This window comes from Symphalangus syndactylus, chromosome 13 (assembly GCF_028878055.3).
Source record: "Symphalangus syndactylus isolate Jambi chromosome 13, NHGRI_mSymSyn1-v2.1_pri, whole genome shotgun sequence".
NCBI lineage: Eukaryota > Metazoa > Chordata > Mammalia > Primates > Hylobatidae > Symphalangus > Symphalangus syndactylus.
This window is the reverse complement of record NC_072435.2, coordinates 39,950,650-40,008,528: the sequence shown is the minus strand read 5'-3', so window position 1 is coordinate 40,008,528 and position 57,879 is coordinate 39,950,650. Positions and strand designations below refer to the sequence as shown.

The 57,879-nt window shown below is 51.1% G+C and overlaps 3 protein-coding genes and 1 long non-coding RNA gene across 9 annotated transcripts; 1 reads left to right on the top strand and 3 right to left on the bottom strand.

Moving 5' to 3' along the window:
• Window positions 1–13,864: 13,864 nt before the first annotated feature.
• On the bottom strand, window positions 13,865–19,437 carry C13H19orf53 (chromosome 13 C19orf53 homolog). Of its 2 annotated transcripts, none has more exons than XM_063616484.1 (3): window positions 17,748–19,437; window positions 17,519–17,670; window positions 13,865–14,276 (listed from the first exon to the last, which is right to left on the bottom strand). In XM_063616484.1, exons 1-3 carry the CDS (start codon window positions 18,018–18,020, stop codon window positions 14,270–14,272), a joined length of 432 nt encoding a protein of 143 aa, XP_063472554.1. In that variant the 5' UTR covers window positions 18,021–19,437; the 3' UTR covers window positions 13,865–14,269. The 2 variants fall into 2 exon arrangements, with proteins under 2 accessions (XP_063472554.1, XP_055094157.1); XM_055238182.2 differs by having other exon boundaries at window positions 17,615–17,670; window positions 17,748–17,947.
• MRI1 (methylthioribose-1-phosphate isomerase 1) lies at window positions 18,035–26,329 on the bottom strand. 3 transcript variants are annotated; one of them, XM_055238171.2, is made up of 6 exons: window positions 26,102–26,329; window positions 25,777–26,015; window positions 24,812–24,987; window positions 23,451–23,627; window positions 23,126–23,350; window positions 18,035–20,189 (listed from the first exon to the last, which is right to left on the bottom strand). In XM_055238171.2, the coding sequence occupies exons 1-6, from the start codon at window positions 26,231–26,233 to the stop codon at window positions 20,038–20,040; spliced, it is 1,101 nt and encodes a 366-aa protein (XP_055094146.1). In that variant the 5' UTR covers window positions 26,234–26,329; the 3' UTR covers window positions 18,035–20,037. The 3 variants fall into 3 exon arrangements, with proteins under 3 accessions (XP_055094146.1, XP_055094149.1, XP_055094148.1); XM_055238174.2 differs by lacking the exon at window positions 24,812–24,987 and adding an exon at window positions 23,740–23,826 and having other exon boundaries at window positions 23,451–23,575; window positions 26,102–26,319; XM_055238173.2 differs by lacking the exon at window positions 24,812–24,987 and adding an exon at window positions 23,738–23,826 and having other exon boundaries at window positions 26,102–26,317.
• A 1,045-nt stretch (window positions 26,330–27,374) lies between these two features.
• YJU2B (YJU2 splicing factor homolog B) lies at window positions 27,375–42,895 on the bottom strand. 2 transcript variants are annotated; one of them, XM_055238169.2, is made up of 10 exons: window positions 42,797–42,895; window positions 38,611–38,807; window positions 36,491–36,544; window positions 34,564–34,646; window positions 33,081–33,136; window positions 32,708–32,768; window positions 31,554–31,696; window positions 31,292–31,464; window positions 28,232–28,370; window positions 27,375–28,079 (listed from the first exon to the last, which is right to left on the bottom strand). In XM_055238169.2, exons 2-10 carry the CDS (start codon window positions 38,611–38,613, stop codon window positions 27,601–27,603), a joined length of 1,191 nt encoding a protein of 396 aa, XP_055094144.1. In that variant the 5' UTR covers window positions 38,614–38,807; window positions 42,797–42,895; the 3' UTR covers window positions 27,375–27,600. The 2 variants fall into 2 exon arrangements, with proteins under 2 accessions (XP_055094144.1, XP_055094145.1); XM_055238170.2 differs by lacking the exon at window positions 42,797–42,895 and adding an exon at window positions 38,917–39,277.
• A 182-nt stretch (window positions 42,896–43,077) lies between these two features.
• LOC134732309 (uncharacterized) lies at window positions 43,078–45,934 on the top strand. Of its 2 annotated transcripts, none has more exons than XR_010115340.1 (3): window positions 43,078–43,121; window positions 45,263–45,383; window positions 45,513–45,934. It is a non-coding gene; the product is annotated as an uncharacterized lncRNA (long non-coding RNA). The 2 variants fall into 2 exon arrangements; XR_010115341.1 differs by having other exon boundaries at window positions 43,107–43,177; window positions 45,513–45,620.
• Window positions 45,935–57,879: the final 11,945 nt, after the last annotated feature.

Below are 57,879 nucleotides of genomic sequence, written 5' to 3'. Positions count from 1 at the left end.
GCCTGGGCAACATGGCGAAAACCCATCTCTATTAAAAAATAAGAAAATTAGCTGGGTGTGGTGGCACAAGCCAGTAGTCCCAGCTACTCTGGAGGCTGAGACAGGAGGATCTCTCGAGCCCAGGAGGTCCAGGCTACAGTGAGATATGACTGTATCACTGTGCTCCAGCCCGAGTGAGAGTGTGACCGTCTCAGGAAAAAACAAACAAAACAAAACAAAACAAAAAACAGAAAATGAGGCCGGGCAAGGTGTCTCACGCCTGTAATCCCAGCACTTTTGAAGGCTGAGGCAGGCGGATCACCTGAGGTCTGGAGTTCAAGACCAGCCTGGCCAACATAGTGAAACCCCATCTCTACTAAAAATACAAAAATTAGGGCCCGGCATGGTGGCTCACACCTGTAATCCCAGCACTTTGGGAGGCCAAGGCCGGCGGATCATGAGGTCAGGAGATCCAGACCATCCTGGTTAACACGGTGAAACCCCGTCTTTATTAAAAATACAAAAAAATTAGCTGGGCATGGGGGCAGGCACCTGTAGTCCCAGCTACTCGGGAGGCTGAGGCAGGAGAATGGCGTGAACCCGGGAGGCGGAGCTTGCAGTGAGCTGAGATCACGCCACTGCACTCCAGCCTGGGCAACAGAGCAAGACTCCGTCTCAAAAACAAAACAAAAAAACAAAAATTAGCTGGGCGTGGTGGCGGGTGCCTGTAATCCCAGCTGCTTGGGAGGCTGAGGCAGGAGAATCATTTGAACCCAGGGGGCGGGGTTTGCAGTGAGCCAAGATTGCACCACGGCACTCCAGCCCGGGCAACAAAGTGAGACTCTGTCTCAAAAAAAAAAAAAAAAAAAAGACAGAACAAAAGAAAACAAATGTTTGGTGTTGTTAACATGTTGAAATTATATTTTAGATAAATTTGGTTTAATAAAATACATTATTAAAATTGATTTCATATATTTTCTTTTACATGGTTTCAGGACATTTAAATTACGTATGTAGGCTGGGTACAGTGGCTCAGGGCTGTAATCCCAGCACTTTGGAAGGCCGAGGCGGGCAGATCATCTGAGGTCAGGAGTTTAAGACCAGCTTGGCCAACATGGTGAAACCTGTCTCTACTAAAAATACAAAAAATTAGCCAGGCATGGTGGTGCATGCCTGTAATCCCAGCTACGTGGGAGGCTGAGGGAGGAGAATCACTTGAACCTGGGAGGCAGAGGTTGCGGTGAGCCAAGATCGTGCCACTGTACTCCAGCCTGGGTGAAAGAGTGAGACACCATCTCAAAAAAAAAAAAAAAAAAAATATATATATATATATATATATATATAATAAAATAAAGTAAAATAAAATAAAATAACATATGTGGCAGGGCACAGTGGTTGGTGCCTGTAACCCCAGCACTTTGAGAGGCTGAGCGGAGAGCAGTACTTGAGCCCAGGAGTTTGTGACCGGGCTAGGCAACACAGTGAGATGCTATCTCAAAAATAAATAAGTAAATAAATAAATAAATAAATAAAAGTATATATGTGTCTCGAGTTGTATTTCTTTTCTTCCTTTTTTTTTTTTTTTGAGACAGTCTTGTTCTGTCACCAGGCTAGAGTGTAGTGGCATGATCCCGGCTCACTGCAACCTCACTTGAACCTTGGGTTCAAGCAAGTCTCCTGCCTCAGCCTCCCAAGTAGCTGGGACTACAGGTGTGCGCCACCACACTGGGCTAATTTTTGCATTTTTAATAGAGATGGGGTTTTACCATGTTGGCCAGGCTGGTCTTGAACTCCTGACCTCAAGTGATCCACCTGCCTTGGCCTCCCAAAGTCCTGGCATTACAGGCGTGAGCCACCATCCCTGGTTAATTTTTTTTTTTTTTTTTTTTTTGAGACGGAGTTTCGGTTTTGTTGCCCAAGCTGGAGTGCAATGGTGCAATCTCGGCTCACCGCAGCCCCCACTCCTGGGTTCAAGCGATTCTCCTGCCTCGCCTCCCAAGTAGCTGGGATTGCAGGCACCCGCCACCATGCCCTTCTAATTTTTGTATTTTTAGTAGAGATGGGGTTTCTCCATGTTGGTCAGGCTGGTCTCACACTCCCAACCTCAGGTGATTTGCCTCCTTCTGCCTCTCAAAGTGTGAGGATTACAGGTGTGAGCCAGCATGCCTGGCCAATTTTTTTGAAATTTAATAGAGAGGAAGTCTCGTTATGTTGCCCATGGTCTTGAATTCCTGAGCTCAAGCAATCCTTCCGCCTCAGCCTCCCAAATTGCTGGGATTACAGGCGTGAGCCACCACATCCGGCTTGAGTTATATTTCTGTTAGACAGTGCCCGTCGTGAGAAGCCACAGCCTGCCACAGTGATAGCAACAGAAATAGCAATAATAATAATGTGCTGAGTGCTCATGCAATGCCCGTAGCTATGGAGATAAACGCTGAAGTGTAAGCCGTCAAACAGTGTTGCAAAGTGGGGATTGTCACTTCCGTTTCTTAGAGGAGGAAACTGAGGCTTGGAGAGGCTGAGCCACTTGCTTGAGGTCACCCAGCAGTAGGAGCTGGACTAGTGGAAGTCAACTGGGGGCTGCTTTGGAACCCTAGACTTACTGGGGTATCTCCTTGCAAGGATTTAGACCTATGGGGAAGGAGAAACTGGGGTCAGAGGAGACACAGGGAGGAGTTCAAGCAAAGGATGGCCGGGTGCAGTGGCTCACACCTGTAATCCCAGCACTTGGGGAAGCTGAAGCGGGAAGATTGCTGGAGTCCAGGAATTCAAGACCGGGCTGGGCAATATAGCAAGACCCCCCCCCATTTCTAAAAATTTATTTGATGTTTATTTATTTATTTATTTTTTAATTTTTGGGATGGAGTCTTGCTGTGTAGCCCAGGCTGGAGTACAGTGGTGCAATCTCGGCTCACTGCAACCTCCGCCTCCCGGGTTTAAGCGATTCTTCTGCCTCAGCCTCCCGAGTAGCTGGGGTTACAGGCGTGTGCCACTACACCGGGCTAATTCTTTTGTATTTTTAGTAGAGACGGGGTTTCACCGTGTTAGCCAGGCTGGTCTCGAACTCCTGACGTTGTGATCCACCCACCTCGGCCTCCCAAAGTGCTGGGATTACAGGCATGAGCCACTGCACCAGACCTATTTATTTATTTATTTATTTATTTTGAAATGGAGTCTTGCTCTGTTGCCCAGGCTGGAGTGCAGTGGTGAGATCTCAGGTCACTGCAAGCTCCACATCCCGGGGTCAAGCAATTCTCCTGTCTCAGCCTCCTGAGTAACTGGGACTATAGGCGCCCGCCACCATGCCTGGCTAATTTTTGTATTTTTACTAGAGACGGGGTTTCACCATGTTGGCCAGGCTGGTCTCAAACTCCTGACCTCAGGTGATCTGCCTGCCTCGGCCTCCCAAAGTGCTGGGATTACGGGTGTGAGCCACTGTGCCTGGCCTAAATTTTTTTTTTTTTTTTTTAATTAACCGGGTGTGCTGGTGCGCATCTGTAGTCCTAGCTACTCAGGAAGCTGTGGTGGGAGGATTGCTTGAGCCTAGAAGGTTGAGGCTGCAGTAAGCCATGATTGCACCACTGCACTCCAGTCTGGGTGACATAGCCAGACCCTGTCTCAAGAAAAAACAAAGCAAAACAGAACAAAAATGAAAAGCATGTCTTTCTGGTGCTCCCCTTGCAAACAGAACCTCGGGGCTGGCTTTTCCCAGCAGCCTTCTTCAGCATCTGATTCGTGGCTATGTCAGCTAAGTCTAGCTTTGAAAGGGCTCCAATGTACGTCCTGTAATGCTAAATCAGAGAAGTCACTCTAGGCCAGTGGGTAGACTTTAGTAGGAACAGAGAATGGGGTATCAGAGGGTGAGAATGTCTTATTTAATTCTCTAACAATAGATACTAACATATATATATATAGAGAGAGAGACAGAGACAGAGTCTCGCTCTGTTGCTCAGGCTGGAGTGCAGTGGAGCGATCTCAGCTCACTACAGCCTCCGCCTTCCGGGTTCAAGCTATTCTCCTGCCTCAGCCTCCTGAGTAGCTGGGATCACAGGCCACACCCGGCTAATTTTTGTATTTTTAGTAGAGATGGGGTTTCACCATGTTGGCCAGGCTGGTCTCGAACTCCTCACATCAGGTCATCCACCCACCCCCCCCAGCCCCCACCTCCCAAAGTTCTGGGATTACAGGTGTGAGCCACGGCACCCGGCCTGTAATATTTAACATCAAGCCCATCTCTCAGGTGAGAAGACTAAGGCATGGAACAGTCATGTGGCTTGTTCAAGGTCCACAGCTGGAAAGGGTAGGGTCTGCACAGAATTTGGAAAACAAGAATATTCTGCTCACCTCCTCTGATTTAACAAGCGAGGGAAATGAGGTCCAGAGGGGTTGGAAAGCTGCCTAAGGCCACCCAGTGGTCCTGCCTGGGACAATGTGGGAGGTTGGGGCTGTCCTCAGGATGAAATCTCCAGGCTTATTGCCTGCCTCCGCTTCCTAGCAATTTTTAGGAAGGGAAAGCTGGGCAAGGTGGTGCGTGCCTGTAGCTCCATCTACGTGGGTGTCTTTTTTTTTCTTTTTTCTTTTTTTTTGAGACGGAGTCTCGCTCTGTCGCCCAGGCTGGAGTGCAGTGACGCGATCTTGGCTCACTGCAAGCTCCGCCTCCCGGGTTCACGCCATTCTGCCTCAGCCTCCCAAGTCGCTGGAACTACAGGCGCCCGCCATGACGTCCGGCTAATTTTTTGTATTTTTAGTAGAGGCGGGGTTTCACCGTGTTAGCCAGGATGATCTGGATCTCCCACCTCGTGATCCGCCCATCTCTGCCTCCCAAAGTGCTGGGATTACAGGTGTGAGCCACCGCGCCCGGCCTTCATTTTGGTTTTGTTTTGTTTTGAGACAGGGTCTCGCTCTGTTGCGTGGGTTGAAGTGCAATGGCGTGATCACGACTCGCTGCAGCTTCAACCTCCCGGGCTCGAGCAGTCCACCCGCCTCAGCCTCGTGAGTAGCTGAGACTACAGGCGTGTAGGACTATGCCTGGCTAATTTTTTAAAACAATTTTTTTAGAAGAGATGGGGTCTCACTATGTTGGCCAGGCTGATCTTGAGCTCCTGGGCTCAAGCGATCGATCCTTCCACCTTGGCTTCCCAAAGTGCTGAGATTACAGGTGTGAAGGGCTGTGCCCAGCCAATCCCATCTACTTGAAAGGCAGAGGAGGTAGGATCGCTTATGCCTCGGAGTTCAAGACCAGCCTGGACAATACAGCAGGACTCTTGTCTCAAAAAAAAAAAAAAAGGAAAAAAAGGAGTTTGATGGGGGTAGTTCCAACCACCTGCGTCCTTCCTTCTCAGTAAAGCCAGCAAGCTTGGGCTTTAGGGAAATGGAAGCCACATTGATCCTGCCTGCGCCCAGCATGAGCTCACTGTCTAGGCATGTACAGCTCCTGACCCCAAACCACGTGTGCTCTCAACCCGTGGAAGATGGGGCTACCCTGGGGGCTCAGATGAAGGCGGAGACAAGGACCCCCAGCTCTGTGGATGTCTCCACCCCAGCTTTCTGAGGGTCCCTCCCTTCTGCCAGCCCCCTGCAGCACCCCCAGCCACCGCTGACTCAGGCAGGAAACCAGCTGGGTAGGCTTCGCTTGCTTCCTGGTCGCGACGATGCAGCCCCTCCGGCATGCCCAGCTGGCAAGATTTCCTTCTTGCATTTCTTTTCTTTCTTTTTGAAACAGAAGTTCATGGGCAAAGTGTCAGGGTCCTGCCAGGAGAAGTGGGCGTGCCAGGTCGAGGTGGGGGAAGGTGGAAGCAGGAGAGAAAGGCTTAGGCAAGAATAACTGTGTTCTTTTTTTTTTGGGGGGGGTGCGGTGGAGTTTCGCTCTTGTTGCCCAGGCCAGGCTGGAGTGCAATGGCACGATGTTGGCTCACCAAAACCTCCACCTCCTGGGTTCAAGTGATTCTCCTGCCTCAGCTTCCTGGGATTGGGATTACAGGCATGCGCCAACACGCCAGGCTTATTTTGTATTTTTAGTAGAGGCAGGGTTTCTCCATGTTGGTCAAGCAGGTCTCAAACTCCTGACCTCAGGTGTTCCGCCCGCCCCAGCCTCCCAAAGTGTGTTTTTTTTTTTTTTTTTGAGATGGAGTCTCGCTTGCTCTGTTGCCCAGGCTGGAGTGCAGTGGCGCAATCTCGACTCACTGCAACCTCTGCCTCCCGGGTTCAAGTGATTCTCCTGCCTCAACCTCCTGAGTAGCTGGGACTACATGCGCCCGCCGCCACGCCCAGCTAATTTTTGTATTTTTAGTAGAGATGGGGTTTCACCATATTGGCCAGGCTGGTCTTGAACTCCTGACCTCAGGTGATCCACCTGCCTCGGCCTCCCAAAGTGCTGGGATTACAGGCGTGAGCCACAGCGTCCGGCCAATAACTGTCTTGAAAAGCCACATTTAATGACCCCTCTGTCCCTGGGAGAGGGGAGCTAGGGAGGGACAGAGAGGACGGCGGATGGCAGGACTTGGGCTCCCACTGCTCTGCCCCCAGCACACAAGCGCAGCTCCTAGTCACATTGGTATGTCCCGCTGGGCGTGGTGGCTCACGCCTGTAATCCCAGCACTTTGGGAAGCCGAGGCAGGCGGATCACGAGGTCAGGAGTTGAGACCATCCTGGCTAACACGGTGAAACCCCATCTCTACTACAAAATACAAAAAATTAGCCAGGCATGGTGGCGGACGCCTGTGGTCTCAGCTACGCAGGAGGCTGGGGCAGGAGAATGGCTTGAACCCAGGAGGCGGAGCTTGCAGTGAGTCGAGATCGCACCACTGCCCTCCAGGCTGGGAGACAGAGCAAGACTCTGTCTCAAAAAAAAAAAAACATTGGTATGTCCCTTATCCTTAGGCTCCTGAATTCACACTGAGGGGGAGTGGGGATCCCAATTTAACAGACAGAGAAACTGAGGCTCAGAAAGGTTTTAATTTTTTTTTTTTTTTTTTTTTGAGACAGTCTCACTCAGTTGCCCAGGCTGGGGTGGGGTGCAGTGACGTGATCTTGGCTCACTACAACCTTCGCCTCCCAGGTTCAAGCGATTCTCCTGCCTTAGCCTCCCGAGTAGCTGGGACTACAGGCGCGTACCACCACACCCGGCTAATTTTTGTACTTTTGGTAAAGACGAGGTTTCTTCATGTTGTCCAGGCTGGTGTTGAACTCCTGACCTCAAGTGATCTGCCGGCCTCAGCCTCCCAAAGTGCTGAGATTACAAGCATGAGCCACGGCCCCAGGCTGAGACTCAGAAAGGTGAAGGGACTTGAAGGTCACACAGTCAAAAAGTGGCAGAACCTGGCAAAGAACTCAAGGTGTGGGTTCTTCTGGAGTCTGGGGCTCCTGGCTCCAGCAATAATGAGGGCTTGGGGGAGTGCAGGAGGGGAAAGTCACCCAGGAAAGTGAAGGGGAAAATGAGGCTGTTTGGGGAGGCCTGAGGGGAGAGGTGAAGGGGGAATGGGTGAGTGGACATTCCAGACCCCATACCTGCAGTGCCTGAAAGCCCTTCCTTGCCCCTGGGGTCCTCCTGGAAGGGGCTGGCGTCAGAGGCACAAAGGGAGCCAGATTGCAGGATTCCTGGGCTGGTCGAGACGCCACCAGCCTGCGGGTGAATTTAGCCCCGGTTAGAGGCGCCTCCTGGTGTCCAACTCCAGTGCCAGATGACACCCAGAGCCCACCCCGTCCTGGCCCTTGCCATTCTGATTCCAGATAGAAAGACTGGAAGCTAATTTTTTGAAGATGGCGAACTCACCACTCCCTTAACATATAAAGATGAATGGGTGCTAAAATGTTTCTTTCTTCCTGTTCACCAGGTCAGAAATTTTTTTTGTTTCTTCTTTTTTGTGTTTTTTTGTTTCTTCTTTTTTTCTTTTTTTTTGAGACAGAGCTTGCTCTGTTGCCCAGGCTGGAGTGCAATGGCGCAATCTCGGCTCACTGCAACTTTCGTTTCCCGGGTTCAAGCGATTCTTCTGCCTCAGCCTCGTGAGTAGCTGGGACTATAGGTACCTACCACCACGCCCAGCTAATTTATTTATTTTTAGTAGAGACGGAGTTTCACCATGTTGGCCAGGTTGGTCTCGAACTCCTGACCTCAGGTGATCTGCCTGCCTTGGCCTCCCAAAGTGCTGGGATTACATGTGTGAGCCACCACAGCTAGTCTTGTTTTTCTCTTAATTTCAATGATGTGGGAAACAGGCAGATGTTATGTTCAAGAGAGTCTGAAAAAGACACTTTTGTTTTTGAGATGGGGCCTTGCTGCATCGCCCAAGCTGGAGTGCAGTGGTGCGATCTCGGCTCACTGTAGCCCCAACCTCCCGTGTTCAAGTGACCCTCCCAGTTCAGTCTCCGGAGTAGCTGGGACTCCAGGCATGCCCCACCACACCCAGCTAATTTTTAAAAATGTTTTGCAGAGATAGGGTCTTGCTATGTTGCCCAGGCTGGTCTTGAACTCCTGGCCTCAAGCAATCCGCCCACCTCGGCCTCCCAAAGTGCTGGGATTAGGCCGGGCGCAGTGGCTCACGCCTGTAATCCCACACTTTGGGAAGCCAAGGTAGGCGGATCACTTGAGGTCAGGAGTTCGAGACCAGCCTGGGCAACATGGTGAATGCCCATCTCTACTAAAAATACAAAAATTAGGTGGGTGTGGTGGCACGCGCCTGTAGTCCTAGCTACTTGGGAGGTTGGGGCAGGAAAATCTCTTGAACACGGGAGGTGGAGGTTGCGCTGAGCTGCGATCATGCCATTGCACTCCAGCCTGGGTGACAGAGCGAGACTATCTAAAAAACAACAGCATCATCAACAAAAAGCACACACAAACACACACAAAGTGCTGGGATTGCAGGTGTGAGCCAGGGTGCCTGACCTTGAAAAAGACACTTTAGAAATCAAGCTATTGAAGCAAAGGTGTGAGTGTAGGCAAATTGGGTTTTCCACAGGGGAATAAGGGTTGTCAACTGAACCTCTAGGCTGGACAGGATATGACATTTGCACGTCTGTAGATAAGAACTATATTGTATTGCTATCAGTTCTCACAACTTACAGAGTTGTAAAATAGTTCAAAGACAATGATATGAATCAGGTACTCGGGAAGGGCATATTGTTTATAGCTAACAGGCTGAATGAACCATTGAATAATCATAACTCATTCACTGAAACAAAATGTTTTAGAAGGAACCGTTCCTTCATTCAATAAACACCTGCTCATCGAGTACCTATTGTGAGCTGTTTTAGGTGCTTGAGACACAGCCCCGAAGAGAGTTGGGATCCTTGAGAAGCAAAGTAGAAACAGAGGAAAGTCACAGAAAGTGACCCTGGCTAAGAAGACAATCAAACAGGTCACTTCTGGGGGCAGGGGACAAAGAAAGCTTCTCTGAGGTGATGTCTCAGGGGAAGGAACTGTGGGCGCAAAGGCAGGGAGGACTGTGGCCTGGATGGGAAGGGGATACAAACTTGGTGTTGTCCCTTTTTTCTGTTGTCACTGGAATGTCAGGTTTGTTTTGTTTTGTTTTTTGAGACAGAGTCTCGCTCCGCCATCCAGGTGGAGTGCAGTAGCATGATCTCAGCTCACTGCAACCTCTGCCTCCTGGGTTCAAGCGATTCTCCTGCCTCAGCCTCTTGAGTAGCTGGGATTATAGGCGTGTGCCACGATGCCGGCCAATTTTTGTATTTTTAGTAGAGACAGGGTTTCACCATGTTGGCCAGGCTGGTCTTGAAGTCCTGACCTCAAGTGATCCACCTGCCTCAGCCTCCCAAAGTGCTGGGATTACAGGCATGAACCATCATGGCCAACCTGAATGCTAGTTCTTAGTTCTGCCTAGAAGAGAGGTTGGCATGAAGTAGTCACAATAGCTGGGTGTGGTGGCTCATGTCTATAATCCCAGCAGTTTGGGAGGCTGAAGTGGGAGGATGGCTTGAGGCCAAAATCGGTCTGGGCAACATAGGGAGACTCTGTCTCTACGGAAAATAAAAAAATTAGCTGGGCGTGGTGGTGCATGCCTGTGGTTCCAACTACTAGGGAGGCTGAGGTGGGAGGATCACTTGAGTCTAGGAGTTTGAGTTTGCAGTGACTTATGATCGGACCACTGCAGTCACGACACAGCAAGACGCTGTCTCTAAAAAAATATAAAAGTAACCACAATAAGTACTGAACGAGGAGAACTTGGTTTCTCAAGTTACCCGTCTGGCCCTCTTCTAAGTTATACTTTCTTTCTTTCCTTTCCTTATTGTTTTAAAGCTTTTTAAACTTTCATTCCTGCTCTGAAAAAAAAATCCTGAATGAGCCAAGTGGCCCTACCTGAAAGGCCTTAAGTCAGCTGGGTGGCTCATGCCTGTAATCCCAGCACTTTGGGAGGCCAAGGCAGGAAGATCGCTTGAGGTAGAAGTGTTTGAGACCAGCCTGGACAACATAGTGGGACCCCATCTCCCAAAACAAAAAACAAAAAACAAACAAAAAAAAACAGTCCAGGCGCAGTGGCTCACATCTGTAATCCCAGCACTTTGGGAGGCCGAGGTGGGCGGATCACCAGAGGTCAGGAGTTGGAGACCAGCCTGGCCAACATGGTGAAACCCCATCTCTACTAAAAAAAAATTAGCCGGGTGTGGTGGTGGGTGCCTATAGCCCCAGCTACTCGGGATGCTGAGGCAGGAGAATCACTTGAACCTGGGAGGCAGAGGTTGTAGTGAGCCGAGATCGCGCCACTGCACTCCAGCCTGGGTGACAGAGGGAGACTCCATCTCCAAAAAAAAAAAAAATAAAATAAAATAAAACAAAACCAAGGAAAGAAGTCAATTACTGCCTGAGGTGGGCAGACAGCCAGAGAAACCAGGTTCCCTAGGTGGGGCCCAAGGATGTGTGCCCTGGGAGCTGGAACAGCCAATCCCCGGCCCTGAACAGAGGCTGGGGATTGGCTGTGAAAGGGAAGCCCAGAAAGGAAAGAGCTACCCTTATCCCTCAGTCTGGGATCTGGGCCTCATTCATACTCCATTCCCTCCCTCCCCGTTCAGAAACAACAAGGGCGGGGCCTTCCTGGCAGCTTGGGAAACGCCAGACTACTCAATCTTTCCATCTCATGCGGCTTCCACTGCCCCAATTCCTGATTTTTCAAGATGCTAAGTTAGGACTTTTTAATGAAATTTCTCTCTGCATGTTTGTGCGGGGCGGGGTGGTGGTGGTAAAATTCACCATTTTATTTTAATTATTTTTTGAGACCATGTCTCACTCTGTCACCCAGGCTGACATGCAGTGGCACCATCTTGGCTCACTGCAACCTCCACCTCCCAGGTTCAAGTGATTCTCCTGCCTTAGCCTCCCAAGTGGCTGGGATTACAGGCACTCACCACACTCACCACCACGCCCGGCTAATTTTTGTATTTTTAGTAGAATTGGGGTTTTGCCATATTGGCCATGCTAGTCTCGAACTCCTGGCCTCAAGTGATCCACCAGCCTTGGCCCCCCAAAGTGCTGGGATTACAGGTGTGAGCCACCACGCCCGGCCTAATGCACCATTTTAACGTGTACAGTTCAGTATAACCACAATGTTGTACAATCACTTCTGACTCCAGGACATTTTCATCCCCCTTGAAAAGAAACCCCATTCCCGCTCCCTCAGCCCCTGGCAACCACTCATCTGCTTTCTGCCCCCATGGATTTGTCTGTTTGGGACATTTCACATAAGTGGGATGATTCAAGATGTAGCCTTTTGTGGCTGGGCACGGTGGCTCACGCTTGTAATCCCAGCACTTTGGGAGGCCGAGGCGGGCGGATCACGAGGTCAGGAGATTGAGACTACTCAACCTCAGGTGATCTGCCTGCCTTGGCCTCCCAGAGTGCTGGAATTACAGGCGTGAGCCACCATGCCCAGCCAATTTTTCTATTTTTTTTTTTTGTATTTTTTTTTTTGTATTTTTTTTTTTTTTATTATACTTTAGGGTTTTAGGGTACATGTGCACAATGTGCAGGTTTGTTACATATGTATCCATGTGCCATGTTGATTTCCTGCACCCATTAACTCGTCATTTAGCATTAGGTGTATCTCCTAATGCTGTCCCTCCCCCCTCCCCCCGAATTTTTCTATTTTTAATAGAGATGGGGTTTCACCCTGTTGGTCAGGCAGGTCTTGAACTCCTGACCTCATGATGATCTGCCTGCCTCAGCCTCTCAAAGTGCTGGGATTACAGGCGTGAGCCACTGCACCTGGCCTGTGTCCCTTTTAGCTATTGTGAGCAGTGCTGCTATTTACATGCAAATCTGTGAGTGAACATCTGTCTTCCATTCTTCTGGGAATATACCTAGGAGCAGAATTGCTGGGTCATAGGCTAACTCCACAATGAACTTACTGAAGAACCACTGAACTGTTTTTCCCCTCTATACAGCCTGTAATCCCAGCATTTTGGGAGGCTGAGGTGGGTGGATCATTTGAGGTCAGGAGTTCGAGACCAGCCTGGTCAACATGGTGAAACCCCATGTCTACTAAAAATACAAAAATTAGCTGGGCGTGGTGGCACATGCCTATAATCCCAGCTACTTGGGAGGCTGAGGTGTGAGGATCGCTGGAGCCTGGGAGGCAGAGGTAGCAGTGAGCCAAGATCATGTCACTGCACTCCAGCCTGGACTACAGAGCAAGACTCTGTCTTAAAAAAAAAAAAAAAAAAAAAAATTGGCAAAGTCTTGACTGTCACCATGTGGAACCCAGAAAACACACTTGAGATGGGGTTTGGGGGTAGCTGCTGGTGACCCAGCACCTCTGTCTCCTTGGTAGGTGAGGTGACCAGGAGAGGATAAGCCACTAGGGAACCAGTCACCCCACCCTGTCTCAGGGTAGAAGCTGACTGTATGCACAGGTACCACTCCCCAAAGACAGCAGTTCAGTATCACCCTGACTACAGCCCGTCTTTTCCCTGTGCTGTGACCTTGACCTGGATCCAGTGAAGGGAGAAAAGGAAGATTATCAGGCCAGAGATCCCAGAATATTCCATAGGCACTGTGTGGTACAACAGACTCAAACAATTTGGAGATGGAGGAACTCCAGGATGGGCAGAAGTGAATTCTGGTCTGGTGACAGTGACAGGTAGCGGAGGGTCAGCTGACAGCATGGATCGGGACTCTGCCAACTACAGGGTCAATTCCACTCTGGAATGTTATGCAGGACCTCAACAGGGCATCCTGCTAGATGACATTTATAACGCATTAGAACTGGTGGGGCGTGGTGGATCACACCTGTAATCTCAGCACTCTGGGAGGCCAAGGCAAGAGGATTGCTGGAGGCCATGAAGTTGAGACCAGCCTGGACAACTTAGCAAGACCCCATCTCTACAAAAAGCAATAAATCAGCTGGGTGTGGTAGTGCATGCCTGTAGTTCTAACTACTTGGGAGGCTGAGGTGGGAGGATCGCTTGAGCCTGGGACATGGAGACTGCAGTGAGCTATGATTGCACCACTGCACTCCAGCCTGGGCAACAGTGTGGCCTGGCTCATAGGTAGCACTACCGCTGGCTGTCCTGACTCCCTTACAGTTGGCACTCTTTAACCAGGTAGTACCACGTGGTTTCTGAATGTATTCTGGTTTAATCAGCACCTTGGTCCTGTGGGGTGGCATCTGACCTACTGATGTCCAATTCCAACTTGACTCTGGTTGTGTCCCCAGGGCTGAGGACTGGCCAGGAGGAGGGAGTGAGTCACCCGGGGTTAAATGGAGAAAAGACTCTTTCCCGGCTCTCAGGCTCAGGGCCAGAGGTGTAGAAGCCCAGCTGTCCCCGGGCACGTGGCTGCTAAAGGCGGTGGGGTGGGGTGGGGCATGCCCGGCCACGTCACTCGTGGAGACTTGTGGGCTCATCTGGCCTGCTCACTCGAACACAGGACTGCAAGAGGGATGACAAAGCCAGGTTTATTGTTCTGGGTTAAACCTGTGGAGGCAGGACCTGGGAAGGGGCACGGGGACAGATGAAGTTGGTGACTGTATCTTCCTGGTCATTGCTGGGTTCTCAGCACCCTTGGCCCCCACTGAAGTTCTAGGTGAAGCCCAGTGCTGGGGGACAGGGTCCTCTCTTCCTGACAGTGCAGCCTGTGGGATGACTTGCAAGGTCCCATATGGAGGTAGGGGGTGGGGTGTTGGCCTGCGCTGGGGCCAGCGTCCTCAGGAAGGTGTCTTGGAGGAGGTGGCAGCAGCTGCCCCTTTCTTCTTGGCCGGGGCCTTCAGCAGTGCCAGGTTTTTGGGCAAGCTGCTGCTGGCTTTCATCACCACATCATGTTCGATCTTCTTCCGGATCCCGACTTCTAGGTTCTGAGGGACAAACACAGGGCAGTCAGATTGTGACCTGGGGCTGAGAGAGGGCCTGACCAGTCACCCTCTTCCTGGCTAGAGCTCGCAGGGGGCTAGTTCAGCAACTATCCCCTAGAACCGCACTTGAGTGTGGGTCTGGTGGCTAGGGTTTAAGTCCTGCACTCTCCCGGTCCTCCACACACACAAAAATCCTCACCTCTGCACCTTTGCTTCTAAACCTCTGCTCATGCCCATCTTATGGATGGGAAACAGTCTGCTGCAGCCAGGAGACACTGGAGGCACTGGTTGCCCAGGTCCCTAAACCACATGGGATCCAGTGTGCCCACAGCCTCTGGTCCCAGCCTCTAGATGGGCAGCCTCCTCTGCCCCAGGTCATCTCTGCTTTGCAGACGGCAAGCTGAGGATCTGAGGAGTTGGCAAGGGAGCTGGCAAATAAGGCACAGGCGTGGGGCAAAACCAGCAGTGTGAACCCCAAACTGGTGGCTCAGTCGCCTTTCCCAGACTGCCCCTGCCCTGCCGCTCTGAGTTCCAATGGCCTGGGTGTGGTGGCTCAAGCCTGTAATCCCAGCACTTTGCAAGGCTAAGGCAGGAAGATCACTTGAGCCCAGGAACTCAAGACCAGCCTGGGCAACATAGCGAGACTGCATCTGTACAGCTAATAAAAAATTAGCACAGTGTGGTGGTGTGTGCCTCTCGTCTCAGCTATTTGGGTGGTCGAGCCCAGGAGGTCCAGGCTGCAGTGAGCTATGATCATTCCACTACACTGCAGCCTGGGGGACAGCATGAGACCCTGTCTCAAAGAAAAAAAAAGTTCCAGCTGGGTGCAGTGGCTGTAATCCCAGCACCCTGGGAGGCCAAGGCAGGCGCATCACCTGAGGTCAGGAGCTCTAGACCAGGCTGGCCAACATGGTGAAACCCAATCTCTACTAAAAACACAAAAAGTAGCCAGGTGTGGTGGCGGACGCCTGTAATCCCAGCTACTCAGGAGGCTGAGGCAGGAGAATTGCTTGAACGCGGGAGGCAGAGGTTGCAGTGAGCCCAGACCGCACCACTGCACTCCAGCCTGGGCAACAAGAACGAAACTCCATCTCAAAAAAAAAAAAAAAAAAAAAAAAAGAAAGAAGAAGTTCCAATGACCACCAGCATTGGGACAGCTAACCAGGTGCCTGGGCACAGGGGTCATGGAGCCGGAATTCAGTGCGTGTACCGGGACAATATAAGCGTCAGTGGCGTAATATGTTACACTGTTAAAGGATGGTAAGCGCTGCTATGGCAAAAAGGAAACACGAGTGAGGAGGGACGGGTACAGGTCACCATCAAGGCAGGCCTCTTTGAAGCGAGTTGGAAGAAGGGAGCAGTGTGGATTATTGGGAGAGGAATCCAGGCAGAGGAGACAGCCAGTGCAAAAGTTCTCAGGTGGGACAAGGAGCCCCGGAAGGGCTCCGGGAAGGAGGGGTCAGGGGCCAGTAAGGCTAGAGGGAGTTAGCAGAGGAGAGGGTGGAAGGAGACGAGGGCAGATTCTGCAGGGCCTTGTGGCTGAGTGAGGACTGGGCCTTTTTCCTGGGTGAGGTGGAAGCCATGGAGGATTCTGAGCCAAGGAGGGAGGGAACCAACTCAGGTGCTCATGGGCACCCTCTGGCTTCTGTGAGAGGACCAGGTGGGATCTAGGAGACAAGGGAGAAGGTGGCTGCACTGGTCCCGGTGGGAAATGATGTGGGTGGGACCAGGTAGGGGCCAAGGAGGTGGGAGGCGGGTGGATTCTGGATTGATTCTAAGGGCAAAATAGGGGTGAGCACAGTGGCTCATGCCTGTAATCCCAGCACTTTGGTAGGCCGAGGCAGGCAGATCATGAGATCAGGAGTTCAAGACCAGCCTGGCCAACATGGTGAAACCCCACCTCTACTAAAAATACAAAAATTAGCCAGGTGTGGTGGTGCACGCCTGTAATCCCAGTTACTCGGGAGGCTGAAGGAAGAGAATCGTTTGAATCCAGGAGGCAGAGGTTGCACTAAGCCAAGATCACGCCACTGCACTCCAGCCTGGGCAACAGAGCGAGACTCCATCTCAAAAAAACAAAACAAAACAAATGGGATGAGACCGGGATGTGACAGAAAGGAGGGATTCAAGGATGACCTATGGCATTGGGAAGGAAGTGATCACAGGGGGAGGAGGGCAGAATGGGAAGGGAGGATCAGGAACTTGGTTTTGGACGTGCTGAGTACAAGGTGACCATGAGATTCCTCACTCCATTGAAGTAAGCGGGCCGCTGGGTACCCAGTTCTGAGAAAACCGACACTTTGGGGAGACGAAACAATTTGCTCAAGATCAGAGGGCTGTTTACTGTGGAGTACAATTCAAACCCAGGTTTGACTCCCACCAAAACCAGTTTTAAATCTCCTTCCAACTTCTTTACAAGCTCAACCTTACCCATCTACATATAAATGTTGCACTTAAAAACAACCACAGGGTGGCTCACGCCTGTAATCCCAGCACTTTGGGAGGCAGAGGCGGGAGGATGGCTTGAGGCCAGGAGTTCAAGACCAGCCCGGGCAGCATAGTGAAACCTGTCTCTACCAAAAATACAAAAAAAAAAAAAAAAATTATCCGCGTATTGGCGCGCACCTGCAATTCTACCTACTCGGGAGGCTGAGACGGAAAGATTGCCTAAGTCCAGGAGGTTGAGGCTGCACTGAGCTATAATGGGGCCACTGCACTCCAGCCTGGGCAACAGTGAGACCCTGACTCAAAAAAAAATGACGATAACCAACGCACCTCACGCTTCTTTGAGCCCTCTGCTGTTCTAGGTTTACAAAGCTGGGCTTTCAATTCCCTTCCCATGTCATCTCGCTGTCTTCCTGAGTTCCATTTAAGAAAACAGTAACAGCAAGAGGCTGGCGTTATTGGAACACTTTTTGCGCCGCAGGTCTTGCTTTTACGAGGCCCTGTTGAAGTGGTAAGTGGTGTTCCTGCACCCCTTGCACAAGGAAGAAAAGGGAGGCTCACGGAGCTGGGAGTCCTCCAGGCCTCATCCCTTGCCCTTTGCCGATCCCTGTGCTCCTTCCCTCGCCGGCCTCCAGATTTCATCTCTCGTCCCTAGCACGTCCCCCAGCCCCTATCCCTCGCCAGCTTCCACCTCTTGCCCCTCTCTCTGCGCCCCGGGCTCCATCCTTCGCTCCTAACGCGGCCCCTGGCTCTATCCCCTAGCTCCTAGCTCGTCCCCAGGATCCACCCTCTCTCCTCACCGACCCCCGGGCTCCACCCCTCGCCTCACGCCGTCCTCTGGGCTCCACCCCTCGCTACTCGCCGCCCTCCGGGCTCCATCTCTCGTCCCCGCACACCTTTTTGAGCTTTTGCTGCTGCACGACGCGCGCCTTCTTCGGAGCGATAACACGACCTGGGGAACGACATGCTCACGTGAGGCCGGGAAGCCGGGGGTCCACCTCGCCCCCAAGTCCCCGGGCCGCTCCTTACCGCCTTTCCTTGGGCCCCGATTCTTTTCAGAGGCCGCCGCTGCTGTCTTGCTCTTTGTGGGTTTGTGCGCCTGGAACTTGCGCTGCCCCTGCGCCATGGTCCGGCACACAGAGGAAGAGGCGGGGCTGTAAGCAGTCGTAGCCGGAAGGCACAGGGAACCATGGGATACAGCGGGGCGGAAAAACGCAAGAGCTCACGGGATACAACGTGGCACAGAGTTAAAGAGACAGCAGTCCACAAAGGTAGTGGATCACAGCTGGAGTTTTCAAACATTACGAACAAAAAGGTGACAATGATAAGCTAACGTTTATTGAGAGGTTATGTGTTTTAGAAAACTTACAACGTTTTATGATCTTTACACATAAAAACTCAGACAAGGTTAGGGTGCGGCACTCACCTCTGGTACAGAATTTAAGGTCCAAAAACTTTGGTAACCGTAAACAATATCCAAAATAATCAAATTGTTAAACTACATCCTGCAGACCAGCAGCATAATTTTGTCAATAAAGTTTTAGTGGAACCAGGGTGTTGAGGTAAGCTCAAGGCACAAGTGCGGGGCTCTAGCCTCTTCAAAATTTTATTTAGGCCGGGCACGGTGGCTCATGCTTGTAATCCCAGCACTTTGGAAGGCCGCGGCGTGCGGATCACCCGAGGTCAGGAGTTCGAGACCAGCCATGACTAACATGGTGTCTCTATAAAAATACAAAAATTAGCCAGGCATAGTGCCGGGCTCCTGTAATCCCAGCTACTCGGGAGGCTGAAGCAGGAGAGTCGCTTGAACCCAGGAGGCGGAGGTTGCAGTGAGCCGAGATGGCACCTCTGTACTCCAGCCTGGGCAACAGAGCAAGACCCTGTCTCAAAAAAATATTTATTTTGTTTTGTTTTGTTCATCATGGATTTTTTTTTTTTTTTTTTTTTTAAAGAGATGGGGTCTCACTCTGTTGCTTAGGATGAAGTGCAGTAGTGCAATCAAAGCACACTGCATCCTTGAACTCCTGGGCTCAAGCCATCCTCCCACTTCAGCCTGAGTAGCTGGGGCCAGAGGTGTGAGCCCCATGCCCAGCTCATTGTTTTTAAATTTTTGTTTGTAGAGACAAGCTCTTCCTATGTTACCCAAACTGGTCTCAAACACCTGGGCTCAAGGGTCCTCCCATCTTGGTCTCCCAAAGTGCTGGAATTACAGGCATGAGCCACCAAGCCTGGCCTCATCATGGATTTTTGCATTAATTTTGATTTTTAAAAAATACTGCTGTAAGCTCAGGCGCAGTGGCTCATGCCCGTAGTCCCAGCACTTTGGGAGGCTGAGGCAGGGGGATCATTCGAGGTCAGGAGTTCGAGACCAGCCTGGCCAACATGGTGAAATCATGTCTTTACTAAAAATAGAAAAATTAGCTGGGCGTGGTGGCGCATGCCTGTAATCCCAGCTACTCAGGAGGCTGAGGCAAGAGAATCGCTTGAACCGGGGAGGCACAGGTTGCAATAAGCTGAGATCACACCACTACATTCCAGCCTGGGCGACAGAGTGATACTCCGTCTCAAAAAAAAAAAAAAAAAACCCAAAACAAAATATTGCTTTAAAATATTTTTTATCTTGGTTGCTGAGCTTTTTTGGTGTCCTCTTAAAATTCTGCCCTGGAGGTGTCACCCTAGCTCCAGCCCTGATCTTAAGAGGGAGGTACTAGTGTTATCCGCATTTATTTTTTATTTTTTTAATTAATTAATTAATTAATTTTTTTTTGAGACAGAGTCTCGCTCTGTTGCCCAGGCTGGAGTACAGTGGCGCAATCTCGGCTCACTGCAAGCTCCGCCTCCCAGGCTCACGCCATTCTCCTGCCTCAGCCTCCCAAGCAGCTGGGACTACAGGCGCCCGCCACCATGCCCGGCTAATTTTTTGTATTTTTAGTAGAGACAGGGTTTCATCGTGTTAGCCAGGATGGTCTCCATCTCCTGATCTTGTGATCTACCTGCCTCGGCCTCCCAAAGTGCTGGGATTACAGGTGTGAGCCATCGCGCCCGGCCTGTTACCCACATTTTATAAATGAGGAAACCAAGGCACAGAGCGGCGAAGTGACTTGCCCAAGATCATACAGTGGAAAAGGTGTCGGAGTCAGGATTTGAATCTGGGCAGCTTGGCTCTAGATGCTGGGCTCTAGATGGAAGGCCCTGTCTGAGCTCCCTGCACTAGGAACAAGTGTGGTCAGGGGCAGGAAGGTCAGCTTTTGGGTAGCCATTCAAGAAATGTATTAAAAAACCTAGAGAGGCAGGCTAGGGAGAGCTGAGTTGGTTACATCTAGCATCCATCTAGGGTTCCATCCCTGGAAGAGGTGGTGGTTAGGGCTGCCCGGAGCTCCTCAGGGGCAAAGACCCCCAGTTCTGTGATGATGCCGCCAGTGATGAGGTCATGGGGGGTGACATCGAAGGCAGGATTCCAAACTCCAATCCCTGCAGGGGAGAGAGGGGAGGCAAGGAGGCAAGAATTTGCTTCTATGAAATTTCTCAAGTTGTGGTCATCTGTTTCTACCACAGTGGTTCTTGGAATTGGGGAGTCCTTGAGAACCTGAGGATTCTTACCCCAAAAGTACATGCAGGCATGGACACTGTACTCAATAGTAAGTTTAGACTCGCCACCGCTCCTAGACTGTCACTCCCCAAGAAGAATTCAAAGTCCTATACGCATCTATGCCACTTATTTTTTTATTTTTTGTGAGATGTAGTTTTGCTCTTGTTGCCCAGGCTGGAGTGCAATGGCGCGATCTCGGCTCACCGCAACCTCCACCTCCCGGGTTTCCAGCGATTCTCCTGCCTCAGCCTCCTGAGTAGTTGGGATTACAGGCATGCACCACCATGCCGGGCCAGTATTTTTAGTAGAGATGAGGTTTTTCCATGTTGGTCAGGCTGGTCTCAAACTCCCGACCTCAGGTGATCTGCCTGCCTTGGCCTCCCAAAGTGCTGGGATTACAGGCGTGAACTGCTGCACCTGGCCTATCCCACTTATTTTTTTAGTTTTATTTTTAATTATTATTATTTTTTTTGACACAGAGTCTCATTCTGTCACCCAGGCTGTAGTACAGTGGTGCGATCTCGGCTCAGTGTAACCTCTACCTCCTGGGTTCAAGCGATTCTTCTGCCGCAGCCTCCTGAGCAGCTGGGACCACAGATGTGCACCACCATGCCTGGCTGTTTTTTTGTTTTTTGTTTTCTTGAGATGGAGTTTTACTCTTGTCACCTAGGCTGGAGTGCAGTGACACGATCTCAACTCACTGCAACCTGTGCCTCCCAGGTTCAAGCGATTCTCCTGCCTCAGCCTCCCGAGTAGTTGGGATTACAGGCGCCTGCCACCTCGCCCGGCTAATGTTTTTTTTGTATTTTTAGTAGAGACGGGGTTTCACCACATTGGCCAGGCTGGTCTCGAACCCCTGACCTCAGGTGATCCGCCCGCCTCAGCCTCCCAAAATGCTGGAATTTCAGGTGTAAGCCACTGTACCTGGCCCCATAATGCTAATATTGGTTCATGCTAGTATTTCATGAACTATTTTTTTTTTTTTTTTTGAGATGGAGTTTCACTTTTATTGCCCAGGCTGGAGTGCTGTGGCGCTATCTTGGCTCATTGCAACCTCTGCCTACTGGGTTCAAGCAATTCTTCTGCCTCAGCCTCCCAAGTAGCTGGGAATACAGGCATGCGCCACCATGCCTGGCTAATTTTGTATTTTTAGTAGAGACGGGGTTTCTCCATGTTGGTCAGGCTGGTCTTGAACTCCCAACCTCAGGTGATCTGCCTGCCTTGGCCTCCCAAAGTGCTGGGATTACAGGTGTGAGCCAAGGCACCTGGCCTTTTTTTTTTTTTTGAGGTGGAGTTTCGCTCTGTTGCCCAGACTGGAGTGCAGTGGTGCAGTCTCAACTTACTGCAACCTCTGCGTCCTGGGTTCAAGCAATTCTCATGCCTCAGCCTCCCAAGTAGATGGGACTACAGGCACATGCCACCATGCCTGACTAATTTTTGTATTTTTTTAGTAGAGACCTGGTTTCGTTCTGTTGGCTAGGCTGGTCTGGAACGCCTGACCTTAAGTGATCCGCCCACCTCTGCCTCCCAAAGTGTTGGGATTATAGGCATGAGCCACTGCATCTGAGTGCATGAACTGATATTTAAAGGGCCAGTCATTGATCTAAACGTCCTGTGGGTTAATTCACTGATGGCCCTTGGGTTTATGCAGCAGGTTCTAGCCATAGCCAATTTTACAGACAGGACCAGTGAGGATCTTAGGGAATTAGAGAATTTAGGGAACTTGGTAACGGTTGCACAGCCAGGAAGTATAGGTAGCTAGGCAAAGTCTTGCAGCAAGGCATGGTAGCTCACACCTGTAATCTCAGTGCTTTGGGAGGCTGGGGCAGGAGGATCGCTTGAAGCCAGGAGTTTGAGACCAGCCTGGGGAACGTAGCGAGACCCTATCTGTATGAAAATAAACAAATAAAAATAAAAATAAGTTTAGAAATATCTTGCTTTTTCTTTTCTTTTTCTTTTTGAGACAGAATCTCGCTCTGTTGCCCAGGCTGGAGTGCAATGGTGCAATCTCAGCTCACCACAACCTCCGCCTCTCAGGTTCAAGTGATTCTCCTGCCTCAGCCTCCTGAGTAGCTGGGACTACAGGCAGGTGCCACCATGCCTGGCTAATTTTTATATTTTTAGTAGAGATGGGGTTTCACTATGTTGACCGGGCTGGTCTCGAACTCCTGACCTTGTGATCTGCCCATCCTGGCCTCCCAAAGTGCTGGGATTACAGGTGTGAGCCACCTTGCCTGGCTGTCTTGGTTTTTCTTTACAAACACATGGCCAGCCAGATATTCTTATTTCCTCTTAAGAAAACCTAAGTGGAGAATAGCAAGACAGTTGCTCAAGATCATTCATATAACGGGTTAGTTGTAAATTGCGACATTGGATCTGATCTCCAGGATGCACCTGTTAGAAGAAGTGACCTGGGCCAGGCGCGTGGTGGCTCACACCTGTAATCCTAGAGCTTTGGGAGGCAGAGGCAGGCTGATTGCTTGAGGTCAGTAGTTTATAAATAGCCTGGTCAACATGTTGAAACCCCGTCTCTCTAAAAATACAAAAATTAGCCAGGCACGGTGGCGCCCAGCTACTCGGAAGGCTGAGGCAGGCGAATTGCTTGAGCCTGGGAAGTGGAGGTTGCAGTGAGCTGAGATCGCGCTACTGCACTCCAGCCTGAGGGACAGAGCAGGACTCCATCTCAAAAAAAAGAAAGAAGAAAAAGTGGCTTGTAGGAGCTGTGTATGTTCCAGAAGGATGACAAGGCCCTGCATATCACCTGCCTCCATGAAGTGCCCAGGAGCTGGAGTGTCCCCTTTCTGAGGCGGCAGCTTACCGGGTGCCGCAATCCGGACCCCATTAACATCGGTCAGCTCCTGGCCTGGTCGCTCTTCAATAATGATCTCCTTGCCGGTCTCCAGACGGAGGTCACATGAAGAGCTGGGGGCAGCCACATAGAAGGGAATGCCGTGGTGCTTGGCGACAATGGCCAGCTGGTAGGTGCCCACCTTGTTTGCTGTGTCGCCATTGGCAACCACGCGGTCAGCTCCCACGACCACAGCTGGGGAGGGGGCGTGTGAGAAGTTGGGGGTCATTACCTGGACCCATGCTCCAGAGCCCCGCCCCCAGGGCTTACCCCCCAGGGCTTACCATCTGCTTACCTGACACGCCCCTATGGGCCATGGCAGCAGCCACCATGCTGTCGGTGATAAGGGTGGCAGGGATCTGCTCATAGACCAGCTCAAAGGCCGTCAGCCGGGCTCCCTGGTTGTAGGGCCGGGTCTCCGTGCAGAAGGCGTGCTTCAGGCGGCCCAGGCTGTGCAGTGAGCGGATCACACCTGCCGGGGCCCCACGCACCAGAAGGCCCAGGGGAGGGGCAAACAGACAGGGTGGTCCATTGGTCAGGGGTGCAGGCTCCTAGTCTGGGCGTGGATTGCCAAAGGCTTACCGAGCACAGTCCCACCCAGGGGCCCTCGCAGTGGCAGTTCCCTCTGCCTGGTATGCTCTTCCCAATGCTCGCATAGCTCCGTTTCATGTCTGTTTAAAGGACACCTTCTCGGTGAAGCCTTCCCTGATATATCAGTTTTGCATAGCAATCCCCACACTTCCAGTTTCCTGCTCTCTGTCCTTAGCATTTATCACCTTCTAACACCTCATGTGTACAGGCAGCTCCCCTTTTCTGTGGGTTCTCCATCCATGGACTCAACCATGTGGATTGAAAATATTTGGGCCGGGTGTGGTGGCTCATGCCTGTAATCCTAGCACTTTGGGAGGCTGAGGCGGGTGGATCACCAGGTCAGCCCTGGGACCCCTGAGAGTAGAGATTTTGTCTGTTTTGTTCACTGCTGCGTCCCCAGAAAATGGCAGTGTCTGAGCCACAGCAGGTGCTTACTAAATGCTGGGTGAGTGAATGAATCAAAGGCAGAGGTCTTTCCATCAAGGCCTCACTTCCAGGGATGAAGGTGGGACTCAGGCAGGTAGGGAAATTTCCGGGGGAATTTAGGGTCAAGTGGAATCTGCTGCCTTGGCCCCCTACGGCCCACTCCCCCTGTCTCCTGGTCACAGCTACCTGATCTTTCTCTGTTCACTCCCTTCTTCCCAGTTCCTCTTGGAGTCCACGTCCTGCCCTGGCTCTAGGCATATGGCTCAGGCGGGGCCCATCGAATGACTGCTCTGGCATGGGCAGGTGCCCTAGTGGACCCCTGAGATACATGGAGACTTTTCTAGTACAGGAGGCTCTTTTCCTCATGATTTGAACCCTAACAGCCCCCTGCCAGCCCATGGAACCTGAAGATGAAGGAGGGCAGAGCTGAAGAACAGAGATAGATAGGTCCTGATGCTACTGGTTGAGCCCCTTAATCCAGCCATACCTGAAGCCAACAGTATAAGTGTTTCTGTACTAGAACTAACACCTTCACATTTTTTTTGTGTGGATAAAGTGGTTTGGGTTTGGGGTTCTTTCTCTTGTATCCAAAAAAGGTCCTAGAAGGCCCTCCCCTACCCCCTGAGGAGGCCCTCTCACCTAGGGCTGTACCATAGCCAGCGGTGGCCAGAGCACCGGTGTTACAGTGGGTCAGCACAGTCACCTTGCCACCGCTGGGGGCCACCCGCTCCAGGAGGTGGCAGGCTCCTAGGTTCCCAATGCTTCGGTTGTCTCTGAGGTCTTTCTCCAGCATGTCCTCAGCGCAGCGGATCACTCTGGGGCGACAAGGAGTTTTCAGCACCAGCCACCAGGCCCCAGGGCCCAGGCCAACGCCTCCTCTCTGCCCAACGCTGCTGTCCTGAAGCCCTCCTGCTCAAAGCCTCTCACTGCTGTGGGGCCTGGACCCTTGTGCCACGGCCACTGAAGTGTCACTCCCATTCATTCATGCAAAGACATGTTTATCAAGCAGTTCCGGTGTGACCCAGTAGTAAACAAGACAATCTCTGCCCCTATGGAGTTGACACTGGGGTGAGTAAGTCAGCTGATGAAGAGATAACAAAATGAAGGAAAAGACGGCAGAATCAGGCAACAGAGAGCAGCGGGTGAGCTGGATCATATAGGATGGTGCAGGAGGGCGCTATGGATACCTGGTCCGCACCAATGACACGTGCAAGGCTCTAAGGCAGGATCGAGCTTGGTGGGGTAGTGACATTGCGGGGAGGGGGTGGAGCAGAAGGGAAGTAGGGGGAAAAAAGATGGCAGGAAGGGGACCAGCACAGGAAGAAAAGTTCCTCAAAAGCAGAAACCAAGAGAACAAGGTGACACCAAAAAGGGCCTCCAAGGGTGGATAAGGGGCTGCGTGTATTCAGGGGAGGCACGATTAAGGAGTTGGGTTTCGGGGCCAGGCTGCCCAGGCTAGACTCCGGGCCCCATCTTTGGGTCCCTGGACAAGGGACTTAATGTCGCCGTGCCTCAGTTTCCCCATCTGTATAGTGGGTCACTGTACTTAAAAAGAGTCAATATAATTCCTGCTCAGCGCAGCGTCTGGTACCAGATCCCCGTACCTCTCCCGGACCGCCTCCTCCGTAGCGCCCTCCCGTTCGGCCTCCTGGGCTGCAGCATCAGCCAGGTCGCGGGCGGCGCGGGCCATGTTGACAGCGGTGGGCCGGGCGGTGACGAGAAAGCTCAGCTTGTCGCGCACGAAGGCCACGAGCGCAGCGAGTCCGGGTCCCCCGGCGCCCGCCTGCAGCTCCACGGCGAGGCTGAGACAGCCCACCAGGGCTATGGCCGGGGCGCCCCGCACCTGCGGGGCAGGGATTCGGGCGTCGGAAGCTGCAGGCGCGGGCGCACTCCCACCTCCAGCCTGGCCGCCCCGCCGCCCCGCTGCACCTTCATGGCGCGGATGGCCTCCCAGGCCTGGCGCACCGAGCCCACCGCCTCGTAGCGGCTCTGCTGGGGCAGTAGCAGCTGGTCTAGGATCTGCAGGGAGCCCCGCGAGTAGCGGATCGCCTCCAGAGTCATGGTACAGCAGCCAAGCCCAGCTCAACTCATGGGGAGCTGGGGGTCCGCGCGCACTTGAGGGAGGCGGGACCGTGGGCGGAGCCTCCCCCGGAAAAAGGGACATGCGCATGCGCATCCAACCCGACTCCACAGGTTCCCAGGACGCGCAGTCCACGTGGCCGAACCCACTCTACGTCTCGTGCCAAGCCCGGACGGAGTGAGCCGTCTACTCGGAACCACAAAAGTGGCAGCATTTATGGGACGCCTAGTGGATACCAGGCCCTGTGTTTAGCAACCTGCTGTCTAGAGTTAGAGGTGTATCCCCAGTGGCAAGGTAACATCAAGTGTTCAAACGAAAGGATTTGTTAAATGATCTTCCTTCTCCAAGGTTGAGGGGGAGGTTGTGGGGGATCGTGTGCCCCTTAATGGATGCACGGCTTTTTCTGGGCCATTTTCTGCTCGGTTTCATTCAAAAGTAACATGCAGGACGGGCGCTGTGGCTTACGCCTGGAATCCCAGCATTTTGGGAAGCCGAGTCGGGCGGATCACTTGAGGTCAGGAGTTCGAGACCAGCCTGGCCAACATGGTGAAACCCAGTCTCTACTAAAAATACAAAAAATTAGCTGGGCGTGGTGGCGTGCACCTGTAGTCCCGGCTGCTTGGGAGGCTGAGGCAGAAAAATCACTTGAACCCAGGAGGCAGAGGTTGCAGTGAGCCGAGATCGCACCACTGCACTCCAGCCTGGGTGACAGAGCGAGACTCAGTCTCAAAAACAAAACAAACCCCAAAAGTAACATGCACGGGGGGCTTTTCCATGGGCCACCCCTGGGCTGGGGATAATAAAAAGCTCACACCTGTGTGCTCCAGCCCCTGCTGCATCTGGCACAGATCCTGGGTACCCAGTGTGCCTTGTCCCTGGCCTTGTGTATGTGGTTCCTGGCCCCCTTTTCACCCTTCACAGTTGGCCCATGCCTCCTCCAGGAAGTCTGTCCTGATTCCTGGCCAACCTGACCCACCACCTCGAGACTCTTGTCACTCTGGGAGGGGACCACGTCTGTGGTCACAGCTATGACCCTATACCAGCATTTGCTGATGAGAGGCCTGCCAAGCTTGGTCAAGGTGGCGGGGGGCGGGCAGCCCCAGGGTCCATCTAACAACCCAAGACAGGGAAGAGACATGTCTTTAATGTACGGAGTCTCACAAGGCACAAACACCCTCACCAGGACCAAATAAATAACTCCACGGTTGCAGGAAGGCGAGGTCTGGGGAGGATGCGGCATCTGAGCTCTCCCAGGGCTGGTGGGCGAGAGGGGGTCTGCAGTCTGTGAGGGACCTCCTGGGTGTGTCCGGGCCTCTGGAGCGGGTCCAGTCTCCAGGATGGGGATCGCTCACTCACTCTCCGAGTCGGAGTAGTCCGCCACGAGGGAGGAGCCGAGACTACAGGGGTGCCGCGTGTCGGGGGTGTCAGCTGCCTCCTGGGAGGAGCCTGCTGGCGACAGGGGCTCGTCCTGACGGCTGCCTTCCTGCCCCCTCGGCCTGCTGCACTTAGGGGTCTCAGCTGTTTCCGGAGGACAGTCTCCGGGGGACATGGGCCGGTCCTGAGCAGCCTCCTCTGGTACCCGCGGTTCCCCAGACTTGGGAGTGTCGGCCGCATGCTGGGGGCTCTCTGGGACGTCCCGAGACCTCCGCCGCACGATGCCCAGGTCCCCCACGGTGATGGGGGAGGTGGCAAGCGCGGTTCTGCGGCTCTGTGCCAGCTTCTTCAGGACACCGCTGACCTTGCTGCTGGAGGCGGATCCGGGGGCGGAGGGGAACCAGGAGCGGCTGATGATCTCGGTCCGCTTGAGTTTCTGCTTGTCCTCGTAGGCTGGAGGAGAGGAGAGGACATTTCAGCGGCGGCAGGGGAGGGGGTCCAGAACTGCCCTCTGGTAGACCAGAGTCCACTCATGGCTGAGGACCCCCCATCTCCAGGCAATTCTGAGCCTCCCTGTCCCCTTTTCCCCCTGGCCTCCTACGCACAGTCCAGGGTGTGGAACTTCAGCAGAGCCGCCAGCTTGCGGTCATCTTCCGTCTCAGGCACCAGCGGGATGGTCAGGCTCGCCTTGGCCTGCAAGGCCTGGTCTCTCTCCTCCTCCTCCTGGATGGCTTTTTTCTTTTCCTGTGTTGAGGGCCAAGAACACCAGAGATAGGGGGTGTCAAAGCCCTGTCTCTTCTGTGTACTAGGGGGCACTGCTCCAACTCTCAGGGTCTCATTTACTCTTCTTTTTTGAGACAGAGTCTCATTCTGTCGCCCAGGCTGGAGTGCAGTGGCACAATCATAGCTCACTGCAGCCTCCAACTCCTGGGCTCAGTGGAGGCTTCTCTTAGGTCAGCCTCCCAAGTATCCAGTACTACAGGTGTGCACCACCACGCCCAGCTAATTAAAACATTTAGTTTTGTAGAGGCTGGGCCTGGTAGCTCATGTCTGTAATCCCAGCACTTTGGGAGGCCGAGGCGGATGGATCCCTTGAGGCCAGTAGTTTGAGACCAGCTTGGCCATCATGGCAAAATCCTGTCTCTATTAAAAATACAAAAATTAGCCAGGCATGGTGGCATGCGCCTATGGTCCCAGCTACTCGGGAGGCTGAGGCATGAGAATCGCTTCAACTGGGGAGGTGGAGGTTTCGGTGGGCTGAGATCGTGTCACTGCACTCCAGTCTGGGCGAAAAGGGGAGACCCGAGATCATGCCATTACACTCCATCCTGGGCAATAAGAGTGAAACTCGGTCTCAAAAAAAAAAAAAAATTAGCCAGGTGTGGTGGTGGGTGCTCATAATTCCTGCTACTCTGGAGGCTGAGGCAGGAGGATTGCTTGAACCCAGGAGGCAGAGGTGCAGTGAACCAAGATTGCGCCACTGTACTCCAGCCTGGATGACAGAGCGAGATAACCACTGTCTCACAAAATTTTTTTTTTTTTTTGTAAAGATGGGGTCTCACTATGTTGCCCAGGCTGGTCTCCAACTCATGGCCTAAAACAGTCCTCCCACCTGAGCCTCCCAAAGCACTGGGATTACAGGTGTGAGCCACCATGCACGGCCTCATCCCACAAATATTTCTGGGATACCCACCTTGTGCTAGGCTTTGTTCTAGACACTGGGGATACAGCGGCAGGCAGGGAAAAACCCTTGCCCTCGTGGAGCTGGCCTCTAGTGGTCAGAAAGTGATAAGGAGAAAAAAAAAAGCAGGACAGGTAGGTAGGGGATGGGCTGGGAGGTTCCATTTAAAATGTGGTGGCCAGGTTGGGTGCAGTGGCTCACGCCTGTAATCCCAGCACTTTGGGAGGTCGAGGCAGGTGGATCACATGAGGCCAGGAGTTCGAGACCAGCCTGGCCAACGTGGTGAAACCCAGTCTTTACTAAAAATAGAAAAATTAGCCAGGCATGGTGGTGGGCACCTGCAATCCCAGCTACTTGGAAGGCTGAGGCAGGAGAATTGCTTGAACCCGGGGTGGAGGCTGCAGTGAGCCGGGATCATGCCACTGCACTCCAGCATGGACGACGAGCGAGACTCAGTCTAAGCAAAAACAAAAAACAAAAACCCAACAACAACATTAGCCAGGTGTGATGGCTCATGCCTGTGGGTCCCAGCTACTTGGGAGGCTTACTGGGGAGGATTGCTTGAACCTGGGACGTCGAGGCTGCAGTGAGACATGATTTGCCACTGCACTCCAACCTGGGCAACAGAGTGAGACCCGGTCACAAAAAGAAAAAAAAAAAAAAAAGAGAAAAGAAAAGGAGGCAACGAGGTAGGTATCTCCCATGGCATGGTGAGGTAGGGGTGAGCTATGGTCTCAATGTCTGTGTCCCCCAAATTGATATGTTGAAGCTTAATCCCCAGCGTGACGGTGTTAAAAGATGTGAGGCATTTGGGGAAGTAATTAAGTCAGGAGGGCTATGTCCTCACCAATGAGATTATTGGACTTATACAAGGAGGCCCGAGGGAGCTTGTTTGTCCCTTCTGCCACATGAGGACACAGTAGAAGCCACCGTCTATGAGAAATGGGCCCTCACCAGACACTGGATCTGCCAGCGCCTTGATCCTGGACTTCGTAGGCTCCAGAACCATGAGCAATAAAATTCTATTATTTATTTTGGCCGGTCTTGGTGGCTCACACCTGTAATCCCAGCACTTTGGTAGGCCACGGTGGATCACTTGAGGTTGGGAGTTCGAGACCACCCTGGCCAACATGGTGAAACCCCGTCTCTACTAAAAATACACAAATTGGCCAGGTGTGGTGGCTCACGCCTGTAATCCCAGCACTTTGGGAAGCCGAGGCGGGCGGATCACCTGAGGTTTGGAGTTTGAGACCTGCCTGACCAACATGGAGAAACCCCATCTCTACTAAGAATACTAGCTGGGCGTGATGGCGCATGCCTATAATCCCAGCTACTCAGGAGGGTGAGGCAGGAGAATCACTTGAACCCGGGAGGCGGAGGTTGCGGTGACCCGAGATCATGCCATTGCACTCCATCCTGGGCAATAAGAGTGAAACTCAGTCTCAAAAAAAAAAAAAAAAAAATTAGCCAGGTGTGGTGGTGGGTGCTTATAATTCCTGCTACTCTGGAGGCTGAGGCAGGAGGATTGCTTGAACCCAGGAGGCAGAGGTGCAGTGAACCAAGATTGCGCCACTGTACTCCGGCCTGGATGACAGAGCGAGATGACCACTGTCTCACAAAAAAAAAAAAATTAATTTCTATTATTTATTTATTTTGAGATTGCGCGGGATGGGGGGGTCTCACTATGTTGCCCAGGCTGGTGCTGAACTCCTGGCCTCAAGCGATCCTCCCAATGTGCTGGATTACATTACAGGCGTGAGTCACTGTGCCCTGCCAAATTTCTACTGTTTCAGTCTATGGTATTTTTTATTATAGTAGCTGGAATGGATTAAGACAGGGCATGGTCACCATGTAGCAGACGGGGAAACTGAGGCTCAGAGGGTACAGTGGCCTGCTCAAAGCTAGGATGCGGTGGGGTGAGGGCTGGACCCGGGCCTTGGTCCACCATGCATCCTCTCCGACCCTGGGCTGGAGCCCCCCTCACCCGGAACCTTCTCCGCAGCATGCTGTTGAGGGCGAAGTCGTCCTTCCAGGCGCTCTGGGCCTCCTGGATGTGGCTCAGGGTGGGCAGCGCCTTCTTGAGTGTGCTGCGGTCAGCCTCACCATGCTCCAGCCGGAACATGGCGTCCGTCTCCAGCTTCTGCTTCTTCTCATGCTCTGCAACGACCAGAGCTCGGCTGGGCTTTGGGGGCCCCAGTGCAGACTCAGGGCCAGGGCCCCCAGGCAGGTAAGTGGGTGGCGCTCACCTGTGGTCAGCACCTGCTCATTGTCCGCCATGTCCCAGCGCTCCTCCTTGCGCTGGGCGCCACTCACGATCACGTAGTCACAGTTGGCGGGGTCCGTCTGCATCTCGATGTAGTTGACACAGAGGTGGCATTTCATCCGGAACCTGGGAGGGAGCGGTGGGCAGAAGTCAGGAGGCTGTGGCTGTGCCCCAGGACAGCCCTGTCACCTCTGCCTGCTTCCTTCCCCCCAATGGTGTCATTTGACAAAAATTCACTGAGCACCCACTGTGTGCCGTGTAGAGCCACGGGCAAAAGGGGCATATCTGGGCACCCAGAACAGACTTTCTGTCAGTGGGGCTGCAGTTGGCTTATTCATTTGTTCATTCATTCATTCACTCATTCATTTTTTTGGTTCATTTATTTGTTAATTCATTTGTTCATTCATTAGTGCATTTGTTTGTTCGTTCACTGATTCATTTGTTAAAGTAATTCATACATTCATTTGCTAATCCATCCATTTGTTAATTCATTCATCATTTGTTCATTCATTTGTTTGTTCATTCATTCGTTCATTCATTTGTCCATTAGTTCATTTATTCCACAAACCCGCCCAAGACAGGCTGCTCTGTGGCAGGCTCAGTGCCAGCTGCTGGGGACATTGCTGAGTAGTGGAAAAGCCAACCTGCTCACGGAAAGGCTGACGTTCCAGCAGGGGCCACCTTGATACCAAGGGCACAAGCAACCAGTGTCGAGTCTCACTTTAGAAAAGGTGTCTCTGAGGGGTGCTGTTTGAGCAGAAACCCCGGGTGAGGGAGGAGCCTTGGAGCTACCTGGGGAAGAGCATTCCAGGTGGACGCACAGAGGTGGGTGTGTCCCTGGGGTGTGTGAGGGACAACAAGGAGGCCAGGGAGGGGGACAGCAGGAGGAGGTTAGGGTGAAGAAAGGACAGGCAGAGTGTGTGGTGCCTTGTGAGCCAGGGGGAGGACTTGGGCTTTTACTGAGGAAGGGGGGAGCCATGGAGGATTGCGGGGGTGAGGCGTGCCCTGATTCACCACCAGGGCGATTTCCAGGAGAGTCCTGCAGGTAATGGGCTCCCCCCAAACTCAGGCTCTTTGTAGCCCCCTCGCCCTGTGGCCACCCCACCTGTTCCCAAGATGCCACCAAGCCACCCTTACCTGTAGATCGGGGTTGTGTAGTAATTGCCCACCTTCTTCTTTTCTGCGTTGTAACGAACACCTGGAAGGGGGTCAGGCGGGGGTGGTAATTTCATTGCCATCTGAATTTTGCAGATGGGTAAACTGAGGTACAAAGAGGCTCACTGTCACTTGCTGAGGGTTCCCCAACTAGAAAGAGTTAGAGACGTGATTGGAAGCCAGAGCCTGGCTTCCTAATCCCTCTGCAAAGGGGCTTCCATGGCCAGCCAGTCACTCGGGTGCCCGTCTCCTCCCTCATTCCTGATCAGGACCCTCCCACCCCCACCCCAGCGGCACTCAGCAGTTAGGGGGTCTGATGTTTGCAGGACTGAATGGTGGGCGGGCGGAGGCTCACCCATGCCGATGTGGTTCTTGCAGCCATCGCACCAGATGTTATACGGCATTTCGAATCTGCAAAGACAGACAGCATCTTACTTGCACTTGTCCACTTGGACACTCCCTGGGTCTCCACACCTGCGACTCTGGCGGTGGTTGTGATTTGAGGGGTGGGGTATTAGACTGCCCCCTGTTAATGGGAGTTGCTGCAGTCACATTACACAGGAAATGGATACATGGAAGAAAAAGAATCACAACCATTGTAACTGAGCAGGAACTTCCTGCCTGCTCAAAAACACTGACCAGGTCCAGGGACAGCCGCCTTTGGGTGCTGCTGCGACTTTTTTTTTTTTTTTTTTGAGACAGAGTCTTGCTCTGTTCCCCACGCTGGAGCGCACTGGCGCAATACCAGCTCACTGCAACCTCTGCCTCCTGGGTTCAAGCAATGCTTATGCCTCAGCCTCCCAAGTAGCTGGGATTATAGGTGTGCGCCACCAATTCCGGCTAATTTTTTTTTTTGAGACGGAGTCTCGCTCTGTTGCTAGGCTGGAGTGCAGTGGCACGGTCTTGGCTCACTGCAACCTCCGACTATCTGGTTCAAGTGATTCTCCTGCCTCAGCCTCCCGAGGAGCTGGGATTACAGGTGTGAGCTACTGCACCCAGCCTAATTTTTTCTATTTTCAGTAGAGACAGGGTTTCACTGTGTTGGCCAGGCTTCTCTCAAACTCTTCGCCTCAAGTGATCCACCTGCCTCACCCTCCCAAAGTGCTGGGTTTACAGGTGTGAGCCACTGTGCCCAACCACGATCACTGTCTTTTTTGAGAGTCCTACATGATCAAGTCCAGGCTGGCCTGCTACAGGATGAGATACAACATGGAGCAGAGCCAGTTGTACAGGTCAAGGCCCTGCTAAACCAGCCAGTCCCCAGCCAGCCAACTCTGAAACACATGGGAGCCCAGCCCAGCCAAGCCCTTCCAAGCCCAGCAGAGATATTTTGCTGAGCTGCAGATATGTGAGCAATAATAAATGCTTATTGTTTTTTGTTTTTTTTTTTTTCTGAGACGGAGTCTTTCTCTGTCCCCCAGGCTGGAGTGCAGTGGCACGATCTTGGCTCACTGCAAGCTCCGCCTCCCAGGTTCACGCCATTCTCCTGCCTCAGCCTCCCACGTAGCTGGGACTACAGGCGCCTGCCAACACGCCCGGCTAATTTTTTGTATTTTTAGTAGAGACGGGGTTTCACCGTGTTACCCAGGATGGTCTTGATCTCCTGACCTTGTGATCCACCCGCCTCGGCCTCCCAAAGTGCTGGGATTACAGGCTTGAGCCGCCGTGCCCGGCCATGCTTATTGTTTTGTTACGTGGCAATAACTGACTGATACAGTGACTTCCTGCTTTATGGAATGAAGACCCTGCAGCACTGGGCCAATGAGGGGACTGAACTCTCCTTGAGACTGAAGGAAGGGGGCAGGATGGTGGGGTCCTCAGGTGATGCCGGGCCTTACCGGATGATGAGGATGCCCTGTGACAGTTTCCGAGCCCGCTCCCGAAGCGGGTGGCTGTTGTGGTATCGGTTGAGAGAGCCATGCTGTGTGGAGAGGATGGGGAACGGATTAGTGCTGCTGAGCTGGGGGAGCTCACGCTTTTCTGCCACCCCCACTGCTTTGGGACAAGTGCCTCACGGGTGGGAGAGGCCTTGATTCTTATGTCCTGCAGGACGGGTGTTCATAGCAATAAGGGGGCATCCAGGTCTTACTGGAACACGTAGGCTTGGAACCAGGAATGTGAGTTTGAATAGTCCCTCTCCCATTTATTTATTTATTTTTTGAGACAGAGTTTTGCTCTTGTTGCCCAGGCTGGAGTGCAATGGCATGACCTTGGCTCACTGCAACCTCTGCCTCCCGGGTTCAAGTGATTTTCTTGCCTCAGGCTCCTGAGTAGCTGGGATTACAGGCGCCTGCCACCACGCCCGGCTATTTTTTTGTATTTGTAGTAGAGATAGGGTTTCAACATATCACCCAGGCTGGTCTCGAACTCCTGACCTCAGGTGATCCACTTGCCTTGGCCTCCCAAAGTGCTGGGATAACAGGTGTGAGCCACTGCACCCAGCCCCATTCCCATTTATGAGCTGAAAGAGCCAGGGGACCCTGGGCAAGTGACCTCATGTTTTACCTTCCCGAGCCTCTGTTTCCCGTCTGTCAACTACGTATAATGGTCATTATTACTTCCAGGTTTTATGGGGAAGATGAGGTGAGGTGACAAGACTGGCAAACATTCACTGGGGACTTCATGTGCATCACCTCATTTTTTTTTTTTGAGACGGAGTCTCCCTCTGTCACTAGGCTGGAGTGCAGTGGCGTGATCTCGGCTCACTGCAACCTCCGCCTTCTGGGTTCAAGTAATTCCTCCTATCTCAGCCTCCCCAGTAGCTGGGACTACAGGCGTGAGCCACTACGCCCAGCCAATTTTTGTATTTTTAGTAGAGATCAAGTTTCACCATGTTGGCCAGGATGGTCTTGAACTCCCGACCTCGTGATCCACCTGCCTTGGCCTCCCCGCAAAGTGCTGGGATTACAGGCATGAGACACCGAGCCGGCTTTTTTTTTTTTTTTTTTTTTGAGGCAGAGTCTGGCTCTGTAGGCCAGGCTGGGGTGCAGTGGCATGATTATGACTCACCGCAGTCTCCTCCTCCTGGGCTCAAGCAATCCTCCCACCTCAGCCTCCTGAGTAGCTAGGATTTATCCCTCAATGATTCTGTGAGGTCAGCCCATTTTATTTCCCCTTCTGAAGTATGGAAAAACTTTGGCATAGAGAGGCTAAATCCTATACTCAGGACGAGGCAGCTGGGACACTCGGGCCTTACTGAGCACCTACTCTGTGGGGACACGGCCACAAATAAGACAGACGAACATCTCTGCCCTCATGGAGATAATGTTCTAGTGGGGGAGATGGACAAGACACAATGAATTAATAAGTGAGGGAGTTATAAGGGCTATGAGGTTGTTTAAAGTGCTCAGCAATGCAACAGAGAATGAGTCAGTGGTCAGGGAGGACCTCTATGAGAAAAGCACTTAAGGAAGTGAGAGTATGGTGAAATGGATTAAGAGATTCCAGGCAGAGGGGACAACCAGGACACCAGAAGTGCTGGAGCTGGGGAAGCCAGGGGATCTGACCCTTCATCTGTGCGCTCTGCCTTATCCTGGGCCTCTGCTGTAAACACACTATATTCTATGCTGGACATGGAGTTACAGGTCCCTGAGGAGAGCCGCAGTTATCACCCAAAAGTGAAGACAGCCTCGAGACTCAGGTGATGAGCAGAAGACAAGAAGACCTTGGGGGCCACCTATCCTTCCACAGCAGTGGCTCTAACCCCAGAAGGGGATGACGTGGGTCTTTTTGCTACGGTGGACCCGGAGTGGGGAGCCTGCTTACCTTCTCAGGGTTGAAGTCCGGAGGATAGTACTTGTTGACCCCTTTCCTTTCACCCTGCAAAGCAGAACAGAGACATGACTCAGAGAGAGGCTGATATGGTTTGGCTGTGTTCCTACCCAAATCTCATTCAAAAAATTTTTTTTTGATTTTTTATTTTACTATTAATTTTTAGAGACAGAGTCTTGCTCTGTCACCCATGCTGGAGTGCAGTGGCGCGATGTCGGCTCACTGTAACCTCTGCCTCCTGGGTTCAGGCGATTCTCCTGCCTCAGCCTCCTGAGTAGCTAGAATTACAGGCATGTGCCACCACGCCCAGCTAATTTTTGTATTTTTAGTAGAGATGGGGTTTCACCATGTTGGCCAGGCTGGTCTTGAACTCCTGACATCAAGTGATGCACCCACCTCAGCCTCCCAAAGTGCCGGGATTACAGGCCAAATCTCATCTTGAATTGTAGTTCACATAATCCCCATGTGTCATAGGAGGGACCTGGTGGGAGGTAACTGAATTGAATCATGGGAGCTTTTCCCCCTTGCTCCTTCTTGTTGCCGCCATGTGAAGAAGGACGTGTTTGCTTCCCCTTCCGCCATGACTGTAAGTTTCCTGAGGCCTCCCCAGCCATGCTGAACTGTGAGTCAATTAAACCTCTTTCCTTTATAAGTTACCCAGGTTTGGGTATGTCCTTTTTTTTTTTTTTTTTGGAGACAGTGTTTCACTCGTGTTGCCCAGGCTGGAGTGCAATGGCGTGATCTTGGCTCACTGCAACCTCCGCCTTCCGGATTCAAGCAATTCTCCTGCCTCAGTCTCCCTAGTAGCTGGGATTACAGGCATGTGCCACCACGCCCAGCTAATTTTTTTGTATTTTTAGTAGAGAGACGGGGTTTCACCATATTAACCAGGCTGGTCTTGAACTCCTGACCTTGTGATCCCCCCAACTCGACCTCCCAAAGTGCTGGGATTACAGGCGTGAGCCACCGCGCCCAGCCCTTGGGTATGTCTTTATTAGCAGTGTGAGACTGGACTAATACACAGGCTCCCTCCAGGAAACCTACTTGTGCAGCCTCAGGGGGCAGGACCTGGATAAGGGGGACTCGGGGACATCGTAGAGGACAGTGCTGGGCTCAGTGTCTGATTGGGGAAGGGCTACTTGGGCAAAACACCCATTGTCATTGCTTTGGAAAATTCCATGAGATTCAGATGCTCCTATGGTGGCTTTCACACTCTTTTGGGGACTGTGATTGGTGGTAAGAAGTATTTAACTTTGCCACCGGGCAGACACACATGTAGTACCATTGAACACAGGTCTCAAGGAAGAACACTGAGCCTGGCTGAAGAGTCGCTCTTGTTTTCTTCTTTTTTTTTTTTTGAGACAGAGTCTTGCTCTGTCACGCAGGCTTGGGTGCAGCGGTGCAATCTTGGCTCACTGCAACCTCTGCCTCCTGAGTTCAAGCAATCCTCGTGCCTTAGCCTCCTGAGTAGCAGGGACTACAAGAATGTGCTACCACATCCAACTAATTTTTGTATTTTTTTTTTGAGACTCCTAATCTTAAATGATTCGCCTGCCTTGGCCTCCCAAACTGCTGGTATTACAGGCATGAGCCACTGTGCCTGGCCTTGCAATGGTTAATTTTATGTTACATGAATTTCACCTTGTTAAAAAAAAATGAAAGAAAGAGAAAGGAAGGGGTAGGGGAGGGGGAGGGGGAAGGGGGAAGGGGAAATTTAGGTTGAGTGTAGTGGATCACTTGAGGTCAGGAGTTTGAGACCAGCCTGACCAACATGGCAAAACCCCGTCTCTACTAAAAATACAAAAATTAGTGGGACGTGCTTGCTTGAACCCAGAAGGTGGAGGTTGCAGTGAGCTGAGTGTGTGCCACTGCACTCCAGCCTGGGCGACAAAGTGAGACTGTCTCAAAAACAAAAGAAAACGAAACAAAAAAATTTAAAAAGCGCCGGCAGGTGATGTTAGCGCACAGCCACATTTCAGACCCACTGCACCAAAAGATGATGACCCAGAGATTGAAATCATCATCTTAGAGCTCTGGGAGGGGAGGAGGGGCTGCTTCCAGGGTCCTACAAAGACTGGGAGAGAAACCCAGGGCACACGAGGCTGTCTACTCACCATCTTGGGAGCTGGTCCTCACCCTCAGGGCGGACGATCAGAAACTGGCCTTGTGAACACACTGCCCTGTCCTGACCTCTTACAGAGCCTGGCAGAGGGTCCAAAGGCTTCCCTGCAAAGATGTCGTGGGCCGTGTGGTGGTTCCAGCTTAGACAAGACTCCCGCCAGGTGTAGGAGGCATCCAAAAAGCGGTGTGTCTGTTTAGAAAGAGAGAGTCCTGTCCGCTCTACAGCCAATATACGCATCACATCTGACACTTTCATCCCTCTGTGGCCCCCACCGGGTCCAGCACCCATTATCACTCACGTGGGCCAGCACAGTCTTCTCTTCTTTCTCCCAACTCTGCCCTTGACACTTGCTCTCCCCACAGCTGCCCAGGGGATCTTTTTGTTTTTTTGAGTCGGAGTCTCACTCTGTCGCCAGGCTGGAGTGCAGTGGCACGATCTCTGCTCACTGCAACCTCCGCCTCCTGGGTTCAAGTGATTCTCCTGCCTCAGCCTCCCGAGTAGCTGGGACTATAAGCGTGCGCCATCACACCCAGCTACTTTTGTATTTTTAGTAGAGACAGGGTTTCACCATGTTGCCCAGGATAGTCTTGATCTCTTGACCTTGTCATCCACCCGCCTCAGCCTCCCAAAGTGCTGGCATTACAGGCGTGAGCCACCGCGCCGGGCTGGGATCTTTTAAAATATGAACAAACGTGTCACTCTCCTGCTTAAACCCCTCCCATGATTCATATTGTTTTTAGAATCAAGTCAAACCCCTTCCCATGGCCTGTGGGGCCCCTGCCTGCCTCTCCAAGCCCAACTCTTACCCCTTTATCTCTCACTCACTCTGTTCCAGCCACATTGGCTTCCTGGCTGTCTTCAAAGGCCAAGTGCAGCTGGCCTGCACCTGCTCTTCCTCAGGTTTGCAATTTCTTTGTTACAGGCTTTTATTTATTTATTTATTTTTTTTGAGACGGAGTCTCACTCTATCACCCAGGCTGGAGTGGGGTGGCATGATCTTGGCTCACTATCTCTGTCTCCTGGGTTTAAGTGATCTCATGCCTCAGTCTCCTGAGTAGCTGGGATTACAGGTACCCACCACCAAGCCTGGCTAATTTTTTTGTATTTTTAGTAGAGACAGGGTTTCACTGTGTTGACCAGGCCAGTCTGGAACTCCTGGCCTGAGGTGATCCACTTACCTAGGGCCTCCCAAAGTGCTGGGGTCACAGGCACAAGCCATTGCACCCAGCCCCTTGTCACAGGTCTTGACCTACATATCATATTCATCAAAGACCTCATCCGGCCAGGTGCGGTGGCTCACACCTGTAATCCCAGCAGTTTGGGAGGCTGAGGCAGGTGGATCCCCTGAGGTCAGGTGTTCAAGACCAGCCTGGCCAACATGGTGAAACCCCATCTCTACTAAAAATATGAAAATTAGCCGAGTGTGATGGTGCATGCCTGTAATCCCAGCTACTCGGGAAGCTAAAGCAGGAGAATGGCTTGAACCGGGAGGCGGAAGTTGCAGTGAGCCAAGATGGCACCACTGTACCCCAGCCTGGGCTACAAAGTGAGACTCCGTCTCAAAAAAAAACAAACAAAAAAACAACGACCTCATCTGACCACCCAATCCATAATCGCTTGTTTCCTGGAATTCTGATCATATCACCCTGTGTTGGTTTATGTCTCCCCGGGCAGGTCACACTGTGCCATATCCCCAACACCTAGGACAGTGCCAGGCCCAGATAAATGTCAACTGGGTAAACTACTGAGATAACTGAATGAGGCTCCATAAGGGTCACAGTCAGTGCAGGTGACCCAAGTGGGAAATGCAGGGGCTCCTCAAACTAGGGGTGGTGAGACCCCCTCCCTTGCATGTTTGGAAGGGAGGCTTTTAGGTCATATAGAAGGAAGTTCTTCACGCCTGTAATCCCAGCACTTTGGGAGGCCGAGGCGGGTGGATCATGAGGTCAGGAGATTGAGACCATCCTGGCTAACACGGTGAAACCCCGTCTCCACTAAAAAATACAAAAAATTAGCTGGGCGTGGTGGCAGGCACCTGTAGTCCCAGCTACTTGGGAGGCTGAGGCAGGAGAATGGTGTGAACCTGGGAGGCAGAGCTTGCAGTAAGCAGAGATTGCGCCACTGCACTCCAGCCGGGGCGACAGAGTGAGACTCTGTCTCAAAAAAAAAAAGAAGGAAGTTCTAGTTTACACTAAAGAGAGACTCCGTGACGCAGTGAAGCGTAGCCTAGAACAGAGATTGGCAAAGTTTCTCTGTCAAGGGCCAGAGAGTAAGTATTTCCAGCTTTTTAGGCCACATTATCTCTGCCCCAACAACTCAACTCTGCTTTCATAGCTAGAAATCAGCCCCAAACAATATATAAATGAATGGGCATGGCTGCATGCCAATATAAATTTTATTGATGGACACAGAAATTTGAATTTCATATAATCGTCATCTGTCACAAAGTTATTATTCTTTTGATTTTTCCCCAACCACCAGAAAATTTAAAACCATTCGTGGGGGCCAGACTTGGGGGCTCACGCCTGTAATCCCAGCACTTTGGGAGGCGGAGGCAGGTGGATCACTTGAGGTCAGAAGTTCAAGACCAGCCTGGCCAACATGGTGAAACCCCGTCTCTACTAAAAATACAAAAATTGGCCGGGCCTGGTGGCATACGCCTGTAATCCCAGCTACTGGAGAGGCTGAGGCAGGAGAATCGCTTGAACCTGGGAGGCGGAGGTTGCAGTGAACCGAGATCGTGCCACTGCACTCCATCCAAGGTGACAAGAGTGAGATTCTGTCGCAAAAAAAGAAAAAGAAAGAGAAAGAAGCTGATGGAAGAGCTTCTGATGGAGTGGAGATGGTGTAGTGAGATGGTGAGGCAGTGGTGCAAAGTCCCGGATATAAACTGTTGTACCCTCGGCCGGGCGCGGTGGCTCACGCTTGTAATCCCAGCACTTTGGGGGGCCGAGGCGGGTGGATCATGAGGTCAGGAGATCGAGACCATGGTGAAACCCCGTCTCTACTAAAAATACAAAAAAATTAGCCAGGCGTGGTGGCGGGCGCCTGTCGTCCCAGCTACTGGGAGAGGCTGAGGCAGGAGAATGGCGTGAACCCGGGAGGCGGAGCTTGCAGTGAGCGGAGATCGCGCCACTGCACTCCAGTCTGGGCGACAGAGTGAGACTCCGTCTCAAGAAAAAAAAAAACACAAAAAACCACAAAAAAACACTGTTGTACCCTCTCACCTTAGTCTTGGATCCTCCAACTATAAAGTGTGCCCCCTAGATTGGATTATTCCAAGGTCCGTTCCAACCTAAAAATACTTTTGCCAACAAAATAGCTAAATGCCCCTTGAGGCGTTAGGGGACACGGCTCCCTGGGTTTGAATCCCAGCTCCACTCCTCATTAGCTGGATGACCTTGGTCAGTGTCTGCGCTTCCCTGGGCTTGTATTTTGACACCGGTAAAGGGCGAATGATGACAAGACTGACTTTCTGGGGATGCTGTGAATCAATTAACACACGGGAAGAGCTTGCAAAGAGCAAATACTCCGTTTACAGGAGCTTGAGGGTGTGTGTGTGTGTCTTAAGATGGTTTTGTTACCCCAGTAAATGGCAGAAGGGGCTATCGGGTGGGCGTGTAGATATCTCCGGTCCTTGGTGCAAAAGTAATTACCGACCCTGTTTGTCCTGGGCTTACAGCTTGGGCTCGGAGCTCCACCCTGCTGCTTCCTATCTGCTTGACTTGGGGCAAACTGTTTTCTCTCTCTTAAGCCTCATTTTCCTTATGTGTAAGATGGCTGGTTAAGGCATTCAGGGCAGCGCCTGACGCCGAGTTAAACGTTGGCAGTTTAGTCATTTCTCCTGCTCACGGTTTTACAAGAATCATTTTTATAAAATCTGGTGAGGTAGGGACTTACTGGTCCCATTTTCCCGATGCAAAAACCCAGGGCCCTTCAGGCATAATATAGATCCGGGCTAGGATGGGGCCGGGTCCCGGGCACTTGGGTCAGGGGTCTCAGCTGGGGCCTCAGGGACTTTGGTCCTGGCTGGGACCTGGGCCGGCTCCGGGCATCTAAATCGGGTCCTCAGCTCCGCGTCCCCCGACGCGGACGGGCGCGCCAGGCGGCTCCGAGGCCAGGGTGGGGCGGCTACCGGACCCCCGGCCCTCCCCGCTCCTCCGCCCTCCGGCACTTACCTGCCCTCCTCCCGACGTCACGCCCAGACCGTGCCCGGAAGTGCGCGCTGAGAGCGCGGTGAAGCTGGGCGCCGTCTCCGCGCCCCCCGGACGCCGGCGTGAGGCGGGGCGAGGCAACAGCGCCACGCTGATTGGCTGAATGACCATACGCCAAGCGCTCTGCGACGCCGGAGTGGGCCAATCCAGGCATGCCCCGCCCAACCGCGCTTACGACAAGAGGCTCCATCCTCTGTCCAGCCAACTTCGTGAGGCCCAATCCGAGGCCCACCTCTTGGCACCGCCCTCCCAGGACTGCTGTCCTAAGCGCTGCAGCCAGTCAACGAGGGTGAGCAAACTGCAGTACGCGGGCCGAAGCACACTGCTCGTGTTTTTGAACGGCTAGTGAGCTAAGAATTACTTTTCCAATTTATTTTTTATTTTTGAGACAGGGTCTCTTTCTGTCGCCCAGGCTAGAGTGCAGTGGCGCAATCATAGCTCACTGCAATCTCGAACTCCTGGGTTCAAGCGATCCTCCTACCTCAGTCTCCCAAGTAGCTGGGACTACAGGCGCGAGCCACCGCGCCCGGCTAATTTTTAAAATTATTTGCGGCCGAGCGTGGTGGCTCACGCCTGTAATCCTAGCACTTTGAGAGCGCGAGGCAGGCGGATCGGTTGAGGTCAGGAGTTCAAGACCAGTCTGGCCAAAATGGTGAAACCCCGTCTCTACTAAAAAAAGACGAAAATTAGCCGGGTGTGGTGGCGGGCCCCTGTAATCCCAGCTACTCGGGAGGCTGAGGCAAAAGAATCGCTTGAACCCGGGAGGCAGAGGTTGCAAAGAGCCGAGATCACGCCACTGCACTCCAGCCTGAGCAACAACAGCAAGACTCCGTCTCAAGAAACATTATTTGCACAGGCAAGGTTTTACTATGTTGCCCCGGCTAGTCTCGAACTCCTGGGCCCAAGCAATCCTCCTGCCTCCCAAAGTGTTGGGATTACAGGCGTGAACCACTGCTCTGTTTTTGCATTTTTAAATAGGTGGGGGAAAAACTATTTTATGACTCATGAAAATAAAAAACTCAAATTTCAGTGTCCATAAGTAAAATTTCATTGGAACACAGGGATATGCGCTTTGATCTGCTGATTGCTTCAAAATAAGGGCACTTGGGGGAACAGCAAATGCAGGGAAAGAGAGGTTTTCTCTGAATTTCTCTTATCTGCCTAAAGACAGAAAGACAGAAGGAAGAATGCGTTCCTACAGTCTTATTAACTGGGGAAGAGTGAAACCATTCCCAATCATGTATTCTTCTGAGGGCTGCTCTGAGACAACTTTTATTACCTGCAAGACTTTTTATTTGCTTAACAAGACAGACTTTCTTCATCATACAATTTCTCCCCTCACCCTCCCATAACTTGTGTTACTACCACCCTCCCAGAAGTGCCAAACCCCTATTCTTTTCTATGATACTCTTTTTTTTTTTTTTTGAGAGGGAGTCTTGCTGTGTTGTCCAGGCTGGAGTGCAATGGCGTGATCTCAGCTCACTGCACTCTCAATCTCCCAGGTTCAAGTGATTCTCCTGCCTCAGCCTCCCGAGTAGCTTGGATTACAGGCACCTGCCACCACACCTGGCTATTTTTGTATTTTTAATAGAGACGGGGTTTCACCATGTTGGCCAGACTGGTCTGGAAGTCCCAACCTCAGGTGATCCGCCTGCCTTGGCCTCCCAAAGTGCTGGGATTACAGGCATGAGCCACTGGGCCCAGCCTCTCTGATCCTTTTTGGAGTCTCGTAAGTTTATTTTTTATTTTTGAGACAGGGTCTCCCCTGTATAGATACGTAATTATGACTTTTGTCCTGTCTGTTTACATGTCAATTTAATTAGCAGTCCAGCCAAATAACCTATAAAGGTGAAGGGAAGCCAATTTTCACCTACCTACAACAGCCAGGCCGATTCATTTATCTATTGTCTATGGCTGCAACAGGGCTGAATTCAATGGTTGCCACAGAGGAAGAGAGAGCCCAAAGAGTCTAAAATATTTACCATCTGGCCTTTTACAGAAGAAGTGGGTAGATACTTCTCTTAGAGCCTTCAGATTAGCCTGGCCCTTTCTTCTGCACAGGTGAATGGCTTTTGAATTTACTTTTTTTTTTTTTTTGAGACGGAGTCTCACTGTCACTCAGGCTGGAGTGCAGTGGTGTGGTCTCAGCTCACTACACCCTCTGCCTCCCAGGTTCAAGTGATTCTCCTGCTTCGGCCTCCCAGGTAGCTGGGACTACAGGTGCCCACCACCGTGCCTGGCTAATTTTTATATTTTTAGTAGAGACGGGGTTTCACCATGTTGGCCAGGCTGGTCTCGAACTCCTGACCTCAGGTGATCTGCCCGCCTCGGCCTCCCAAAGTGCTGGGATTACAGGCATGAGCCACTGCGCCCAGACTGAATTTACTTTTATGCCTTGTAGGGCCTAACAGAATCTATTTGTTCATTCAGCAGCTAAGCTGTTCATTGGACACCTGCTATATGTCAGGTCCTGGGGATTCAGAGAAGAAAGAACACACCCTTTTCTCAGTGATGAAGCAGACACTTCAACTGGCAATTTATCAAAGACAGGGTGAGAAGTGATGACAATATTACTACTATTCCTCGTTTTATATATATTATATATTTGATATATATTATATATATATAAAAATATATATATATTTTCTTTTTGAGATGGAGTTTTGCTCTTGTTGCTCAGGCTGCAGTGCAAAGGCGCGATCTTGGCTCACCGCAACCTCCACCTTCCTTCCGGCTTCAAGTGATTCTCCTGCCTCAGCCCTGGGATTACAGGCATGCACCACCACACCCAGCTAGTATTTTTAGTAGAGATGGGGTTTCTCCATGTTGGCCAGGCTGGTCTTGAATTCCCGACCTCAGGTGATCCGCCCACCATGGCCTCCCAAAGTGCTGGGATTACGGGCATGAGCCACTGCACCCGGCCTCCCCATGCTATATTATTCGGTGCCAGGTTCCATCTCTGCTCTAAAGCCGGGCTCTACTAACAAGTGAATTCTGATGTAGTCATGGTGCTGCATACTGAGTGCTCACTACGCACTAGGCACCACTGAGCAGTGCTTGGTACTCAGTTACATATGCATAATCTCATAGAATGCCCCTAGAAGGTAGATACTTTTCATCATTTCTGTTTTACAGATGATGAGACAGGCCCAGAGAGGTTAAGTCGCACAGTTAGTGAGAGGTGGAGGAGCTGGCCTAAAACTGCTCATGCTAAACCTTGTTCCCTTGTCCTCTGAGCTATACTGTTTTGGGTTGTATGCATTTGACTTGACCATGAGACCCCAGAGAAATCTTTAACGAGGGTAGGGTGTTTGGGAATGGGCCGGAGTGAGGGTCAGTAAGACCCTGAGACAGAGCAGGGATCCCCTTTTTTACAGGACCCCAAGCATGGAAACAAAGGAAATTTCTGAGTTCCTTCAAGGGAAATTCCAGGCCCCTAGCTAGCCTTGAGAAGTAAATAAGTAACTTGTTAAACAAAAAAGTCATAATGACCTAAAACAAAAGCTAAGGAAGTTAGAGTCCCAGAGATGTTTGGTTTCCCTATAGAAATTAAAGATAACATCTTAACATATGTCCCTGAATTGTCTTTCAGAGTCTTGGAAACCCCAGATAAGGGGGAAGTGAAGACTAAACTTTATGTCCCTTTTGTTCCAAGTTTCCTCCTGAGGGGCTTGGAGAAAGTTGCTTCCCCTAACCAGTTGACATGTTTCTACTGACTCGAAGTTTTTAAACAAAGCTTCTCTTCCTTAATCCATTGCAAATCAGAAGATGTTTAAATCTTTTTCTTTTCTTTTCTTTTTTTTTTTTTGAGACTAAGTCTCACTCTGTTGCCCAAGCTGGAGTCCTATGGCGCGATCTCGGCTCACTGCAACCTTCACCTCCCAGGTTCAAGTGATTCTCCTGCCTCAGCCTCCCGAGTAGCTGGGATTACAGGCACCTGCCACCATACCCAGCTAATTTTTGTATCTTTAGTAGAGACGAGGTTTCACTATGCTGGCCAGGCTGGTCTTGAACTCCTGACTTCGTGATCCACCCGCCTCGGCCTCCCAAAGTGTTGGGATTACAGGCGTGAGCTACCGCGCCCAGCCTTTCTATTTTTTTCTTTTTCTTTTTTTTATTGAGACTGAGTCTTGCTGTCGCCCAGGCTGGAGTGCAGTGGCATGATCTCGGCTCACTGCAACCTCAACCTCCCAGGTTCAAGCGATTCTCCTGCCTCAGCCTCCCGAGTAGCGAGGATCACAGACATGTGCCACCATATCCGCCTAATTTTTGTATTTTTAGTAGAGACATGGCTTTATCATGTTGGCCAGGCTGGTCTCGAACTCCTGACCTCAGGTGATCCTCCCATCTTGGCCTCCCAAAGTGTTAGGATTACAGGCGTGACCCACCATGCCCTGCCTAGAAGATATTTAAATCTATCTACGACCTGTAAGCCCCCACTTTAAGATATCCTGCCTTTTTAAGTGGAAACCAATGTGTAGTCTCCATGCATTGATGTATGATTTTGCTTGTAGCTTCTGGTTTCCTGAAATTTATACCTGCCTTAAAAAACCCCCACCTGCAAGCCATTGGTGATTTCAGGTCTTAAGCATGAGCTGCCCTGATTCTCCTTGCATGGCGCCCTGCAATAAACACCTTCCTATCACTGCAAAGACCTTAGTGTGGGTATCTGGTTTTACTGTGCTGGGTGAGCAGACCTCAGTTGGGTTCTATAAGAACTCCTGTAAGGAGGGACCTCTGACCTGGATGAGGCGGAGTGAGTCAGGTGGGGGGTGTGCAGTAGGGAGGCGTGCTCGAGCATCCCCAGGAATGAGAGGGAACTGCATTTCACCACAGTAATCTCACTCAGTCCATCTGGATTTTGCTTGAGTCCTTGTCTTGTACCTGAACCAAGAGTTAATGACTGAAAAGGCACAGAATGTCATCTTGGGAGCAGTACTTCGCAGAGAGGGCAGAAGGAGAAGCCTTGGCTTGTAGAGTCTCACTGTTACTACTTAATGCACAGGGCAAGTGATGGAGCCTGAACATCAGCCTGGGATACAAAGAGGCTGTTCTATAAAGATACCAAATGCAGGCCAGTTCTGGTGGGGCCAAAGGAATTGATACAGGGAAAGGAAGGCATAGGGCAAAGGGAAAACTTCCCTTTCACCTTCTGAAGTTTCACTGAAATGAACTGACAATAGACAAATTAACAAGAGAAAGGGCACAGAAATTTATGCGTAAGCATGGGAGCCATATAAAATGTGAGACTCGTAACCCAGCTACTTGGGAGGCTGAGGCAGGAGAATCGCTTGAACTCAGAAGGCAGAGCTTGCAGTGAGCCGAGATTGCACCACTGCACTCCAGCCCTGGTGGCAGAGTGAGACTCCATCTCAAAAAAAAAAAAAAAAAAAAAAAAAAAGTGAGACTCAAAGAAGGGCCAGATGGTTGTGAGTTAAATACTGTCTTCCTAGAGGAGAGAGAAATGGGGAATGTAGGCAGTTTTGAGGGGAAATGAATGATGTTCAGGGGAACTGACGAAGCCCAGTGAACAGACAATGGCCTGGGACAAAGTTCGTCTGAGCTCTGGGGGAAGCGACAGACAGGTGAGGGGCAGAACTTCATTGTGAACAAAGGCCGTCTTATTATGTAGATGAAGTCTCCCATGTAATCTCTCCCAGCTGCCCACAGAAGAGTAGATGAAGTCTGTTTGGACATGATGACAATTTTTAGTCTTTTCTCTTTGCCAGTGGTTAATATTTCCTGGATATTTGATGAGATTCTTAGGGAGGAGTCATCTTAAGACAACTGCATTTCTTTTGGAAGAAGTTTTCATCAGTCAAATAAGGGAACTTCTAAGGAGAGCCCCTCCCTGTGCTTGGGAGTTGGGGAGAAACAAGAGAAAGTTAGGAAGTCCTTGGTTCTGAGGCAGCTTATAAGGCCTTCCAATATCCTTCTTTTTGTTTTTTTGAGACAGGGTCTCCACTGTCACCCAGGCTGAAGTGCAGTAGTGCAATCACAACTCACTGCAGCCTTGAACTCCCAGGTTCAAGCCATCCTCACACCTCAGCTTCCTGAGTAGCTGGGACCACAGGCGCCATGCTTAGCTAATTTTTTTTTTTTTTTTTTTAATTTGTAGAAATGAGGTCTTTCTATGTTGCTCAGGCTACTCTTGAGCTCCTGTGCTCAAGTCATCCTCCCACCACTCCAGTCTGGGCACCATAGTAAGACCCCATCTCTTAAAAAAAAATTTCTGGCCAGGCATGGTGGCGTGTGCCTGTAATCCCAGCATTTTGGGAGGCCGAGGCAGGCGGATCATGAGGTCAGGGGTTTGAGATCAGCCTGACCAACATGGTGAAACCCCGTCTCTACTAAAAATACAAAAATTAGCCAGACATGGTGGCGTGTGCCTGTAATCCCAGCTACTCAGGAGGCTGAGGCAGGAGAATCACTTGAACCCAGTAGGCAGAGGTTGCAGTGAGCTGAGATCAAGCCATTGCACTGCAGCTTGGGCAACAAGAGTGAAACTCCGTCTCAAAAAAAAAAAAAAAAAAATCTATAAAAGCCAAAGGCCTCCAGCCAGCACAAAGAAAGAAACAGACATCTGGAAAGAGGAATTAAAGCCTACCTGGTTTTGACAATATGTTACTTATCTCTGGTTGTGTAACAAATTACCCCAAAGTATAGAGGCCTAAAACATTATCTCACTGTTTCTTTGGGTCAGGAATCTGGGTGTGGCTTAGCTGAATCCTATGCACAGGGCTGCAATTGAGGTGTTGGATGTGCTCATATAGAGGGTAGGGCTGGGCAGACATCCCAAATGGCTTTGATCACAGCCACAAATCAAATATAAAAATGTCCAAGGCCAGGCTCGGTGGCTCATGCCTGTAATCCCAGCACTTTGGGAGCCCAAGGGAGGCAGATCACGAGGTCAGGAGTTCAAGACCAGCCTGACCAATATGGTGAAACCCCATCTCTACTAAAAATACAAAAATTAGCCAGGCGTGGCTAAGAGAAATCACCTCAACATCCTCATTTGACAGAGGGGAAAACAAGACCAGGGAAAAGTTAAGTGATAATGTCACAGAGCTTTTAATGGCAGAACTGGGAACAGACTCAAGTCTCCTGATTTTTTTTTTTTTTTTTTTTTGAGATGGAGTCTCTCTCTGTCACCCAGGCTGGAGTGCAGTGGTGCGATCTCAGCTCACTGCAAGCTCCGCCTCCTGGGTTCACGCCATTCTCCTGCCTCAGCCTCCCGAGTAGCTGGAACTACAGGCGCCCGCCACCACGCCCGGCTAATTTTTTGTATTTTTAGTAGAGACGGGGTTTCACCATGTTAGCCAGGATGGTCTCGATCTCCTGACCTCGTGATCCACCCGCCTCAGCCTCCCAAAGTGCTGGGATTACAGGCATGAGCCACCATGCCCGGCCAAGTCTCCTGATTTTTTGAGACAGAGTCTCACTCTGTCTTCCAGGCTGGAGTGCAGTGGCGCGATCTCAGCTCACTGCAACCTCTGCCTCCCAGGTTCAAGCGATTCTCCTGCCTCAGCTGGGAGTAGCTGGGACTACAGGTGCCCACCACCATGCCCGACTAATTTTTTGTATTTTTAGTACAGATGGGGTTTCACCATGTTGGCCAGGCTGGTCTTGAACTCCTGACCTCAGGTGATCCACCTACCTAGGCCTCCCAAAGTGCTGGGATTACAGGCATGAGCCACTGTGCCCTGCTGAGGTCTCCTGATCCTTGGCCAGGGCTAGCTCCACTCAGTTGAACTGCTGATTACAATCATCCATTGTGTTTCATATAATCCAACTGGGTCAACCTGTTTCCAGAAAATCTAGCTATTTTAAGAATCTTGGCCGGATGCAGAGGCTTATGACCATCCCAGCACTTTGGGAGGCTGAGGTGGGAGGATCACTTGAGCCCCAGGGAGTTTGAGAGCAGCCTGGGCAACAAAGCGAGGCCTCACTTCTACAAAACAGAACCAAAACTAAAACCAAAAACCAATTAGCTGTGCATGGTGGAGCACACCTGTAATCCCAGCTACCTGGGAGGCTAAGGTGAGAGGACCCTTTGAGCCCAGGAGGTTGAGGCTGCAGTGAGCTATGTTTGCAACATGCACTCCAGGCTGGGTGGTAGAGTGAGAACCTGTCTTAAAAGAAACAAAAAAAAGGGCCAGTTGCGGTGGCTCATGCCTGTCATCCCAGCACTTTGGGAGGCAGAGGCCGGCGGATCACTTGAGGCCAGGAGTTCAAGACCAGCCTGGCCAACATGGTGAAACTCTGTCTCTACTAAAACTACAAAAATAGCCAGACGTGGTGGTGCGTCCCTGTAATCCCAGCTACTTGGGAGGGTGAGGCAGGAGACTCACTTGAACCCGGTGGCAGAGGTTGCAGTGAGTGAAGATTGTGCCATTGCACTCCAGTCTAGGTGACAGAACAAGACTCCATCTCAAAAAAAAAAAAAAAAGGAAAAAAAGAATCTCTACAGTGAGAGAATTAATATAGTGTATACTTTCTGGTAGAGGACAATGGTTAAAGAATTCAAGACCAGGCATGCTGGCTCACGCCTGTAATCTCAACAATTTGGGAGACTGAGGTGAGAAGGTCTCTTGAAGCCAAGAGTTTGAGACTAGCCTGGGCAACATAGTGAGACCCTGTCTCTACAAAAGATACAAAAATTAGCCAAGCAGTTTGGTGGATGCCTATAGTCCCAGCTACTAGGGAGGCTGAAGTGGGAGGATCCCTTGAGCTCAGGAGTTGGAGGCTACAGTGAGTCATGACTGCACCACTGTACTCCAGCTTGGGGGACAGAGTGAGATCCTGCCTCTCAAAATAAAATGAAACAAAAACAATAAAATAGAATAAAGAATTCAAATCTATTTAGTGAAAACTAACAGATTTCTCTCTTATAATTCTTGGCTCATGGCCAGTGTTTCTCAACAGGAGCCATCTTCACCCCTTCAGGGGCAATGTCTGGAGACATTTTTGGTTGTGACAAATTGGGTTGGGAGGGAGTGTTCATGGTGTTTATGTTCGTTTTTTGTTTTTTTGAGACGGAGTTTCACTCTTGTTGCCCAGGTTGGAGTGCAATGGCACGATCTCGGCTCACTACAACCTCCACCTCCTGGGTTCAAGCGATTCTCCTGCTTCAGCCTCCCGAGTAGCTGGGATTAGAGGCATGTGCCACCACGCCCAGCTAATTTTGTATTTTTAGTAGAGACAGGGTTTCTCCATGTTGGTCAGGCTGGTCTTGAACTCCCGACCTCAGGTGATCTGCCCGTCTCGGCCTCCCAAAGTGCTGGGATTACAGGCGTCAGCCACCGTGCCTGGCCACGGCGTCTGATGAGTGAAGGTTGGATATGCTGCTCAACTTTTCACAGTGCATAGGACAGCCTTTGCACTACAAAGAATGATCTGGCCCCGAATGCCAGTAGTGCCAAGGTTAACAAACTCAGAAATCAAAATAGGAGCTCAGTTTGAACAGGAAGTTGGTGGGCCGTTTGACTAAGATGGAGATGCCAGGTGGGCTTAAGAATTTTCCAGCAAGGCCGGGCGTGCTGTCTCACACCTGTAATCCCAGCACTTTGGGAGGCTGAGACTGGCAGATCACAAGGTCAGGAGATTGCGACTATCCTGGCTAACACTGTGAAACCCCGTCTCTTCTAAATATACAAAAAATTAGCTGGGCGAGGTGGCGGGCGCCTGTTGTCCCAGCTACTCGGGAGGCTGAGGCAGGAGAATGGCGTGAACCTGGGAGGTGGAGCTTGCAGTGAGCTGAGATCGCGCCACTGCACTCCAGCCTGGGCGACAGAGCAAGACCCCATCTCAAAAAAAAAAAAATTTCAAAAGGTATGCATTTTTTAGGCCAGGTGCAGTTGCTCATGCCTGTAATCCCAGCACTTTGGGAGGAAGAGGTGGGTGGATCACTTGAGGTCAGGAGTTTGAGACCAGCTTGGCCAACACGGTGAAACCCAGTCTCTACTAAAAATACAGAAATTAGCTGAGTGTGGTGGTGCGTGCCTGTAGTCCCAGCTACTGGGAGGCTAATGCAGGAGGGCTGCTTGAACCCGGAAGGCATAGGTTGCAGTGAGCCGAGATCATGCCACTGTACTCCAGCCTGGGCAACAGAGCAAGACTCTGTCTCAAAAAAAAAAAAGAAAGTATGCATTTTTTTTTTTTTTTAAAGGGGACACGGATCCCACTATGTTGCCCAGGATAGATTGGCACTCCTGGGCTAAAGCGATCCTCCTGCCTCAGCCTTCCAAGTAGCTGGGACTACAGACTTGGGCCACCAGGCCTGTCAAGGTTAGCATCTTTGAGCTCCTAAGTCCAACACTATCGCCATCAGTTTTATGGGCCGGATGGCGTTTGGGGCATTTTGGGCATTCTATTTCTTGCCTTCATTCCTTCTCCCCACCCTTAATATTTAAATATTATCCTACTCCCTCTGCTGAGATAGGTACAAGGCTCATCCCACCTCTGGATTCTCCAGTAAGGGTTACTCCTGGGCGAGCCCCTTCCCCTTCACGTCCTGCCAGGCAATCCCCTTGGGGCGAGTCATAACTGAGGGAAGGACCTCAGTTTCCTTCCCTGTAAAATAAGAACAATAATAATACCTCCTCGGGCTGTTGTCGGGGACTCTTCAGCGCACCACTCCCACCCCGAAGCCCTACCCAGCGCTCACCACAAAGCCTACCCTCTTCTAAGTTCTCTGAATCCTCAAAGCCTCCTCTGAGGTAAGGGCTGTGAAACCCTTTCCTACAAATGGGGAAACTGAGGCTGGGAGACCCGAGAACTGGATCATGATCTCAAACCTTTGAGGGAGGGAGCTACCCTGGAAGGCGATGGTCTTCTCCAGAGCCCTCCCAAGGGCGCTCAGTACCAAGTGGGCACCCAAAGAAGTTTTCTTATCCCTCTTGGTCCCCTCGGATCCTAACTCTCAGCTCGGCGAGGATCGCGGAGGCTGGTTCACCTTTCGCTGGTTGACGCCAGCTCCGAGGCGCATGCGCAAGTGAGCGCGCGCGGTGGCCTGTGGGAGGCTGGCTGTGAGCCCGAAGCTCAGCCCAGACGCCGGCGCTGTTGTCAGGGCGACCGGGGTGGGGCGGGGCCAGAACGTGGCCCCGCCTTTACTTGCTCTTCAATGGCCCCTTGCTTTCACCGGGCCAACCTTCTCTTAATTGTTCTTTGTTAGTTCGTTCGCTTCCTAGATGGACGGAAGCTGACTTGTAGCGTGTGTCTACCGAAGGACAGGCAGAAGCAGGAGGATCTCGGCCATGATTAAGCGCCGGTGGAGACCTCTGAGTCAATTCGGTTCATATACACGTGTCAATTTTTTTTTCTTTCCTCTTTTGCCTTTTGAGTAGTCTGTAATTTATTAGCGACATCGATAATTTATCTCACTTCTCCGGCCAGATCTTGCTTAGGCAAAACCGCAAACCTGAAGTTTGCAGAAATGACTCAGTGGTGACTAATTCCATTAGGAAAGCATTCTTCACAAAAGAGTTCACAGCAGGATTTCTTTAAATAGAAAACTTCTTCAGTGCACTGAAAACGATTCATTTTATATAAAACACATTTGGATACCGGATCCTCTTTTCTCTTCACTTTTTTTGAGACTGAATCTTGCCCTGTTGCCTAGGCTGGAGTGCAGTGGTGCGATCTCGGCTCACTGCAACCTCTGCCTCCCGGGTTCAAGCAATTCTCCTGCTTCAGCCTCCCGAGTAGCTGAGATTTCAAGTGCCCGCCACCATGCCCGGCGAATTTTTGTACTTTTAGTAGAGATGGGGTTTCACCATATTGGCCAGGCTGTTCTCGAACTCCTGATCTTGTGATCCACCCACCTCGGCTTCCCAAAGTGCTGGGATTACAGGCGTGAGCCACCGCGTCCGGCCTATTGTTGTTTTCGTAGTTGCATACAGACATAGTCAGGGCCACTGTGTACGGTTGTACAGGTTGTGCCCTGAACAAGTGTGCCTGGCTGAGGGCATGAGAATGGGGCTGAAGTCCAGCCTAGGCTGTGTTCTTCAAGTTGGAGGATAGGGCACCTTCTTCTAATTTGTCTTTTAGAGAGCATACTTTATTCTATTTGCATGAAGTTTCCATGTGTGCCAGCTGTCTTCCTGCATACGATACTTTTAGTGTCAAAAATATAATCAGGCCTGGCACGGTGGCTCATGCCTGTAATCCCAGCACTCTGGGAGGCGGAGGCAGGTGGATCACTTGAGGTCAGGAGTTCGAGACCAGCCTGGCCAACATAGTGAACCCCCATCTCTACCAAAAATACAAAAATTAGCCCGGCATGGTAGCAGGTGCCTGTAATCCCAGATACTCGGGAGGCTGAGGCTTGAGAATCACTTGAACCCAGGAGGCAGAGATTGCAGTGAGCTGAGATCATGCCACTGCACTCCAGCCTTGATGATAGGGCAAGACCGTCTAAAAAAAAAAAAAATATATATATATATATATATATATGTATACATACATACATAAAATCAGATACAGTTAGAAAAAATTTAAAAGTTGTTTGTCATATAGCAAGTACACGTCTTGATTCAGGAGATGTCAAATCAAGTGGTAAGAAGGTCTCTTACAGCAGTTAGGGCAAGTTTATAAGGCATAAAGGAGGAGGTATTTTGAGTTTTTTTGTGATTGGCTGTTTTACATTAACTTCTTTTTAAGGCAAATAGAGCCGTTTAAGCTCATTTGTCTACAGCCGATTGGTTTAATTTCACTGAATCATGCTGACGAGGATGTAAAACTTACATTTTCATGTTTCATTTATGATTAGAGCTAGCATTTCAGGGGAATCAGGATGACAAACTTTGTGTGGTTATGGGTGGTTGGCCTTGGGTGGGGGGGATGAATCTAAACTATAGCCTTCATTTTAACTTTTTTTTTTTTTTTTTTTTTTTTGAGACTGAGGCTCACTCTGTCTCCCAGGCTGGAGTGCAGTGGTGTGATCTCGGCTCACTGCAACCTCCTCTTTCCAGGTTCAAGTGATTCTTGTACCTCAGCCTCCTGAATAGCTGGGATTACAGGTGTGCGCCACCAAGCCTGGCCCACAATATGCTCTTAATTCCAGGAAGTGGCACAAAAATATATAGCCAAGGGGAAAAGAGGCTAAAGTGTTGAAATGTCCCATCTCATTGCTATTAGAAAAGTATGTTGAAACCATGCCTATCACTTATCCTCTTGTGAGCAAGAGACTTAATTTATTATTATTATTATTATTTATTTATTTATTCTTCTTTTTGAGATGGGGTCTCGCTCTGTCGCCCAGGCTGGAGTGCAGTGGCATGATCTCAGCTGACTGCAACCTCCGCCTCCCGGGTTCAAGCGATTCTTCTGCCTCAGCCTCCCGAGTAGCTGGGACTACAGGCACACGCCACCATGCCCGGCTAATTTTTGTATTTTTAGCAGAGATGGGGTTTCACCATATTGGCCAGGCTGGCCTCGAACTCCTGACCTCATGATTCACCTGCCTTGGCCTCCCAAAGTGCTGGGATTACAGGTGTGAGCCACCACTCCCTGCCCTTAATTTTATTTTTTTAAAAATTTATTATTATTATTTTTTTCCCAAGATAGAGTCTTGCTCTGTCACCCAGACTGGAGTGCAATGGTATGATCTCGGCTCACTGCAACCTCCGCCTCCTGGGTTCAAGTGATTCCCCTGCCTCAGCCTCCAGAGTAGCTGGGAGTAAAGGCTCGTGCCACCATGCCCAGCTAATTTTTGTGTTTTTAATAGAGATGGGGTTTCACCGTGTTGGCCAGGCTGGTCTCGAACTGACCCCAAATGATCTGCCTGCTTCAGCCTCCCAAAGTGTTGGGATTACAGGCATGAGCCACTGGGCCTTGCCAAAAAAGACAGTAATAGTGAATGAAGTCTACTTAATAATATTGTACCAATGTTAATTTCATAGTTTTGACAAATGTGGCATGGTTATGTAAGACGCTCAGATTAGGGGAAGCCAGCATCGTCCAAAATTTGCTTTCTTTCTTTTTTCCTTTTTTTTTTTTTTTTTTTTTTTAGACAGAGTTTCACTCTTGTTGCCCAGGCTGGAGTGTAATAGCAATGGAGCGATCTCGGCTCACTGCAATCTCTGCCTCCTGGGTTCAAGTAATTCTCCTGCCTTAGCCTCCCGAGTAGCTGGGATTATAGGTGCACGCCACCATGCCCTTTGTATTTTTAGTAGATATGGGGTTTCTCCATGTTGGTCAGGCTGGTTTCGAACTACTGACCTCGTGATCCTCCCGCCTCGATCTCCCAAAGTGCTGGGATTACAGGCGTGAGCCACTGTGCCCGGCCCAAAATTTGTTTTCTTTTGCTTGCATAGCAGTGGTGCTGTTTCACCTTGCATGGTGGCCCAGTTAAGTGTCACTTGTCCCAGCCTTCATTGTAGCCAGGTGTAGCCATGGAGGGCACCGTCTGTCTAGTGAAAAATGAACAGTGATGAGGCATGGCGTTTCTGGGTGTGGGCCTTCTAACACCAAGTGTGGGCTACTCTGTGCTCTTTCTCCTCCATGGAGTAGAAACAGGGACGTCCCTCCAACCCAGCACCAACCCTGCAACGGGGACAGTGCTCGAGGTGATGGCTGTTAGGAGTTACCTTGTGTCCCCTCAAAGATATGTCAAAGTCTTAGCCCTCAGTGTCTGTGAATGAGACCTGATTTGGAAATCTATTTGCAGGTATTACCAAGTTAAATGATGTCATTAAGGTGGGCCCCAGTCCAAAATGACGTTATGCTTGGATATTCTTGAAACTGCTACATTCTTGGGTCTCTGTTATATAACAGCTTAGTTTTTTTTTTTTTGAGATGGAGTCTTGTTCTGTCACCCAGGCTGGAGTGCAATGGCGCGATCTCAACTCACTGCAACCTCCGCTTCCCGGGTTCAAGCGATTCTCCTGCCTCAGCCTTCTGAGTAGCTGGGATTACAGGCACTTGCCACCACGTCTGGCTAATTTTTGTATTTTCAGTAGAGACAGGGTTTCACCATGTTGGCCAGGCTGGTCTTGAACTCCTCAAGTGATCCTCTTGCCTTGGCCTCCCAAAGTGCTGGGATTACA

Bases quoted from the DNA above. Each gene is read 5' to 3' on its own strand.
- C13H19orf53 (XM_063616484.1), bottom strand. From the start codon at position 18,020: ATGTTTGAAAACTCCAGCTGTGATCCACTACCTTTGTGGACTGCTGTC. The intron at 17,671-17,747 runs GTAAGGAGCGGC...GTCGTTCCCCAG, and splicing joins TCGGGGCCCAAGGAAAGGCG to GTCGTGTTATCGCTCCGAAG.
- MRI1 (XM_055238171.2), bottom strand. From the start codon at position 26,233: ATGACTCTGGAGGCGATCCGCTACTCGCGGGGCTCCCTGCAGATCCTA. The intron at 24,988-25,776 runs GTACGGGGATCT...TTGTCGCCCCAG, and splicing joins GAGGAGGCGGTCCGGGAGAG to AGTGATCCGCTGCGCTGAGG. The intron at 23,628-24,811 runs GTGAGAGGGCCT...GGGCCCCGGCAG, and splicing joins TGGCTATGGTACAGCCCTAG to GTGTGATCCGCTCACTGCAC.
- YJU2B (XM_055238169.2), bottom strand. The intron at 34,647-36,490 runs GTAAGCAGGCTC...CTCTCCACACAG, and splicing joins CGGACTTCAACCCTGAGAAG to CATGGCTCTCTCAACCGATA. The intron at 31,697-32,707 runs GTAAGGGTGGCT...GCTCCCTCCCAG, and splicing joins TACACAACCCCGATCTACAG to GTTCCGGATGAAATGCCACC.